This window comes from Triticum urartu, chromosome 6A, assembly GCF_056163025.1.
Source record: "Triticum urartu cultivar PI428250 chromosome 6A, HENAU_Tu73, whole genome shotgun sequence".
Lineage (NCBI taxonomy): Eukaryota > Viridiplantae > Streptophyta > Magnoliopsida > Poales > Poaceae > Triticum > Triticum urartu.
This window is the reverse complement of record NC_141878.1, coordinates 75225951-75297872: the sequence shown is the minus strand read 5'-3', so window position 1 is coordinate 75297872 and position 71922 is coordinate 75225951. Positions and strand designations below refer to the sequence as shown.

The window sequence follows — 71922 nt, the reverse complement described above, 5'->3', positions numbered from 1 at the left end:
AGGAAAGGATGATGGAGACTATGATTCCCCCATAAGTCGGGATGAGACTCCGGATGAAATAAATAAATAAAAGAGGCCAAAGAAGCCCAAAAAAAGAGGCCATAAAAAAGAGAAGGCCCAAATAAAAAAATAAAAAAAGAGAGAAAAAGAGAGAAGGGACAATGCTACTATCCTTTTATCACACTTGTGCTTCAAAGTAGCACCATGATCTTCATGATAGAGAGTCTCCTATGTTGTCACTTTCATATACTAGTGGGAATCTTTCATTATAGGACTTGGCTTGTATATTCCAATGATGGGCTTCCTCAAAATGCCCTAGGTCTTCATGAGCAAGCGAGTTGGATGCACACCCACTAGTTTCTTTTGTTGAGCTTTCATATACTTATAGCTCTAGTGCATCCGTTGCATGGCAATCCCTACTCACTCACAATGATATCTATTGATGGGCATCTCCATAGCCCGTTGATACGCCTAGTTGATGTGAGACTATCTTCTCCCTTTTTGTCTTCTCCACAACCACCACTCTATTCCACATATAGTGCTATGTCCATGGCTCACGCTCATGTATTGCATGAAGATTGAAAAAGTTTGAGAACATCAAAAGTATGAAACAATTGCTTGGCTTGTCATCGGGGTTGTGCATGATTTAAATATTTTGTGTGGTGAAGATGGAGCATAGCCAGACTATATGATTTTGTAGGGATAACTTTCTTTGGCCATGTTATTTTGAGAAGACATAATTGCTTAGTTAGTATGCTTCAAGTATTATCATTTTTTATGTCAATATGAACTTTTGTCTTGAATCTTATGGATCTGAATATTCATACCACAATTAAGAAGAATTACATTGAAATTATGCCAAGTAGCACTCCGCATCAAAAATTCTTTTTTATCATTTACCTACTCGAGGACGAGCAGGAATTAAGCTTGGGGATGCTTGATACGTCTCCAACGTATCTATAATTTTTGATTGCTCCATGCTATATTATCTACTATTTTGGGCAATATTGGGCTTTATTATCCACTTTTATATTATTTTTGGGACTAACCTATTAACCGGAGGCCCAGCCCAGATTTGCTGTTTTATGCCTATTTCAGTGTTTCGAAGAAAAGGAATATCAAACGGAGTCGAAACGGAACGAAATCAATTGGGGAAGTTATTTTTGGAAGGAAAGCCACCAGATAGACTTGGACTCTACGTCAGAAGATACGGGAGCTGGCCACGAGGGTGGGGGGCGCGCCCACCCCCCTAGGGTGCGCCCCCTGCCTCATGGGGCCCCCGAAGCTCCACCAACGTACCCCTTGCACCCATATATACCTACGTATCGTAAAACTTCCAGAACAGAGAATAGATCGGGAGTTGCGCCGCCGCAAGCCTCTGTAGCCACCAAAAGTCAATCGGGACCCTGTTTCGGCACCCTGTTGGAGGGGGGGTCCCTCACCGGTACCATAGTCAAACGATAGAAATAAACCTATTACCATGCAGCGGAAGGTAGACTACACTAGGCAAACCATAGTCAAGTATTCAATGAAGTGAAAGCATAATGACTAATAGCAACTAGGCAGTAAGATCCGGTAGGAAGATATTGTGAAGCCAATCAGAACAAGTAGTCACTCAGTGAAGACAAAAGATAATGCAATCATACAATGACTTCACAAGGACCAACAGTAGGCAAAGGGAAGGGAAGGATGAAACCAGTGACTCGTTGAAGACAATGATTTGTTGGACCAGTTCCAGTTGCTGTGACAACTGTACGTCTGGTTGGGGAGGCTGAGATTCAACTCAGAAGACCTCGTCTTCACCTTATTCCCCTTGAGCTAAGGACACCCAGTCCTCGCCCAATCACTCTGGTAAGTCTTCAAGGTAGACTTCCAAACCTTCACAGACTTTGTTCAACGGCGATCCACAATGACTCTTGGATGCTCAAAACGCGACGCCTAACCGGCTGGAGGATTCACAGTCCTGAAGTGTAATAAGTCTTCAGATCACACAGACAGGAAGACTTAAGTGATGCCTAACACTCTTTGGCTCTGGGTGTTTAGGGCTTTATCCTCGCAAGGAATTCTCTCTCAAAGGCTTCGAGGTGGGTTGCTCTCAAACGACAAAAGCCGTACTCTAACTCTGAGCAGCCAACCGTTTATGGTTGTAGGGGGTGGGCTATTTATAGCCACTAGGCAACCCGACCTAATTTGTCCGAAATGACCCTGGGTCACTAAGGACCTGACACGTGTTCCAACGGTCAGATTTCAAACACACACGGCAACTTTACTTGGGCTACAAGCAAAGCTGACTTATCCAACTCTGGACAAGATTTGCTCTCATAGTCTTCACTCGAAGACATAGGATTTTGGTTAAGCATCACTTCAGTCATTCTGACTGGTTCTCTTGGACCCCACTTAACAGTATGGTGGTTCCTATGACTCAACAAAGAAGAAAAAGAACGACGAAAGAACTAAGTCTTCGCGCTCCATAGTCTTCACGCGATGTCTTCTCATGTCATAGTCTTCAATGTGAATGTCTTCACATACCACCTTTGACTTCAATGTCTTCATACATTTTTAGGGGTCATCTCTGGTAGGAAAACTGAATCAATGAGGGACTTCTACCTGTGTTATCCTGCAATTCTCACAAACACATTAGTCCCTCAACTAGGTTTGTCATCAATACTCCAAAACCAACTAGGGGTGGCACTAGATGCACTTACAATCTCCCCCTTTTTGGTGATTGATGACAAACTAGTTGAAGTTTTCAACGGGGAATAAAATATGTGAAATTGTAAAGGATAGGTTATTGTCTTCATAAGTGGAAAAGGCTCCCCCTGAAGATGTGCATATAAGTAATTTGCTTTTGGTATGCAAATGCACATGGCAGGTTGTACTTGTGGAGATCCTCTTCAACTTATGATGACAATTCATCATGCATGAAAAGTATGTGAAGATAATGACATGCATAATGAAAAATGGATGTCTGCAAAATGATCTAAGTGCGGAATTTATCATCGCATCACAGTAAAGCAAATAAGTAGCAGACGACCATCGAGTTTGAGTGTTACAACTCAAAGAACCAAATGTATCAAAATGCAAGAGTTGTAAACACTAGGAAAAATATAAAACCACCGCCCATATGGACCCGCTTGAAGACTATCAAACTCATATGCTTCTCCCCCTTTTGTCAGTAAGGACCAAAAAGGTTTGAAGACATAGAGCATCTACTCGTTCCCATGAGGAGTAGGTGAAGCAGCAGGGTCGTCGGTGTTGATAGGCGGTGCATATGAACTTGGGGCAGTGTCGATGCGTGCAGAAGTAGGGGGCGGTGAAGTAGCATCGTCTTCATCATCGATCACTCTGGCATTCATAGCTGTCGCAGAGGAAGAGAACTCAGAGTCTTCAAGAGACGGAGTTCGGTGCAGCACAGTCCTTCTTGGAGGTGTAGAGTCAAACTTGAAGCGTTCAGAGAAGCCATCCTCTTGAAGATCATCCTCAGAGCACATAAGCATCAGCCCTTTCCATGTACGCCGACAGGTTTCATGGGCAACAAAGGCATTCTTGGTGGCAAGATTGCGAATCCTGTTTACGTCCACCAAGAGGCTTTGCATTTGGCGCTTCAGCCAGTCATGATGCTTATCCTGTTTCTGATGAAGGGCAACCAGAAGCTCTCGGTCATTAAGAACACGAGATCGCTTCTTGGGCCGTTGGGCAATGGTGCTATCAGTGACTTCAGTGAGGGCACAATGAGGTGCACGTGTAGTACCAGCTAGAGGATAAACACGAGTGATTGCTTGAACTCCTTCAATGTTTTGAGAGAAGCTTTGATTCTCAGCATTTTGAAGACTAAGGGGCTCCTTGGCAGGCTCTAGATAGATGGCTTCAACTGACATATCGACGTCAGGCAGAAAGATCCGATGATTGCGAGCAGAGGGCTGATAGGTGACAGCTGAGTGCAGTTTGATCAGCCGCATAACCCATGGAGCGTAAAACTTCACGCCAAAAATGTCAGATCCTGATGCAGCAAGCTGGCGAATGAAGAAGTCTTGTGCATTGAAGCTTTTGCCATGAAGAATATGAAAGACCAACGTCTTCATTGCGCCTTCTAGCTTGGCATGTGGAGAATGTCCTTTGATGGGCCAGAGAGTTCGCCTTATGATGTGATAGATAGTACGTGGCAGATACTCAAGGTCTTGAACATAGAACTCCTTAGGATATTCAGCATCTGGAGGCAAAGGCTTCATCATGCTAAGCATCTGACTCATATTGGGCTCAGGCTTGTGAAAGATGCTTTCCATAGCAGCACCGTGAAGCTGACAGCCAGGTTCATACAGATCTCCTGGAGTGGGCAGGCTAGTAAGCTCAATGATATCAAAGGCTTTGGCTTCATGATGAACATTGCCTGTCATCCACTCAAGGACCCAATTCTTCGGATCACTGTTGTAGCCACAGATATGAAAAGTGGCATAGAATTGGAGCAGCGGTTCTTCATTCCAGTGCTCCTTATCAGTGACGAACTGCAGCAAGCCAGACTCTCTGAAGCAATCCAGAGCTTCTTCCAAACAGGGCAGACCAGTTATGGCTTCAGTGTCAAGACGCATATGTGGGAAAATGCGACCTTGATTGTACAGAATGCATGAGTAATAACTTCACTGCTGATAGCTCCAGAACCGATCAGAAGATATTCTTGCCTTTGAGTAGGGGTTCTTGGTGCTATTGAAGAAGGTGTTGTGTGCCTTGAAGCCATTGATATTGAACGATCTGGGTGCAGATGCAGTGCCTGGAAACCTGGGCAACCTTGGTATTGGCTTCTGAACCTGAGGCCTGTGCTCAACGTGATAGTCAAACTGAGGACCAGCAGCAGGCGGAGGAGTCAGAAAAGGCCATTTGACAGTGACAAGTTGGCCATAGTTGAATGCTTGCTCGATAGTGTGTGGCCTTGGTGGCGGAACATGAGCAGTGGCATCAGCAGAGGCGTCAGGCTGCATATCTGTTGCAGGTGCATCATTGGCTTCATTGGCCTCTGGCACATTGGTTGGTGCAGGCTCCACATTTGCTTCAGCCATGACTACGTCATTGGCTTCATTTGTGTTGGTGGTGGCAGCCTCAAGATTCTCAACCTCCACTTGATGAGCTGGAGGGTTGGGCACAGACACGTTCACTTCAGGAACAACTTCTTCAGGGTTTGGGGGTGTAGGGACACGATCTTCTTCTTGTTTGTCATCGTCTGATGCAGCCGGATTGTCTTCAGCACCTTGGGCTTTAGACTCAGAGACAGTCATAGTAGGAGTGGCATCTGGAAACACTTGATGTGCAATAGATTGGTGGTGCACTTCTCCTTCTGGAACGCTCGGAAGAGGGACTTGAGACCTTGGTCCTTTGCGAAGCCTGCGTAGCGCTGGCGACGCTTGTGGAGATGGAGTTGGCTGGGCCTCAAAGTCATCTTCTTCTTGCACTGATGGGGTTGCTTGCGGTTGGGGAGAGCTTGGAGTGTCTTGTCTCTGTGGGTGATCAGCCCATAATGCATCATGAGCAGTTGGCGTCATAGGACGACCAATGCTGATGAGTTCGCTGTGCGTAAGCACAGGCGATGATACCAGTTGGTGCTCAATCTGAGGAAGGACTTCATCATCTTCAACATTGTCATGGTGACCAATGTCTTCAGCAGCGGTGGGGTCAACTGCTGGAATGTCTTCAGCATCAGGAGCCTCTTTGGAAGCAGGCTCATGAACAATCAGTTGGCGCTTGTGGTGTTCAGATGCAGGGCAAACCATTGAGATAGGTTCAACAACTAAGGGCTCTGTGGGAGCAGCCCGATCCTTCTTGGTTTTGCGCTTCTTCTTAGAGGGAGCGACATCAGAGGCTTCAGGATTTTTCCTTTTTCTGGCTTCAGCCTCGGCAGTCCTCGTCTTCTTCAGTTCTGAAGCAGTTGACCTGACCTTTGGCTTCGAGCCAGTCATGCTGCTTGGGAAGACTATGCGAGGTTCTTCCTGCCTTGAAGGTGCAGATTGGTCAGTTGAGGGCTTCTTCTTCTTTGCAGCCATTCTTGGGTCGATGCCAGGACGACCAAGAGCCTTGCGCTTCTCAGCCTCATTGTAGGCTTGCACACACTTGTCAGCCAGGCTCTTCATGCGTTCACGAGAACCTTGAGCTTCTTCACGCCTTTTGAGAAAGGCTTCCTTGAGCTCGTGCAACATAATCTTGAAGTTTTTCACATATTGCACGCTGAGCTTGGCCATGTGATTCTTGAACTGAGCTTTCTCATAGTCGATCTTTTGCTTCAGTTCAACGATGCGCTGAGCTAGAGATAGCTCAGAAGCAATAGCGCCAGTGAAGGCGACACTGAGGCCAATTGGAAGTTGCAGGTCTTCAAAGCTGAGGTTGGCGTGTTAAACCACTCATCAATGAAGTTATGGATGATTGCCACATCAAAGAGAGGCAAATCATTGAAGATCTCTGCTTCTTCCTTGCTCTTGATCAGTTGCTCAAGAGCGTCATCTGCAAGATCTTCATCGCTGGACAGATCAATGGCGTCATTGCGCAGAATAGCAGCAGCAGTCAGTGCCTGATCAGTATTCTTTCTCATCTCAGTCTTCTTGGAGATACGTGATAGATCTTCAGACTGCACACTATCTTCAGGAGGTGCAGTAGCCAGTGGCTTCGAATGTAAGACCTTTGGTGCAGGAGCAGGCTTTGAAGCTTTAGGCTTTTTCAGTTTCTTTGGCTTCGGCGGTGCAGGCGCTTCATCAGATTCAGCGTCATCTGCAGGCTCATCCACGGCTGTCCCTTGAACCATGATATGAGTGATGAGACCTTCCAGGTTGTAGAAGGGCCCAACAAGATTGGGTTCAGCTTCGCGGGTGCCATCGGCACGGGGAGCAGAAGGACCAGGGTTGAAGTCTAGTCCCAATGTCTTCTTGTTTTGCTTAGCCGAGTTCTTAGCAAACTGGAAGTTGCGCTTGAACAGATTGTCATCACGACACCATAGCAATGACGATGGATCAGCATCTGCAGGCTGTGGTCCACGGACCATGCAGGGATAGAAGCCTTGTTCAATGGCTTCATCTCTGGACCTGGATTGAAGATTTCTGTATAGGATGTCTCCCCATGGTCGCTTGATGGCATTCTTCTCTGCATATTCCTGGGTCACAAACCTATACTTGAACCATTGCTCAGCCCAGTACCTTCGAATCCATTGGATTCGTGTCTTACGCTGATTGTAATCCTCTTCTGGGTCTGTCTTGTACAACTCTGAGAGGTCATCAGGCAGATCTCTTGATGTTCCCCCTCGACGCTGTCGGCCACCCTTCCTTGCTGATTTCTCTATAGCCATGAGCTTCAAACTGAATGGTTTCAACACGTTCAAAGGTTTCAAAGGCTTCAGCTTGCTGGTCAAATAGGAACTAGCTTTGGAAGAATTTATATGATGCTGTAAGAATTCTGCAAATGAATGCAGACTATGAGAACCAAGGGATTCTCCCACGGACATGTACCTGTGACAGCATTAAGTTGCGAAGGAAGGGGAAGAGGTCATATGCATTCTCAGAAGATTTTGAAGATAAATCAATTTAGAAGACATTGACCTCATAGTGCGAAGACATTCACTCATAGATGGAGAGTTGGTTCCAGATTTGTACGAATCCACGAATAAGTACAAGTGAGGAATCTAACTTCTTTGTGAAGCATAAGTGAACATACTAGGCATATTATGAGATGCAGTATGAAATAGATCCAACTTGGGTCAACAAAAACTGCTTGTGGTAGAAAGTGATGGATCTATAGAATCAAAGGGGCCGTAAAAAGGAAGTTTTATTTACCACACGAAGAACTGCTAGACGGAGTGGGAGAGGAGGCCGAGCAGATCGATCATCCGTGCCCTAACTTGGCGACGGAGGACACCTATGGCGACGGCGGAGAAGACGATGTCCGCGGCTGGCGTGAAGACGGCGTCGGTGAGGTCGCGGCAACTAAGCGCTTCGTCGCCGGCGTCGTCGAGGGTGAGCGGTGGCGCTAGGGTTTGTGCGAGAGTGGAAGAAAGGATAATGACTGTGGTGAGGCGTGTATTTATAGAGACAGGGATGGCCCAGTGTTATTGCACAGGTGCCCCTGGCGATTCACATATGAAGGACACGTGGCCATCATGCAACATGTCGGAGGTTGTTCCATGTTCCCACGCACGCCTGGATTGTTGGGTGGTCGTTCCCACTTCTCCGGGTTTCAAGTGAAGGAATTAGCATTGAAAACAGACTTAATGTGTGTCTCTGGATCTTCTGCTGACAAGGACGCAGAGAAGATATTCGACAGTTTTAATAGAATGCATATGATTTGGAGAGATAGAGTTTGAGATAGAAAGCATAGAGAGGTTAGGGTCCGATCACATTCACTTAGTTCAAAAGATTCAACAAGAAGACATAGCTATAAGTGAATGCTGTAGAGGACAGAACACTAGTGTATATATATATATATTCAACATAGTGAAGATAATCATGAAGACATGTTGAGATTGAAGCCAAACCAAATGTGAAGACATAGCAAATGTAACGCCATGAGTGAAACACTTCAAACAGAACATTTGGTGGTGGCGTTACCCACCGTATAGGAAGTATTAGACCCAGACACGGCGCACAATTATTGTGGTGCTCCAAAGTCAAATTCCACATTAATGTATTCACACTTAGAATGCATGTCTTCATTGATTGAAGATATACTTTACTTCGTGTGTTGCACATCTAAGTCATCAATATGCATAAGTGTTAGGATGTGTGCCTGATCACAGGACATTTGAGGATTCCAAGATATTTAGCTCACACCGTAACTTGCAAAATCTCTTCTCATCCAAGGGCTTGGTGAAGATATCTGCCAATTGCTCTTCAGTGTTGACGTGTATGATATCAATATCTTCCTTCACAACATGATCTCTGAGAAAGTGATGACGAATTTCAATGTGCTTTGTCTTCGAGTGCTGAACTGGGTTGTTGGCAATCTTGATGGCGCTTTCATTATCGCAGTAGAGTGGCACTTGCTTCAGATGAATGCCATAGTCCTTGAGTGTTTGCTTCATCCATAGAAGCTGAGCGCAGCAAGATCCAGCAGCAATGTATTCAGATTCAGCAGTGGAGAGAGACACACAGTTCTGCTTCTTTGAAGACCAACATACAAGTGATCGTCCCAGAAAGTGACATGTGCCTGATGTAGACTTGCGATCCACCTTGTCACCAGCATAATCAGCATCCGAGAATCCAACCAGATCAAACTCTGAGCCCTTTGGATACCATAATCCTAGAGTTGGGGTGTGAGCCAAATATCAAAGAATTCGCTTCACAGCTAAGTGATGCGACTCCTTTGGTGCCGCTTGAAATCGAGCACACATGGAAACACTAAGCATAATATCTGGCCTAGATGCACATAGATAAAGTAAAGAACCAATCATGGAGCGGTATACCTTTTGATCAAACTCTTTACCATTGTCGTCGGGACCCAGATGATGTTTGGCTGGCATTGGCGTCGTGAAGCCTTTGCAGTCTTGCATACCGAACTTCTTCAGGCAATCTTTGAGATACTTCTCTTGAGATATGAAGATGCCGTTGCGTTGCTGTCGTATTTGAAGACCGAGGAAGAACTTCAGCTCTCCCATCATGGACATCTGATATTGCTCTTGCATCATATATCCAAACTCTTCACTGTACTTCTGATTGGTGCAGCCGAAGATAATGTCATCAACATATATTTGGCACACAAACAGTTCACCATCATATGTCTTCGTGAAGAGAGTGGGGTCGAGGGAACCAGGTATGAAGCCTTTGCTCTTCAGGAAGTATTTGAGTGTGTCATACCAAGCCCGAGGGGCTTGTTTGAGGCCATACAGTGCCTTGTTGAGCTTGTATACCATGTCAGGATATTTCGAATCTTCAAAGCCAGGCGGTTGTGCAACATACACTTCTTCTTCAATCTTGCCATTGAGAAAGGCGCTCTTCACATCCATTTGATATAGCAGTATGTTATGATGATTTGCATAGGCCAGCAATATGCGTATGGCTTCAAGTCTAGCCACAGGAGCAAATGTTTCATTGAAGTCAATGCCTTCCACTTGAGTATATCCTTGAGCAACGAGACGAGCTTTGTTTCTGACAATTTGACCATGCTCATCTTGCTTGTTGCGGTATATCCATTTGGTGCCAATTATGTTGTGCTTTCGAGGATCAGGATGCTTAACCAGTTCCCATACATTATTCAGCTCAAATTGTTGAAGCTCTTCTTGCATAGCTTGAATCCATTCAGGTTCCATGAAGGCTTCTTCAACTTTCTTGGGTTCTGTTATTGAGACAAATGCGAAGTGCCCACAGAAATTGTCTTCGAGGGATGTTTGGCCCTCGTCATCTTTCCTGCTTCACAGGCACCGCATAAGTGATCTTTCTTGAACTTGACGCCCTCGATGCCTATGACATGCTTCTTCTTTGCAAGGGTGTGGAGGTTCCTCATGCCAGCATGCCCTAGCCTCTGATGCCAGAGCCAGCATTCTGAAGCTTTTGCTAGAATACATACGGCAACTTGTGGTCCTGCTGAGAAATCTACCACGTACAAATCATCTTTCCGATACCCTTCAAACACTAGAGACTTGTCAGATTCCATTAGAACAAGGCAACGATATTTTCCAAATATTACGATCATGTTCAAATCGCAAAGCATTGAGACAGACATTAAGTTCAAGCCAAGGGATTCAACAAGCATGACTTTATCCATGTGTTGATCCTTTGAGATTGCAACTCTACCTAGACCCAATACCTTACGTTTGCCAGTGTGAGCAAATGTGATGTGACTCTTGTCGGATGGACCTAAGGTTGAGTCCATAAGAAGGCTTCTTTTGCTAGTCATGTGATTGGTACACCCACTATCAATAATCCATTCTGAAGACGCTGGTGTCATACCCTACAGTGCGGTTAGGGGGATAGGTTTCACGAAGAGAATTGTGAAGCAAAAACATTTGACGAACCAGTGGGTTATGAAAGCTTAGATCCAGATTAGGACTAATAGGGAGAGTAGCAAGCGATTCAGGAACGAAGTACATAGTAAGACCATTCGGGCATTTGATCTTGCGCCCTACAAGATGTTTAAGGTCCCCAGCAATAGTGTCAGACGATTTTGGTTTTCTGCTGGAGACCTTTCCCTACAAAAGAGAGTTAAGCTTTCTTAGCCACCCACATCTTCAAGGGTGGCTTAGAAGCAATAAGTCTAAGTGCAACGTCTGAGAACTTTGGCTTTGGAGCCCTAGCAAAAAGTCTTGCAGATGGACAATAGTACTCATAAGAATAAGCAGAATAGTTCTTGGTCTTATGAACATGGCGGTTCGATGAACCGCACTCATATTCATAGGCCTGAGTATAGTTTCCCTGCAAAACATTTGCGTTAGTGCGACTCGGGTGAGTCCTCTGTCTGTATGAAGCCTTTGGACTGTATGAAGCCTGTGGTCTGGGGTTTGTCTTCTTCACCTGTGGTGTCATGATGACATTCACAGGAAGATTTTCCAAACACTTTTTCGGCACCCAGATCTTCTTCATGGGCGGCCCATTCCTGCAGTTAGTACCAATATATCTGGCAAACACTTCACCATTCTGATTCTTATATAGTTTATAGTTTGCATCAAAGGATTCATCAATGACAATGGGGTTAGCGCAAGTGAAGCCAGATAGATTGGATGGATCTGCTGAAGGTTCCTTTGCAGCAACCCATGTGGTTTTGGGGTACTGCTTAGGTTTCCAGTAAGAGCCATCAGCATTCATTTTCCTTACGAACCCAACACCTTCTTTCCTCGGGTTTCGATTCAGAATCTGCCTTTTGAGGACATCACATAGTGTCTGATGCCCTTTAAGACTTTTGTACATCCCTGTTTCAAGCAATGTCTTCAACCTAGCATTCTCATCAGCAATAGCGGTGGTATCCTCAGCAGAGGGGTTAGTTACCACATCAACAGTTGAAGATATTGCAACAGTAGCAGCAGTAGAACATCCAGCAACAGAAGTAGCATTATCACGCTCAATGCATTTAAGACATGGTGGTTCAAATCCTTCTTGAGCGGAACTGATCTGTTCGGCGCGAAGTGACTCGTTTTCCTTTTGAAGATCTTCATGAGCCGCTCTCAATTTCTCAAGATCTTGCTTCCTTTGAAGATAATCATAGGAAAGCTTTTCATGAGTTGTTGAGAGCGTTTCATGACGACTTTCAAGTTCCTCATACTTAACGTGAAGATTTTTTATGTCTTCAATTAAGGACTGAGATCGAGTCATTTCAGCGTCTAACAGATCATCGCTTTTGTCTAACAGTTTTTGAATATGTTCCATAGCTTTCTGTTGTTCAGTTGCAATTTTAGCAAGTGTTTTGTAGCTGGGTTTGGAACCACAATCAGAGTCATCTTCACTAGATGTTTGATAGTGAGCAGTGTGTGTGTTTACCTTGGCACCGCGTGCCATGAAGCAGTAGGTAGGAGCGGAGTAGTCCTTGTCATTTGCATCGGTGTCGGTGATAAGTCATTGTCTTCAGTGTTGAAGATGGACTTGGCAACGTATGCTGTAGCCAGACTCGCAACGCCAGAATCGGACTCCTCCTCAGACTCCACCTCCGCCTCCTCAGAAGCGGACTCCTCCTCTGAATCCATTTCCTTGCCAACAAACGCACGTGCCTTGCCAGATGAGATCTTCTTGTGTGATGAAGACTTTGAGGAAGACTTGGAAGAAGACTTTGAGTATTTCTTATTCTTCTTGTCGTCAGAGTCATATTCCTTGCTCTTCTTCTTCTTGTTCTCATTGTCCCACTGCGGACACTCAGAGATGTAGTGGCCAGGTTTCTTGCACTTGTGGCATGTTCTCTTCTTGTAGTCATGAGCAGAAGCTTCATCATTTCTTGAGCTTGATCGTGAATACTTTCTGAAGCCTTTCTTCTTGGTGAATTTTTGGAACTTCTTCACAAGCATAGCAAGCTCCTTTCCAATGTCTTCAGGATCATCAGAACTGCTGTCAGATTCTTCTTCAGATGAGGAGACAGCTTTTGCCTTCAAGGCACGAGTTCGCCCATAGTTGGTACCGTAGATGTCTCTTTTCTCAGAAAGATGAAACTCATGTGTGTTGAGCCTCTCAAGTATGTCAGACGGATCGAGTGTCTTGAAATCAGGATGTTCTTGAATCATCAGGGCTAGGGTGTCAAACGAGCTGTCAAGTGATCTTAGGAGTGTCTTGACGACTTCATTCTTGGTGATCTCAGTGGCGCCGAGAGCTTGAAGCTCATTAGTGATGTCAGTGAGTCAATCAAACATGAGCTGGACGTTCTCATTGTCATTTCTCTTGAAGCGGTTGAAGAGGTTGTGAAGGACACTGATTCTCTGATCTCTCTGGGTTGAGACGCCTTCATTGATCTTGGAGAACCAGTCCCAGACTAGCTTAGATGTTTCCAAAGCACTCACGCGGCCATACTGTCCTTTGGTCAGATGACCACAGATGATGTTCTTGGCAGTGGAGTCCAGTTGAACGAACTTCTTGACATCAGCAGCGGTGACACCTTCACCAGCCTTGGGAACGCCATTCTTGACGACATACCATAGGTCGACATCAATGGCTTCAAGATGCATGCGCATCTTATTCTTCCAGTAGGGATATTCAGTTCCATCGAAGACGGGGCAAGCAGCGGAGACCTTAATTATCCCTGCAGTCGACATAGCTAAAACTCCAGGTGGTTAAACCGAATCACACATAATAAGGGAGTACCTTGCTCTGATACCAATTGAAAGTGCTAGTGATCGACTAGAGGGGGGTGAATAGGCGATTTTTATGAAAGTCTTCAAAACATGGAAGTTTCGAAGACAAAAGATAGAAATAAACCTATTACCATGCAGCGGAAGGTAGACTACACTAGGCAAACCATAGTCAAGTATCCAATGAAGTGAAAGCATAATGACTAATAGCAGCTAGGCAGTAAGATCGGGTAGGAAGATATTGTGAAGCCAATCAGAACAGGTAGTCACCCAGTGAAGACAAAAGATAATGCAATCATACAATGACTTCACAAGGACCAACAGTAGGCAAAGGGAAGGGAATGATGAAACCAGTGACTCGTTGAAGACAATGATTTGTTGGACCAGTTCCAGTTGCTGTGACAACTGTACGTCTGGTTGGGGAGGCTGAGATTCAACTCAGAAGACCTCCTCTTCACCTTATTCCCCTTGAGCTAAGGACACCCAGTCCTCGCCCAATCACTCTGGTAAGTCTTCAAGGTAGACTTCCAAACCTTCACAGACTTCGTTCACCGGCGATCCACAATGACTCTTGGATGCTCAGAACGCGACGCCTAACCGGCTGGAGGATTCATAGTCCTCAAGTGTAATAAGTCTTCAGATCACACAGACAGGAAGACTTAAGTGATGCCTAACACTCTTTGGCTCTGGGTGTTTAGGGCTTTATCCTCGCAAGGAATTCTCTCTCAAAGGCTTCGAGGTGGGTTGCTCTCAAACGATAAAAGCCGTACTCTAACTCTGAGCAGCCAACCGTTTATGGTTGTAGGGGGTGGGCTATTTATAGCCACTAGGCAACCCGACCTGATTTGTCCGAAATGACCCTGGGTCACTAAGGAATTGACACGTGTTCCAACGGTCAGATTTCAAACACACACGGCAACTTTACTTGGGCTACAAGCAAAGCTGACTTATCCAACTCTGGACAAGATTTGCTCTCATAGTCTTCACTCGAAGACATAGGATTTTGGTTAAGCATCACTTCAGTCATTCTGACTGGTTCTCTTGGACCCCACTTAACAGTACGGTGGTTCCTATGACTCAACAAAGAAGAAAAAGAACGACGAAAGAACTAAGTCTTCGCGCTCCATAGTCTTCACGCGATGTCTTCTCATGTCATAGTGTTTAATGTGAATGTCTTCACATACCACCTTTGACTTCAATGTCTTCATACATTTTTAGGGGTCATCTCTGGTAGGAAAATCGAATCAATGAGGGACTTCTACCTGTGAGATGGTGGTTGTGGAGAAGACAAAAAGGGAGAAGATAGTCTCACATCAACTAGGCGTATCAATGGGCTATGGAGATGCCCATCAATAGATATCAATGTGAGTGAGTAGGGATTGCCATGCAACGGATGCACTAGAGCTATAAGTATATGAAAGCTCAAAAAGAAACTAAGTGGGTGTGCATCCAACTTGCTTGCTCATGAAGACCTAGGGCAATTGAGGAAGCCCATCGTTGGAATATACAAGCCAAGTTCTTTAATGAAAGATTCCCACTAGTATATGAAAGTGATAACATGAGAAACTCTGTACTATGAAGATCATGGTGCTACTTTGAAGCACAAGTGTGGTAAAAGGATAGTAACATTGTCCCTTCTCTATTTTTCTCTCATTTTTTTATTTGGGCCCTTTCTCTTTTTTTATGGCCTTTCTCCCTTTTTTATTTGGGCTTCTTTAGCCTCTCTTTTTTTCGTCCGGAGTCTCATCCCGACTTGTGGGGGAATCATAGTCTCCATCATTCTTTCCTCACTGGGACAATGCTCTAATAATGATGATCATCACACTTTTATTTTTCTTACAACTCAATACTTAGAACAAATATGACTCTATATGAATGCCTCCGGCGGTGTACTGGGATATGCAATATGACAATGATGGAGTGTGTCATAATAAACGGAATGGTGGAAAGTTGCATGGCAATATATCTCGGAATGGCTATGGAAATGCCATAATAGGTAGGTATGGTGGATGTTTTGAGGAAGGTATATGGTAGGTGTATGATACTGGCGAAAGGTGCGCGGTATTAGAGAGGCTAGCAAAGGTGGAAGGGTGAGAGTGCGTATGATCCATGGACTCAACATTAGTCATAAAGAACTCATATACTTATTGCAAAAATCTAGAAGTTATCAAGCAAAGTACTACGGGCATGCTCCTAGGGGGATAGATTGGTAGGAAAAGACCATCGCTCGTCCCCGACCGCCACTCATAAGGAAGACAATCAATAAATAAATCATGCTCCGACTTCATCACATAATGGTTCACCATACGTGCATGCTACGGGAATCACAAACTTCAACACAAGTATTCTTTAAATTCACAACTACTCAACTAGCATGACTTTATAATTATCACCTCCATATCTCAAAACAATTATCATGCTTCAATCTTTTCTTAGTATTCAACACACTCAAAAGAAAGTTTCACAAATCTAGAATACCAAGCATATTATTATTAAGAAAATTACCATGCTATTAAGAGACTCTCAAAATAATTTAAGTGAAGCATGAGAGATCAATAGTTTCTTTAAAACAAATCCACCACCGTGCTCTAAAAGATCTAAGTGAAGCACATAGAGCAAAATTATAACGCTCAAAAGATATAAGTGAAGCACATAGAGCAAAACTATTTAGCTCAAAAGATATAAGTGAAGCACATAGAGTATTCTATCAAATTTTAATTCATGTATGGCTCTCTCAAAAGGTGTGTACAGCAAGGATGATTGTGGCATACTAACAAACAAAGACACAAATAATGCAAGACGCTCCAAGCAAAACACATATCATGTTGGTGAATAAAAATATAGCTCCAAGTAAAGTTACCGATGGAAGTGGACGAAAGAGGGGATGCCTTCCGGGGCATCCCCAAGCTTTGACTTTTTGGTGTCCTTGGATTATCTTGGGGGTGCAATGGGAATCCCCAAGCTTAGGCTCTTGCCACTCCTTGTTCCATAATCCATCAAATTCTTACCCAAAACTTGAAAACTTCACAACACAAAACTCAAAATAGAAAAGTCATGAACTCTGTTAGCGAAAGAAAACAAAAGACCACTTCAAGGTACTGTAATGAACTCATTCTTCATTTATATTGGTGTTAAACCTACTGTATTCCAACTTCTCTATGGATTATAAACTATTTTACTAGCCATAGATTCATCAAAATAAGCAAACAACACACGAAAAACAGAATCTGTCAAAAACAGAACAGTCTGTAGTAATCTGTAGCTAGCGCAAGATATGGAACCCCAAAAATTCTAAAATAAATTGCTGGACGTGAGGAATTTATATATTAATCATCTTCAAAAATAATTAACTAAATATCACTCTTCAAATAAAAATGGCAGCAGTTCTCGTGAGCGCTAAATTTTCTGTTTTTTACAGCAAGTTCAACAAGACTTTCCCCAAGTCTTCCCAACGGTTCTACTTGGCACAAACACTAATTAAACACAAAAAACACAACCAAAATAGAGGCTAGATAATTTATTTATTACTAAACAGGAGCAAAAAGCAAGGAATAAAAATAAAATTGGGTTGCCTCCCAACAAGCGCTATCGTTTAACGCCCCTAGCTAGGCATAACAAGCGAGGATAGATCTAGGTATTGCCATCTTTGGTAGGCAATCCATAAGTGGCTCTCATGATAGTTTCATATGGTAATTTTATTTTATTTCTTGGAAAGTGTTCCATTCCATTTTTTAATGGAAATTGAAATCTAATATTCCCTTCCTTCATATCAATAATTGCACCAACCGTTCTAAGGAAAGGTCTACCAAGAATAATAGGGCAAGAAGGATTGCAATCTATATCAAGAACAATGAAATCTATGGGCACATAATTCCTATTTGCAACAATAATAACATCATTAATTCTTCCCATAGGTTTGTTAATAGTGGAATCCGCAAGATGCAAGTTTAGAGAGCAATCATCAAAATTACGGAAATCTAGTAAATCACACAAAGTCTTGGGATAGTAGAGACACTAGCACCCAAATCACACAAAGCATAAAACTCATGATCTTTAATTTTAATTTTAATAGTTGGTTCCCAATCATCATAGAGTTTTCTAGGAATAGAAACTTTCAACTCAAGTTTTTCTTCATAAGATTGCATCAAGGCATCAACAATATGTTCAGTGAAGGCTTTATTTTGACTATAAGCATGTGGAGAATTTAGCACGGATTGCAACAAGGAAATACAATCAATTAAAGAGCAACTTTCATAATTAAATTCCTTGAAATCCAATATAGTGGGTTTAGCAACATCTAGATTTTTATTTCTTTCAATCCCACTTTCATCAATTTCATCATTAAGATCTAAATACTCCGAATTTTTAAAATGCCTTCTAGGTAAAGGAAGATCATATTAAGTTTCATCAAGATTCATATTACAAAATAAAGATTTAATAGGAGACACATCAATAACTTTTAGATCTTCATCTTGATTTTCATAGGTATTCGGTTTAGCGGCCATCTTATTGACTAAGGTGGCTTGCATATCCGAAATTTCAGCAGTCATCTTCTCTAGACGAGAAATCTGGGATCTTATACCCTCAAATTCTTTAGACATATCATCAAGCTCTTTATTCATATAACTCATAAAACTTTTTTGTTCCTTAAGCTTGTTTCTAAAGAAATTATTATGCTCAAATTGCAAAACCATAAACAACCATAAACTTCCTAATGTTGTTTTCGATCTCCTCTAACCTTTTGAGGTGAAGATCCCCAAATTTGGGTTGAGCCATCGCGACAAACAAGCAATCTAACACACAAGCAAAAAAGAGCAAACGGGCAAAAGAGGCAAATAGAGAGGGAGGATAGAGAGAGAGAGGGCGAATAAAACGGCAAGGGTGAAGTGGGGGAGAGGAAAACGAGAGGCAAATGGCAAATAATGTAATGCGAGAGATAGGGATTGTGATGGGTACTTGGTATGTTGAATTTTGCGCAGACTCCCCGGCAACGGCGCCAGAAATCCTTCTTGCTACGTCTTGAGCTTGCGTTGGTTTTCCCCGAAGAGGAAGGGATGATGCAGCAGAGTAGCGTAAGTATTTCCCTCAGTTTTTGAGAACCAAGGTATCAATCCAGTAGGAGGCCACGCTCAAGTCCCTCGTACCTGCACAAAACGATAGCTGCTCGCAACCAACACGATTAGGGGTTGTCAAGCCCTTCACGGTCACTTACGAGAGTGAGATCTGATAGATAGAATATTTTTGGTATTTTTGGTATAAAGATGCAAAGTAAAAAAGTAAAAGCAAAGTAAATAGCAAAACAATATAAAAGTGATGGAGATTAATATGATGAGAATAGACCCGGGGGCCATAGGTTTCACTAGTGGCTTCTCTCAAGAGCATAAGTATTCTGCGGTGGGTGAACAAATTACTGTTGAGCAATTGATAGAATTGAGCATAATTATGAGAATATCTAGGCATGATCATGTATATAGGCATCACGTGTTGGGGAACGTAGTAATTTCAAAAAAATTCCTACGCACACGCAAGATCATGGTGATGCATAGCAACGAGAGGGAAGAGTGTGATCTACGTACCCTTGTAGATCGACAACGGAAGCGTTTGGTTGATGTAGTCGTACGTCTCCACGGCCCGACCGATCAAGCACCGAAACTACGGCACCTCCGAGTTCTAGCACACGTTCAGCTCGATGACGATCCCCGGACTCCGATCCAGCAAAGTGTCGGGGAAGAGTTCCGTCAGCACGACGGCGTGGTGACGATCTTGATGTACTACTGTCGCAGGGCTTCGCCTAAGCACCGCTACAATATTATCGAGGACTATGGTGGCAGGGGGCGCCGCACACGGCTAAGAATATGATCACGTGGATCAACTTGTGTTCCTCTGGGGTGCCCCTGCCTCCGTATATAAAGGCTCAAGGGGGGGTTGCGGCCGGCCTAGGAGAGGCGCGCCAGGAGGAGTCCTACTCCCTCCGGGAGTAGGACCCCCCCCCCCCCAATCCTAGTTGGAATAGGATTCGCGGAGGGGGGAAAGGAGAAAGGGGGGCCGGCCCCCTCTCCTTGTCCTATTCAGACCAAGGGAGGGGAGGGGCGCGCGGCCCATCTCAGGCCACCTCTTCTCTTTTCCACTAAGGCCCACTAAGGCCCATATAGCTCCCGGGGGGTTCCGGTAACCTCCCGGTACCCTGGTAAAATCCCGATTTCACCCGGAACACTTCTGATATCCAAGCATAGGCTTCCAATATATCAATTTTTATGTCTCGACCATTTCGAGACTCCTCGTCATGTCCGTGATCACATCCGGGACTCCGAACAACCTTCGGTACATCAAAACGTATAAACTCATAATATAACTGTCATCGAAACCTTAAGCGTGCGGACCCTACGGGTTCGAGAACAATGTAGACATGACCGAGACATGTCTCCGGTCAATAACCAATAGCGGGACCTGGATGCCCATATTGGCTCCTACATATTCTACGAAGATCTTTATCGGTCAGACCGCATAACAACATACGTTGCTCCCTTTGTCATCGGTATGTTACTTACCCGAGATTCGATCGTCGGTATCCAATACCTAGTTCAATCTCGTTACCGGCAAGTCTCTTTACTCGTTCCGTAATACATCATCTCGCAACTAACTCATTAGTTGCATTGCTTGCAAGGCTTAAGTGATGTGCATTACCGAGAGGGCCCAGAGATACCTCTCCGATGATCGGAGTGACAAATCCTAATCTCAAAATACGTCAACCCAACATGTACCTTTGGAGACACCTGTAGAGCACCTTTATAATCACCCAGTTACGTTGTGACGTTTGGTAGCACACAAAGTGTTCCTCCGGCACACGGGAGTTACATAATCTCATAATCATAGGAACATGTATAAGTCATGAAGAAAGCAATAGCAACATACTAAACGATCGGGTGCTAAGCTAATTTAATGGGTCATGTCAATCAGATCATTCAACTAATGATGTGATCCCGTTAATCAAATGACAACTCTTTGTCCATGGTTAGGAAACTTAACCATCTTTGATTAACGAGCTAGTCAAGTAGAGGCATACTAGTGACACTCTGTTTGTCTATGTATTCACACATGTATTATGTTTCCGGTTAATACAATTCTAGCATGAATAATAAACCTTTATCATGATATAAGGAAATAAATAATAACTTTATTATTGCCTCTAGGGCATATTTCCTTCAGTCTCCCACTTGCACTAGAGTCAATAATCTAGATTACACAGTAATGATTCTAACACCCATGGAGCTTTGGTGCTGATCATGTTTTGCTCGTGGAAGAGGCTTAGTCAACGGGTCTGCTACATTTAGCTCCATATGTATCTTGCAAATCTCTATGTCTCCCACCTGGACTAGATCCCGGATGGAATTGAAGCGTCTCTTGATGTGTTTGGTTCTCTTGTGAAATCTGGATTCCTTTGCCAAGGCAATTGCACCAGTATTGTCACAAAAGATTTTCATTAGACCCGATGCACTAGGTATGACACATATATCGGATATGAACTCCTTCATCCAGACTCCTTCGTTTGCTGCTTCCGAAGCAGCTATGTACTCCGCTTCACATGTAGATCCCGCCACGACGCTTTGTTTAGAACTGCACCAACTTACAGCTCCACCGTTTAATGTAAACATGTATCCGGTTTGCGATTTAGAATCATTCGGATCAGTGTCAAAGCTTGCATCAACGTAACCGTTTACAATGAGCTCTTTGTCACCTCCATATACGAGAAACATATCCTTAGTCCTTTTCAGGTATTTCAGGATGTTCTTGACCGCTGTCCAGTGATCCACTCATGGATTACTTTGGTACCTCCCTGCTAGACTTATAGCAAGGCACACATCAGGTCTGGTACACAGCATTGCATACATGATAGAGCCTATGGCTGAAGCATAGGGAACATCTTTCATTTTCTCTCTATCTTCTGCAGTGGTCGGGCATTGAGTCTGACTCAACTTCACACCTTGTAACACAGGCAAGAACCCGTTCTTTGCTTGATCCATTTTGAACTTCTTCAAAATCTTGTCAAGGTATGTGCTTTGTGAAAGTCCAATTAAGCGTCTTGATCTATCTCTATAGATCTTTATGCCTAATATGTAAGCAGCTTCACCGAGGTCTTTCATTGAAAAACTCTTATTCAAGTATCCCTTTATGCTATCCAGAAATTCTATATCATTTCCAATCAGTAATATGTCATCCACATATAATATTAGAAATGCTACAGAGCTCCCACTCACTTTCTTGTAAATACAGGCTTCTCCGAAAGTCTGTATAAAACCAAATGCTTTGATCACACTATCAAAGCGTTTATTCCAACTCCGAGAGGCTTGCACCAGTCCATAAATGGATCACTGGAGCTTGCACACTTTGTTAGCTCCCTTTGGATTGACAAAACCTTCCGGTTGCATCATATACAACTCTTCTTCCAGAAATCCATTCAGGAATGCAGTTTTGACATCCATCTGCCAAATTTGATAATCATAAAATGCGGCAATTGCTAACATGATTCGGACAGACTTAAGCATCGCTACGGGTGAGAAGGTCTCATCGTAGTCAACCCCTTGAACTTGTCGAAAACCTTTTGCGACAAGTCGAGCTCTGTAGACAGTAATATTACCGTCAGCGTCAGTCTTCTTCTTGAAGATCCATTTATTCTCAATTGCTTGCCGATCATCGGGCAAGTCAACCAAAGTCCATACTTTGTTCTCATACATGGATCCCATCTCAGATTTCATGGCTTCAAGCCATTTTGCGGAATCTGGGCTCACCATCGCTTCTTCATAGTTTGTAGGTTCATCATGATCTAGCAGCATGATTTCCAGAACAGGATTACCGTACCACTCTGGCGCGGATCTCACTCTGGTTGATCTACGAGGTTCAGTAGTATCTTGTCCTGAAGTTTCATGATCATTATCATTAGCTTCCTCACTTATTGGTGTAGGTGTTGCAGAAACAGTTTTCTATGATGTACTACTTTCCAATAAGGGAGCAGGTACAGTTACCTCATCAAGTTCTACTTTCCTCCCACTCACATCTTTCGAGAGAAACTCCTTCTCCAGAAAGTTTCTGAATTTAGCAACAAAAGTCTTGCCTTCGGATTTGTGATAGAAGGTGTATCCAATAGTTTCCTTTGGATATCCTATGAAGACACATTTCTCCGATTTGGGTTCGAGCTTATCAGGTTGAAGCTTTTTCACATAAGCATCGCAGCCCCAAACTTTCAGAAACGACAACTTTGGTTTCTTGCCAAACCATAGTTCATAAGGCATCGTCTCAACGGATTTCGATGGTGCCCTATTTAACGTGAATGCATCCGTCTCTAAAGCATAACCCCAAAACGATAGCGGTAAATCAGTAAGAGACATCATAGATCGCACCATATCTAGTAAAGTACGATTACAATGTTCGGACATGCCATTATGTTGTGGTTTTCCGGGTGGCGTGAGTTGCGAAACTATTCCGCATTGTTTCAAATGTACACCAAACTCATAACTCAAATATTCTCCTCCACGATCAGATCGTAGAAACTTTATTTTCTTGTTACGATGATTTTCAACTTCACTCTGAAATTCTTTGAACTTTTCAAATGTTTCATACTTATGTTTCATTAAGTAGATATACCCATATCTGCTTAAGTCATCTGTGAAGGTGAGAAAATAACGATATCCGCCACGAGCCTCAATATTCATCAGACCACATACATATGTATGTATGATTTCTAACAAATCTGTTGCTCTCTCCATAGTACCGGAGAACGGTGTTTTAGTCATCTTGCCCATGAGGCACGGTTCGCAAGTACCAAGTGATTCATAATCAAGTGGCTCCAAAAGTCCATCAGTATGGAGTTTCTTCATGCGCTTTACACCGATATGACCTAAACGGCAGTGCCACAAATAAGTTGCACCATCATTATCAACTCTGCATCTTTTGGCTTCAACATTATGAATATGTGTATCACTACTATCGAGATTCAATAAGAATAGACCACTCTTCAAGGGTGCATGACCATAAAAGATATTACTCATATAAATAGAACAACCATTATTCTCTGATTTAAATGAATAACCGTCTCGCATTAAACAAGATCCAGATGTAATGTTCATGCTCAACGCTGGCACCAAATAACAATTATTTAGGTCTAATACTAATCCTGAAGGTAGATGTAGAGGTAGTGTGCCGACCGCGATCACATCGACTTTGAAACCGTTTCCCACGCGCATCGTCACCTCGTCCTTAGCCAATCTTCGCTTAATCCGTAGTCCCTGTTTCGAGTTGCAAATATTAGCAACAGAACCAGTATCAAATACCCAGGTGCTACTGCGAGCATTAGTAAGGTACACATCAATAACATGTATATCACATATACCTTTGTTCACCTTGCCATCCTTCTTATCCGCCAAATACTTGGGGCAGTTCCGCTTCCAGTGACCAGTCTGCTTGCAGTAGAAGCACTCAGTTTCAGGCTTAGGTCCAGACTTGGGTTTCTTCTCTTGAGCAGCAACTTGCTTGCTGTTCTTCTTGAAGTTCCCCTTCTTCTTCCCTTTGCCCTTTTTCTTGAAACTAGTGGTCTTGTTGACCATCAACACTTGATGCTCCTTTTGATTTCTACCTCCGCAGCTTTCAGCATTGCGAAGAGCTCGGGAATAGTCTTATTCATCCCTTGCATATTATAGTTCATCATGAAGCTCTTGTAGCTTGGTGGCAGTGATTGGAGAATTCTGTCAATGACGCAATCATCTGGAAGATTAACTCCCATCTGAATCAAGTGATTATTATACCCAGACATTTTGAGTATATGCTCACTGACAGAACTGTTCTCCTCCATCTTGCAGCTATAGAACTTATTGGAGACTTCATATCTCTCAATCCGGGCATTTGCTTGAAATATTAACTTCAACTCCTGGAACATCTCATATGCTCCATGACGTTCAAAACGTCGTTGAAGTCCCGATTCTAAGCTGTAAAGCATGGCACACTGAACTATCGAGTAGTCATCAGCTTTACTCTGCCAGACGTTCATAACATCTGGTGTTGCTCCAGCAGCAGGCCTGGCACCCAGCGGTGCTTCCAGGACGTAATTCTTCTGTGCAGCAATGAGGATAATCCTCAAGTTATGGACCCAGTCTGTGTAATTGCTACCATCATCTTTCAACTTTGCTTTCTCAAGGAACGTATTAAAATTCAACGGAACAACAGCACGGGCCATCTATCTACAATCAAACATACATAACCAAGATACTATCAGGTACTAAGTTCATGATAAATTTAAGTTCAATTAATCAAATTACTTAAAGAACTCCCACTTAGATAGACATCCCTCTAATCCTCTAAGTGATCACGTGATCCAAATCAACTAAACCATGTCCGATCATCATGTGAGATGAAGTAGTTTCATTGGTGAACATCATTATGTTGATCATATCTACTATATGATTCACGCTCGACCTTTCGGTCTCCGTGTTCCGAGGCCATATCTGCATATGCTTGGCTCGTCAAGTATAACCTGAGTATTCTGCGTGTGCAACTGTTTTGCACCCGTTGTATTTGAACGTAGAGCCTATCACACCCGATCATCATGTGGTGTCTCAGCACGAAGAACTTTCGCAACGGTGCATACTCAGGGAGAACACTTCTTGATAATTTTGTGAGAGATCATCTTATAATGCTACCGTCAATCAAAGCAAGATAAGATGCATAAAAGATAAACTTCACATGCAATCAATATAAGTGATATGATATGGCCATCATCATCTTGTGCCTGTGATCTCCATCTCCGAAGCACCGTCATGATCACCATCGTCACTGGTGCGACTCCTTGATCTCCATCGTAGCATCGTTGTCGTCTCGCCAATCTTATGCTTCCACGACTATCGCTACCGCTTAGTGATAAAGTAAAGCATTACAGCGCGATTGCATTGCATACAATAAAGCGACAACCATATGGCTCCTGCCAGTTGTCGATAACTCGGTTACAAAACATGATCATCTCATACAATAAAATTCAGCATCATGTCTTGACCATATCACATCACAACATGCCCTGCAAAAACAAGTTAGACGTCCTCTACTTTGTTGTTGCAAGTTTTACGTGGCTGCTACGGGCTTTAAGCAAGAACCAATCTTACCTACGCATCAAAACCACAACGATAGTTTGTCAAGTTGGTGCTGTTTTAACCTTCGCAAGGACCGGGCGTAGCCACACTTGGTTCAACTAAAGTTGGAGAAACTGTCACCCGCAAGCCACCTATGTGCAAAGCACGTCGGGAGAACCAGTCTCGCGTAAGCGTACGCGTAATGTCGGTCCGGGCCGCTTCATCCAACAATACCGCCGCACCAAAGTATGACATGCTGGTAAGCAGTATGACTTATATCGCCCACAACTCACTTGTGTTCTACTCGTGCATATAACATCAACACATAAAACCTAGGCTCGGATGCCACTCTTGGGGAATGTAGTAATTTCAAAAAAATTCCTACGCACACGCAAGATCATGGTGATGCATAGCAACAAGAGGGAAGAGTGTGATCTACGTACCCTTGTAGATCGACAACGGAAGCGTTTGGTTGATGTAGTCGTACGTCTCCACGGCCCGACCGATCAAGCACCGAAACTACGGCACCTCCGAGTTCTAGCACACGTTCAGCTCGATGACGATCCCCGGACTCCGATCCAGCAAAGTGTCGGGGAAGAGTTCCATCAGCACGACGGCGTGGTGACGATCTTGATGTACTACTGTCGCAGGGCTTCGCCTAAGCACCGCTACAATATTATCGAGGACTATGGTGGCAGGGGGCGCCGCACACGGCTAAGAATATGATCACGTGGATCAACTTGAGTTCCTCTGGGGTGCCCCTGCCTCCGTATATAAAGGCTCAAGGGGGGGTTGCGGCCGGCCTAGGAGAGGCGCGCCAGGAGGAGTCCTACTCCCTCCGGGAGTAGGATTCCCCCCCCCCAATCCTAGTTGGAATAGGATTCGCGGAGGGGGGAAAGGAGAAAGGGGGGCCGGCCCCCTCTCCTTGTCCTATTCAGACCAAGGGAGGGGAGGGGCGCGCGGCCCATCTCAGGCCACCTCTTCTCTTTTCCACTAAGGCCCACTAAGGCCCATATAGCTCTCGGGGGGGTTCCGGTAACCTCCCGGTACTCCGGTAAAATCCCGATTTCACCCGGAACACTTCCGATATCCAAACATAGGCTTCCAATATATCAATCTTTATGTATCGACCATTTCGAGACTCCTCATCATGTCTGTGATCACATCCGGGACTCCGAACAACCTTTGGTACATCAAAACGTATAAACTCATAATATAACTGTCATCGAAACCTTAAGCGTGCGGACCCTACGGGTTCGAGAACAATGTAGACATGACCGAGACATGTCTCCGGTCAATAACCAATAGCGGGACCTGGATGCCCATATTGGCTCCTACATATTCTACGAAGATCTTTATCGGTCAGACCGCATAACAACATACGTTGTTCCCTTTGTCATCGGTATGTTACTTGCCCGAGATTCGATCGTCGGTATCCAATACCTAGTTCAATCTCATTACCGGCAAGTCTCTTTACTCGTTCCGTAATACATCATCTCGCAACTAACTCATTAGTTGCATTGCTTGCAAGGCTTAAGTGATGTGCATTACCGAGAGGGCCCAGAGATACCTCTCCGACGATCGGAGTGACAAATCCTAATCTCGAAATACGTCAACCCAACATGTACCTTTGGAGACACCTGTAGAGCACCTTTATAATCACCCAGTTACATTGTGACGTTTGGTAGCACACAAAGTGTTCCTCCGGCACACGGGAGTTACATAATCTCATAGTCATAGGAACATGTATAAGTCATGAAGAAAGCAATAGCAACATACTAAACGATCGGGTGCTAAGCTAATGGAATGGGTCATGTCAATCAGATCATTCAACTAATGATGTGATCCCGTTAATCAAATGACAACTCTTTGTCCATGGTTAGGAAACTTAACCATCTTTGATTAACGAGCTAGTCAAGTAGAGGCATACTAGTGACACTCTGTTTGTCTATGTATTCACACATGTATTATGTTTCCGGTTAATACAATTCTAGCATGAATAATAAACCTTTATCATGATATAAGGAAATAAATAATAACTTTATTATTGCCTCTAGGGCATATTTCCTTCATCACGTCCGTGACAAGTAGACCGAAACGATTCTGCATCTACTACTATTACTCCACTCATCGACCGCTATCCAGCATGCATCTAGAGTATTAAGTTAAAAATAGAGTAACGCCTTAAGCAAGATGACATGATGTAGAGAGATAAATTCATGCAATATGAAATAAACCCCATCTTGTTATCCTCGATGGCAACGATGCAATATGTGCCTTGCTGCCCCTTCTGTCACTGGGAAAGGACACCACAAGATCGAACCCAAAGCTAAGCACTTCTCCCATGGCAAGAACTACCAATCTAGTTGGCCAAACCAAACGGATAATTCGAAGAGACTTGCAAAGATAACCGATCATGCATAAAAGAATTCAGAGAAGATTCAAATATTATTCATAGATAGACTTGATCACAAAACCACAATTCATCGATCTCAACAAACACACCGCAAAAAGAAGATTACATCGAATAGATCTCCACGAGAGAGGGAGAGAACTTTGTATTGAGATTCAAAGAGAGAGAAGAAGCCATCTAGCTACTAACCCCGAAGGTCTGAGGTAAACTACTCACACTTCATCGGAGGGGCTATGGTGATGTAGAAGCCCTCCGTGATGACGGCCCTCTTCCGGCGGAGCTCCGAAACAGGCCCCAAGATGGGATCTCGTGGATACAGAAAGTTGCAGCGGTGGAATTAGGTTTTTGGCTCCTGTTCTGATCGTTTGGGGGTACGTGTGTATATATAGGAGGAAGAAGTACGCGGAGGAACAACGAGGGGCCCATGAGGCAGGGGGCGCGCCCCCCACTCTCGTGACCGCCTCTTTTGTTCCTTGGAGCAGGGTCCAAGTCTCCTGGATCACGTTCGGTGAGAAAATCACGTTCCCGAAGATTTTATTCCGTTTGGACTCCGTTTGATATTCTATCTCTTCGAAACACTAAAATAGGCAAAAAAAACATCAATTCTGGGCTGGGCCTCCGGTTAATAGGTTAGTCCCAAAAATAATATAAAAGTGGAAAATAAAGCCCAATATAGTCCAAAACAGTAGATAATATAGCATGGAGCAATCAAAAATTATAGATACGTTGGAGACGTATCCCTCAGATACCTTGTTGTCACTATATACCTTGAACCTGGATTAGTATCTAGCACAGCCTGCAAATAATCCATAATCCTAGTGTATTGGGCCTTCTGATCTCCTAGCACAACATTCTTTGCTGCCTTCCTAGCCATGTATGCCATGTGGGTTGATATTTCCACTCTATACTTGCTCTTTGCAATGTTAATTATAGTAGTGATTGTTGTGCATGGGTCATTTCTGATTGCTTCCTCACAAAAATTTGCAACCCACCTAGCAGTAACTTTTGTGTTCTCTGACACAGAAGGGCAAGTGTGCACCAAATACTGCTTCCTTATGGTAAATGTTTTCTCATTTGCAATCTGAGAAGCTGCTACATAAAAAGGGCATGTCTCATCTATGCATTGTGCTATAACCCTGTCACTGCAATTTCTATGGTACTCATAGTTCCTGTTTTGTGCAATGTGCATTGTTTGAAGTGCATTCCTAAACTGGTACACATCAAGGAAGCAATGATGCTTCACAAATTGCTCATCTGGGTGAGCTCTCTTCTCAGCATGCCATATCCTTTTGTTCATCTTTTTAGCTCCGCTTTTCCTCCCATTGGGCAAAACATATGCGAATGCCTTTCACCATCATCATCTTCCACACCCAAGTCCATTGGTTTCCTGTCTTCATCAGATGATGGTATCCAGTCCTCCTCAAACAACTCCTCTACACTTGCATGTGATCTGCTTGTTGGGCCTTTTCTATGTTTCTTCTCCCTTTTCTTCTTCTGTCCATCTTTCCCTACCCGCTCCTCTTGTTCCTCTTCCTCATCCTCTTCCTCATCTGCATCCTCTTCTTCACTTTCAGGCTCATATAGTGCATCCTCCTCCTCCTCCTCCTCCTCCTCCTCCTCTGTCTCATACATTTCCTCAACATATGTGTCCCCTTCAAAATGAAGGAGTGGATCTTCCCTCTGTCTTTTCATCTCATCAAGCCTAGCAAGGATATCACCATATTCTTCCAAATTATCATCATCACTGTCCTCCTCATTATCCATCACTGCAGCTTTTCTCTTAAAAGAAGTGTCCTTCTCTTTATTTTTCTTATTCTTCATAAACATTTCAATTTCCTTCCTCCTTGTCTCCTCCATAACCTTTTCAATTTCCATTTGGTCCTCTGAATTGTTTACAGGATTTTCTTCCACTTGTACATAACCTAAAGCAAGTTGCTCCTCCAAATTGTTTGTGATATGCTGTGTTTGAAACTGTATGGGCATTGGCTCCACTTCTGCTGCTACATGCACATTTCCTGCACTGAACAACACTCCTTCTTCATCTATCTGATACAGTTTGGGCTCTCCAATTTCTTCTAGAGGGATTTGCTGCTCAATAACATTGGAGCTGGTATTTATACTTGCAGCATTGGGAGAACTGGCCCTAACAACTGTTACATTCAATATCTTTTGATTTTGTAATGCTATGTTGTCTAGAATTTCCTCAAGCTTGTCATCATCATCTATTTCTTCCATTCCTTCTATCCCTAGCCTAGGATCCCTGACATAGTACATGTAATCTTTAAATCCATAACCTTCTGTTTCTATCAGTGCTACTAGGTTGTAAAATGTTATGTCTAACATCATTATCGATCTCTCAATATTGTCTCTGTCATGGAAATGCATCCTCAATTCCCAAACCTCATCATCCAGACTGCAAAAAATATAAAACACATAGCAGTATAAGTGCTTAATTATAACTGAATAACACTAATGAAACAGCTCATGTTATTGCACTAATACAATCCTTTGTCACTTATAAAGCAAATAACAGGATAACTCATTTAACAGTGAACCTAACCAAATGTCTAACTTCACTCCAATTAACAGTGTACCTAAAATAAACTGAATAACACAGCACAAACATGCATTTTTCTAAGTTAATAATATCATAATCATATACTATATCAGGATAACTTTGTTGCTCGTTTATAAAATCAACTAAATCAGCTTATTTCTAAACTAATCTAAAAATGTCAACCCTAGGGCACATGACAAACAAATCACAGCATCTGAACTAATATAAATATTGTCAACCCTAGAGCACATGACAACAAACCCACAACATCTACTCCATCCGATATGATAGAGCAATATGAACACTAATCCTAGGAGTACACTAGCAACGCAATTGAATGGAGAACAGGAAGGGGAAGAGCAAAGAAAAGTGGATCTCACTAGACACCGCCGTAGGATGACCTGATGTGCTGGCTTCCCGTCGGATTGGCCTTCACCGCCGCGGCGAATGCTCTCGCCGCCCGGTATTCCATCGAATATTGCGGGTCCTTCTCCTCCGATTCCTCCGTCGGCTTGCTAGGGTTCGAGCTCCCGCAAAGCTCGCCTGGATCCACTTCTGGTCCTCCTCCACTACCTACGATGCGTGCGGCGCTGCCGGGCGGAGCGCCGCCACCAGCAACTCCACCTTTCGCCGGACTACGCATCTCTGCAGTGCGAGGGGCAAGGGGGCGACGGCAGCGGGAGCGAGGGGAGGGGGAATAAGAATGTGGAAAAAGAGATGGATGCGGGGATGACTAAAGACAAGACCTAACGCATCGTCTAACGCCGTCTGCCAGCTGTCAGGACGGCCTGGAGTGCCACGTAGGAGAAAAACGGGCCCCATCTGTCATAAACTCGCTTAACACGGCCCGATCCGCCGATCGGTGGTTTTTGCCAAACAATTACGCTAGACATGGTGCGTTCTGTAGCGAATCTATATCCTAGTGTTTTTCGCAAATCTATCCCTCAAAGTGGTGGTTTTATGCAATATACTCTGGACTAGACCACCACCCCTTGGCCTAAATGGGTTTCTTTATTCATGGGTCCTCCCCTTTGTCATTGTTTCTTATTTCCTCCACCAATGGATGACCATGACTATTGGCTTGGACTTTCGTTGACTTAGCTTGGCTTTTACCCAGACATGTAGGACTGGGTACACACTTGTTCACTTCTAAAGAAAACCTTGGCTACCATTGTTTATGATAGGCATGCTCTTCTTTGTTAAGTACCAAGGGAGGACTCAAGTACAAGTTAGTGTTTTAAAAAAAAATACAAATTCTATTCATACTTGAAGGAAAAAATTCAAATCGTGCAAATTTATACAAGAAGTGCATCGGTCATATGATTTGCGGAGGGGGGGGAGCACAATTCCATGTACTTTAGCAATTTGAGTGAGAGTGGCTAGGCGTCGCGTAGTAGCTAGAGGGAAGCCCCCCCTCCCCATCGTATATCTGTTTTCTCGCGAGGACATTTTGTGGTTTCAATTTATTTAGATACATGTACTTCTACCATATATTGACTCTATGGGTAAAAAAAACCACAAGCCTTGGAACAGATGATTGCTAGTTTTGCCTACTAGTTACTCCAATTAAGAATGGACTGCACTACCAACTGCAAGATCTTTTCATTTGGACATTGCTTACCACAAAATATGTAACTTGAATTTGGGTAACATGCTACAAAATTAGGAAAAAACTATGTAGCGGAGTGACCTCGGGAGGGGAGTTAGTGCTCCCGCGAGAACACATCGTCCACATACTCCCACCCCCGCCCCACGCAGGAGGTCGTGTCTTCGATTTTCTCTTTTCCTTTTTGTGTTTCTATGGGTTCTCCCGTTCTTCCGGTTTTACTCATTTTCCTTTCTAGTTTTGTTCATGTAATCTGGTACTGTGCATGGGTACTTCCTAATGGGCATGTACACTACTGACTATTGTGGAGAGACATGTGCACTTTCTCTGCGATATGTGTAGTTCCATATGAGCATATGTACTACCCTGTGCATTTACATGTGTATTTTCTTTAATTTGAGGCATGTGCACGCCCCATGTTGGTACACACCACTAACATGGGAAGTATACACGCCAACATTGGAAGACCATGCACTATAGTAGAAGTACGCACGCTAGCGTGAAAAATGTACTTACACATCAATTTTTTCAAAACCTAACAATTGGAATAAAGTTTGAACGATATCGACACAAGAAATTTAAGGGCGAAACCGTTTGTGATCCAGATGAATGGTTTAGAAGATATCTTCTTGTTTTGATTTTTGCATGCATCTCCACCTAGAAAAACCATGAGCTCCCGAGTCCCGACCCCCCTCCCCAATTTGTTCATTTTCATTTGTGGGGTGTGTGTGTGTGTTGGGGGGGGGGGGAGGTGAGCCACTGGTCGAGCAAAGGGGTTGTGGTTGTGGGAAAACTAACCATTTCCAAGACAATTAGGGAAGTTAACTTCTTTCTACGATGATGATATCTCGTGGTGATGTGATTGTGAGTGTAAATACCAACCAAAATGCCATTACCAATCTGGGCCTAGGGCAAAAAAGCAGACATGTCCAGCCCAACAGCCTAACCGGGCCAGCCCAACATCCGGATCTGGATAGAAACGGACACGAACAAAACGACGTCCCATTTCCCACCGAAACGTTTTTCTTATTTATTATCTCTCCCGCCACAGCCAGCCAGAGCTCCCTCCAATTCCAGATTTCTCGATTTAAAAATCATTTCTTTCCTCCCTTTCGCACCCCGCGTCTCTCCCCACCCCCACAGCCAAACCCCAGCCCCGCCGCGGATTCGAATCCGGCATTCCGCCGCGCCGGGGAGAGAGGAGCGAGCGTCGGCGATGCTGAGGACCAAGACCCCGGGCCCGCGCGGCGGGAGCAAGTCCCGCCGCCGCTTCACGCCCCCCGCGACCAAGGCGCAGGCGCAGATGGCGGCGGCGGCGGTGGCCGGCAGCTCGCCGTCGGGGGAGCTCTCGCAGAAGCTCGAGCACGTCACCCTCTTCCCCCTTTTCGCCGACCGCCCCTTCGCCTCGCCCAAGCCCTTCGGGGAGCTCCTCGAGGACCCCCGCCCGGCCCCGGCTCCCGCCCCCGCCCCCGCCCCCGCTCCGCCGCAACAGGCCGCGCCCGTGGACGCGGACGTGCCCATGGAGGACAGGGACGCCTGCATCCTCAGCCAGGATTTCTTCTGGTAGATCTCTGATTCGGCTCTTGATTCGATCCGAGCTGCAGTCTGTGTCCAGTGAGAGTGCGCATCTCGGGCTAACCCTATCCCTCTTCTTGCCGCTCGCTGTTTTGCAGTACCCCGGATTACCTCACGCCCGATGCGCCGCAGCTGGCGAGCGGCTTCGACGCCGATAAGGTGGGAAAAAGACATATTTTCTTGTGTGGGATTACATTGCTTATCTGATCTGTTTGGGTTATCTGCAGGAGAACACCCCTTGCCCCCAATCTCCAGAGAAGTCAGTGGCCCGGAGCAAGAGGTACAAGAGAGGTGAGAGTGCGAATGCTCAAACTGAGTCCTATTGATCTGAAATCATCATTATGGTCTTGCCTCAAGATCCAGTTGCCTAAATTCCAGAGTTTGATATGCTTGCTCTGGCATCTGGCTCAATGTTGTTGTATTAATAAAGGATTGCCATTGCTTACAGATTCTTCCCCGAAAGGTCGATCCATGGACCTAATGGAGGCGGATAGCCAGGAGATTACTCCGGTCCGATTTTCTCTAAGTCAAGATGATCCAGAGGAAGAAAAGATGGCGCAACCTAGTTCGCAAAAGAGAGGTAGCTATGTCCCACATTCAGCAAGAGTTCTGCGCTCCCAGGTGACGCCTCCACCGTGCATCAAGAATCCATATAATATGGACCCTCGGATAGATGATAATGTGTTCTCCGTGAGGAAATGCAAATCATCAGGTAACATTTATGTGCTTGATGTTATTGAAACATGTTCATTTCACATCCTTCAAATTATGTATACATGTTCATTTCACATCCCTTCAAATTATGTGTACATGCTCATTTCACATCCCTTCAAATTATGTGTACATGTTCATTTCACATCCCTTCAAATTATGTGTACATGTTCATTTCACATCCCTTCAAATTACGTGTACATGTTATAAAGTTAATAACGCATAATCACTGCGTGTGATTTTTTATCTCAGTAAGAAACATTTATAGCAGCATCTTTCTCACAAAAAAAGAGTTAACCGACAAAATATCTGTATTTAGGGTCTTCTCCCTCTATTGGCGCTGACGGTCTTTCACGTTACCGTACCGATTTCCATGAAATTGAGGTATGCTCTCATTAGATATTGTTTATGTGTTCATGTTCATGTTTTAGTTTTACATTTTGTGGAGGTTTGGGTCATGACAATTGTTTGTTTGCAGCAAATTGGATGTGGAAACTTCAGTGTCGTGTTTAAAGTTCTGAGGAGGATAGAGGGCTGCTTGTATGCAGTAAAACGGAGCATCAAGCAGTTGCATAATGACATGGACAGGTAGTTTTCATAGAAGCCCTCTTGCTTCAGTAGTTAGACCATGATTAACTAATCCCGTTTGTTGTATATTTATTTACAGGAGGCAAGCATTGAAGGAAGTGCATACTTTGGTGGCCTTAGGTAACCATGAGAACATAGTTGGATATTTCACCTCTTGGTTCGAGACCGAAAAACTTTATATCCAGATGGAACTCTGTGACCGTTCCCTATCTGTGAATGGGGACAAGCCGTTGGAGTTTGGGGATGCCCTGGAACTGTTGTATCAGGTTGGTTTACTAATCCATTTTATTTTTTGTTGGTCAATGGTCAGTATTTCAAGCAAAATGAATTCAATGTCATAATGTAACTAGTATACCATTGTAATAGTTGTTCTAACAAGTTTCTTGAAATTATGTAAAGTACTCTTGGATTCATCATCTGCTGCTAACCACCCATGCATTGTTCGTTCATGTACACCTCACCTATTAATATAACCATTCTTTCATGTGCACCTCACCTACTAACGTTGAAAGTAAATTTTGTGAAATGCAAGATCTGCAAAGGTTTGGACTTCATTCACGGGCGTGGCGTAGCACACCTTGACGTGAAACCAGATAACATATATGTCAGGAATGGTATTTATAAGCTTGGAGATTTCGGTTGTGCTACACTTATTGATCGAAGTTTGGCAATCGAAGAAGGAGATTCTCGTTATATGCCTCCAGAAATGTTGAATGAAAAGCATGAGCATCTTGACAAGGTAGACATCTTTTCTCTCGGGGCAGCTGTCTATGAGCTTATAAGAGGCACTCCGCTTCCTGTTTCTGGACACCAGTTTGCAAGTCTCAGAGAGGGCAAAATCTCATTGCTACCAGGACACCCAATGCAGTTCCAGAGTTTAATCAAGGTATGGCAACATCACCATGTGGCTTTCCCTTTCCAGCTGTTTACTTTCGCTTGCCCTGCATTTCTGTATCCAGATTGACAATCAATTGATACTATTCTACTCTATTGTATCTAAACCCCTTACATTCAAAATTCAAAATGACGGCTACACTCTTCCTTAATCTAATCCCCATGCTCGATAATATTCATGATCGCCCAAGTAACTCAACACAACATAATGTTTTATTTACTTCTGTGGCTAAAAGCTTAAAGTTTGCTGCTGTGTTGCTAAAATTTATGCAGAAGCAAGTGTCTTTCGTGTAACCATGTTGCGTATTTCTTCCAACTGATGAAGCAGTAGCATAATACACTAGTACCTCACTACTGATACCTCTTATTGGCACTCTGTATGTCGACTGTTTACGTGCGTGCACAATCCTAACACTTCCAGTGGTGCTTGTGCGTCCTTTTTATAACACTAACACGATCTATATGGTACCCATTGGTGCTTGTTACTCATGACCATCATATAAAGAAAGTTTCACATGAATGAACTTCTTTCACCTTTAGCTTTGTTTCATTCAGTTGATTCTTTGGGTCACGGCTGTTACAATTACAGCTATGACGTATCTACAGAGCTGCAATTTGCAATTGCTTGGCACCTTAACTAACTCTAGCATTCAAGTCCAAGAAAGATGTCCTCCCTTCTGATAGGTATTTCACATGCTTGCTCACCCCCACTCTCTGCTTACTTTCAGTCGATGATGGACCCTGATCCCGTGAGGCGGCCGTCTGCGAAAGAGATCCTGAGACACCCCATATTCGAGAAGCTGCGTAATGCCTCGGCAAAGAAGTAGGACACCGCATCCGTCACCCAGATCCTGCAGTAGGAGAGCAGGCAAGCAGCCACCAGCCAAGCGAGCTAGCACAACATCGGCTGCTGCCAAATTTTGTCTGTCTGAAAGAAGGCTCTCCGAAAACGCGCCACGGATCAGTTTTTTGCCCTGATCTGTTGTTCCTGTATAGCTACTGAGTGTTCTTAAGCTGTGAAGCCATTTGTGCGCAGGGAACTCGAGCAATATCTGTAAGTTATGGCCGTGTTGGTCCTGGGTGTTTTGGGTTTGGTCTGGGGGTTGTGCATCTCGTGTTCAATTCCTGGAGAGCCAGGAACTCTTCATTGGTTTGCTGGTGTACTGGTGTTGTGGTTAGCCTGCTTGACTGCCATTTGGTATTGTGATGATTGTGTGGGAGGAACTAAAGGAAGGATTATGATGTCCTTTTTTCAGTTGGACTTGTGGCATTTTCGCAGTCGTAAATAAACAAGAATTTAACATTTTTGCTTGTTTTTCACCTAGTAGTATTATGTAAACAGTTCTCTTATCACAGCACATGTACTATGAGGCAATAGCCTACATTGAAGCTACTAGTATCCTTGCACTATGAAATATACTACAGTATGAACGAACGTCCAAAACTAATTAACAAACCAGCCCCATGCAACTTCAGACGATCAGGTGTCCCATATCATAACGACGGCGATGACGCCGACGCCGAGCACGACGGCGAGCCAGCGGCCGAGGGGCGTGTCGGCTTTGACGGGCCGCTGGGGCTTGTACCCCTTGGAGAGGAGGTGGTTGACGGAGACGTAGATGAAGATGCCGGTGGCGAGGCCCATGGAGACGGCGAAGACCCAGTCGGCCACGTCGCCCTGCGTGGTGGCGTCGATGGCGATGCCGACGCCGACGCCGACGGGGCTGGAGACGGCGAAGGCGAAGGCGTAGGCGAAGCAGGAGAGCAGCGGGCGGTTGGGCAGCATCCGGAGCAGCGCGATGCCCATGGCCACCGCCGCGAACACCTTGTGCAGGCTGATCGTCCACAGCGCCTTCCACGCGTCCGCCTTCGTCTCTGCAATGCCAATGTCGACAGGTCGCAAGCATAGTTAGAACTGTAGGAAGATTGATTATCTGGGATTTTCTGTTTTTCTGGTTAATGTCAATGGAATCTGTGAAATGCTGATTGAAGTGGACATCAATGGACGCGCGAGGAAGTTGCGAGCATCTGGACTGGAGCATCTATTCAAAGGCTTGAACAAGTAAAAGTATGCATGACAATGACTGAAGTGAGACGAAGCTGGCTAAGAACTAGCGGATGTCGGTTTCAGAGTTGATTGATGGTTGCAACTTGCAAGCATCTGTACCGAACCAGTGGTCGAGACATGAGATGCAGATGTCTTCTTCTTTCTCATGGAAGTCAAAATTTTGGACGATTCAACGACGTCGTGAGTCTCTCTTACCGGCGACTCCGATGGCGATGCCCTCGAAGACGGAGTGGAAGCAGAGCGCGGCGATGAGCAGTATGCTGTCGCCGAGGGTGCTGGCGTTCCGCAGCATCGACGCCGTCGAGTGGCCCGTCGCCGACGGCCCGTGCGCGTCCTGCTCCTGCGCAGACACCACCAAGATCAGTTTCGTTTGGTGGCCTGACTGTCACAAAGCAAAAAACAAGACTGAACTCGGAGGCTGCACTACTTACAGCTGCTCGTTGATCCGAGCCGTTGCCATTTGTGCTGCCCAGCTTGCCCTCCTCCAGCTCCCCTGGAAAGTTGTAGACAGGAGATTAAGATCGGTAAGAATATAATCAAGATCATCAGGAATTAAGCATACTAGCAAATGTCTTCATAACAAACAATAGTATAGAACGCAAATTTGCATTTAACCCAACGCCCAGCTGCCTCCTTTATGCCGCCGGGTGCCAGCACGGCCGGCACGGACATAGTAAAAAGTAAAGTATAGTTTCAGCGGAGAGCACGTGAGCTGCCGGGCCGCTCACAACTCACCTGCGGTTGTTGCCGGGGCGGCGGCGGGCGCGGTGCGGCCGCGCGCGACGACGGAGGAGATGGCGCACTCGGCGAGCATGGTGAGCACGTAGCCGGCGCAGGCGAGCATGAAGGCGAAGGGGTACTCGCTGGAGGGGACGAGGTCCCCGAAGGTCTCGTTGGCGTCGCTGAGGAAGTGCATCATGGCGGTGCCGAGGAAGACCCCGCCGGCGAACTGCGTGCCCAGCGCCAGGAACGCCTCGTTCCACCGCATGAAGTAGGGGGACACTCCGCCCGCCAGCGTGCCCGCGAACACCAGCGCCAGGCACCACAGCTTGACCGCCACCAGCCCCGGCGCACGCAGGTCCGGCTTTTCACCGCCGTCCGCGTCCGCGTCTCCGGAGTCCGCGTCGTCGTCCCCGCCGCCTCCATGGGCCCAGGCCGTGCTGGCGGCCGCGCAGAGCCAGAGGAGGAGGAGGAGGTGGTGGCGGGAGCTGGCGGCCGTGGCCATGGCCATGCCGGTGCCGCGCTCTGGTGCTCTGGTGTGGCGCGCTGGGAACCGTTGGGGCGGGCGGGGCGGCCGAGAGGGGGGCCGAGGAGGGAGTTTATACCGGGGCGGGAAGCTGGAAGGGGCTGACGTGTGGGCCCGTGCGGTGCGGGTAGATCATATTGCCCACGGTTGGTCGCGCTGGCCGGAGTACAACTTTTTTCTCTCTCTCGTGGGGCAGAGTACTACTACTCCCACTTTGTACTGGCACGAGGATTCTCGAGATCATACTCACCCGGCGTTTCCCCGCATGTAGGCACCGACAGGTGGGTCACCATTTCGTGGGGTAAGGATCTCAGTGGGCGGTGTGGAGCGTGAGCTACGTTTTAGTGGAAGTAGGCCGGGAGCGTGGGAGGCGGGCGGTAGTACGACGGGGACGGCGTATCGGAAAAATCCGTTTTCCAACAAAAAAGACGTGGAAAATCCGTTCGGGCTGATTGCGTCTCCGACGACTTGGCCTTGGACCTGTGCCGTGTGTAGTAACCCGAACTACACACTTGGCGAGGCTCGACACTTTTGCATCGGTTTCTGTATGTCATTTTCCTCCTGGTGGCTGGCTGGTGCTCCAATATAAATAAGGCACACTCACAGAATTGCTTAAAGTTGATAAATCCGACGAACGTCCGTGACCGTGGGGCAGCCGCCGTACCGCGTCTCCATTAACAAACTCGGATCAACGCCGTGGGCAGATAGAGAAAAGGTGCAGCATTTTGGTCCCATGCTTCCGTCTCAATCCATGAGAAGAAGGAATTATTAGGATGACGAGATGGTAGAGCCGGGCTCATGTTTTTCGTTTTTTGTTTTTTAAACGGAGCTCGTGGATTTATAATAATGCCATTGTATATGGCTAACGGGCGCGCATCAATCTGGTTCGGATGTGCTGCTTGCTTGCTTGCGTGCCTTTCCCGGCCGGCCAGCAATCGACGGGCTAATAATCCGAGGTCCGACCGCGACGTCGACGGCAAGCGATCAAGCTTTTCGTTTCCCTTTTCATTGTGATAGTTTAACGATGGTGAACCAAGCTGTTCTCTCTCTTTTTTTAACTGAAAAAAGTACCCCGGCTGTTCATTGTTAGCGGTCCTACCGCTGAAACGAGACCTCCTATCGTACGCTTGCTGCGTCAGCGATATTCTGCTTTGCTTTTTTGCTTTTTTGTATTCCTCGATTTTTCATGTTGGTTTTCCTTTTATCATCCATAAAAATGAGCTCGCTTTCAAAAGGGAATTGTTTCTTCATAATTACATGAATATATTTCAGTAATTTTTGAATAATTATTTTAATTCATAGTTTTCTAATCCTCATTTTTCATAACCACATAAAATATATTTTTAATAATACAGCTACATTTTTTTTAAAAAACTATTATTTTTTCTGTAAAATGTGATAATAAATAAAATTACATGAATAATATTAAAGACATGATTTTAAAAAACATGTTCATGCATTCAAAGAATGTTGATCGCATATTTTATAAAATCACCATATGTCAGGAAAAGGTTCACTATGTGTATTAAAAAGATAAAAGTATGTTTTTGGTCCCTCAAGTTCCCACAAAGTATAGACTTGGTCCCTAAAGATTTTTTGGTATACATTTGGTCCCTCAAGTATCAAAACCGGATAAGTTTGGTCCTAAACCAGATTTTGAGCACGTTGACCGGGTTTGACCGCCACAAAACTGCCCGATAAACAGTAAATATGAAAAAGAACTTCGAAAAAATGACAAAATTTTGCTAGAGCCCATCCAATGTCATTTCATGACAAAATTTTGGTCGCACCTTGCGCACGTAAGCATATTGGACCCCAAAATTTTTCAGAATTTTTTGATTATTTTCGAATTTACTATTCATCAGCCAGATTTTTTTCTTTTGCCACGAGCTCCTCGAGTGCCGAAAGAGCCCGAAATTTTGTTTGCATATTGCGCATGTAAGCATATTCGACCCCAAAAAATTTAAGGTTTGGTTTATGTTCTTTTTTCGAATTTACTGTTCATCGGGCGGACATGTGGCGGTCAAAACCGGTCAACGTGCTTAAAATCTGGTTTAGGACCAAACTTATCCAGTTTTGAGATTTGAGGGACCAAATATATACCAAAAAAACTTGAGGGACCAAGTCTATACTTTGTGGGAACTTGAGGGATCCAAAACATACTTTTCTCTATTAAAAATGTTCATCATGTGAGCGAAGAGATGTTCATAGTGTGTTTTCAGGAAAATTTCTTATCACACAAGGAATGTGCCTTTTCTAATGTCTAATATTTTTTTTAAAAAAAATCTAGGAGAAAAATAAAATGAAACTGGGAAGAACAAGTAAAAGGAAGAAAAACCTACCAAGACCAAATAAAAAGGAAGAAAACAAAAAACATGCAAAACTAGGAAAGAAACTAGGAAAAAAAAATAGGTGAACTAATGGAATCAGAACTAAAGAAAAAGAAAAACCTAAAAAAAGGATCCAAATAAACACCATATCCAAATAAACACCATATATGGACCGACCGATCATGCGCTAGATTGGCTAACAAATAACACATTAGTCCCAAAACAAGTGATGTGTGGTTTCTTCGGGCGCTTGAGTGCATATGTTGCTGGAACAATCATTTTATAAATAAGCCTAATCTATCATGTAGAATGAGCAAGAAAAATATTTTGTGCTTGAGTTTTCTTTTGCTCTTCAATAAATTCCTGAGGCTTTGTTCGGTTGCAAAAGATTTAATCCTCTAGTGGATTTGATCCACCTAGGGATTGGGTGACCCCCACCCTGTCACCCAAACCCCGCCGTGATTAATCCACAGAATTTCCTCTCAACCCTTCCCTTCATTGCTGTTCGGTTAATCCCCTCAATCACCGGCGGAAAAGGTGATGTGAATCCCTAGAAATCAAAAGGGGAGAAGATCTTGCCTGCATGAAACCTTGGGGAGGGACCCCGAAGTAGCCTGCCGTGGCCGCCGAGCTCGCACTGGGAGATCTACTGCTAACTTGGGGCGGGGGGGGGGGGGGGGGGGCTGGTGGGGATGTAGAAGGATGACGCAACAACCGGCCTTCACTGGAGATGAGAGATCGTCCGCTCCGGCCCCTATCCGTCGCCCAGTCCTTCCCTGCCGGCGTCGGCGCCGCCGCGCCGCCGCTCTCGCCCTCTCCTCCTTTTTCTTTCGAGAAGACGAGACGAGGTTTTCTTCCACACGTCGGGAGACGTGGGTCAAAACCCGGTGAAATCCCTGCGATTTGGGGTGGGATTGGATGGGATAGAAACCCGGTCGGGTTTAACCGAACACGCATGTAAGCTACGCGGGGATTCAGCCCCGGCGAGGGTAAAAACCACGGGGTTCGGGCCAAAACCCTTCCCATCCCGGCGGGGGTGGGATTAAACGAACAAGGCCTGAAGAGTCTAGTGGGTCTGATAATAGCACATAAGTTGTTTGTACATGCTGATGGGAGAATAAGCACAACTGTTTGAAGGACATTTCCAGATATCTTTGTCAGGGCCATTTTGTTCATGGTCCACTGGGGATTGCAGCTCAATATATTGCTCAAAGGCTTGATTAGAAAATGATAAGTGAAAATTACCAGCTCAGTCTCCATCAGCAAAAAAATCGTCAACCGATTCTGTTTCATTTATAGCAGAAGAATGAAGCTCGGGAACTTTATGAGCAAGCGGAAGCTCAAGCCATTTAACATGCAAGGATAAAATGGTGTCACCTTGGCCAATATTGCAGGAAGCAAAGTTTTTATAGATGGGCAACAAGTTATGATGAGCTCTCCACCAAAAAGAGCATTCCATCTTCTCAGGTGGAGGTGCAAACTGATACTCCTCCGTCCGTGAATAAGTGTACTTCTACCTTTTGTCGTAAGTCAAAGTTTTAAATTTTTTACAAACTTTATAGAAAAGAGTAGTAACATATATGGCATAAAATTAGTATATTATGAGAGTACATTTCAAAATGGATCTAATGATACAAATTTAGTGTGATAATTGCTACTACTTTTCCCGTATAATGTTGGTCAAATTTTTAAAATTTTGACTTAGGACAAAAGTTAGGAATACACTTATTAGCGGATGGGGGGAGTAGTAACTGTTGAATAATTAGTCATTTTCCCGTTTAGTTTAATCCAAAAAAATAATGGATAAAACATGAATAGCAATATATTGACGAAACTAGAAACTAGCAACAATTCGTTGAGACTAGTCATGCAATCAAATTCATAAGCAAAATGCATCATATCCATGTCAATTGCTATTAGCAATAAACCAAATGCTAGCCCTAACAGTGAGGATAAGATGGCATACGGCGCAGTAGCAGAAGGTGCAGATGTCCCGATCGTCATGTCGCTGAAGAGGTCCTTGACGTCGGGGAAGAAGTCGTCATTGGGGAACTCGTCGTCAGTGATGTCGCCGTTCACAGCCACGATGAACAAGACTCCAGCAGCCGCGTAAGGACGCTCCCCAAAAACCTGATCGCCCCTCTCCCGTACCGGATCACAAGAGGCGGGGTTTCGGAGGCCTGCTGTCTCACTCTCCGGTGCATGCCAGGAAGCGAGATGGGAAAGAGGTAGGCGGTGCAATGCTCTGGAACAATGCGAAGAGTTGTGTCTCGTTGGGAAGAGGAACGACCTCTTATAGGAGTAACAAGATGAAACTGAAATGGACGCACTAATTCTCATTAAGGAGAGGAGAAACAGACGCACTAAAAATCCTATTAAGTGGTCAGTTTCGTCTCCCATTAGTAGGCAAATCGTTTCAAGTTCTTGCATGACAAAATATGCTAGCACGCATGGTATGAAGAAACCAATGTACTAATGAAGAAATGAAACCGAAACCAAAATATTGATGCCATCAATGAGGAGATGAATGTCATCATTCACCACCATTCGGTTTCATTTTCCACTAGTGCAAATATTTTAACTTCTTTCTTGTCATGCATGAACGTGCCACATGGGCCTATGGGATTTTCCTGGAAATTATTGGATACAACAGATGGTTTAAATCCCAACAATTCTAACAATCCCCCACCAGATCCTAGAGGCACATCAAGTTTGCCTATGGTTCCAAAACATTGTTTATATACCGGTGTTTCGGTGGAGACTGTTAAGTTGAACTTCCACCTAGAACTCCACGCTACACTCGTTCACAACTTGAACAGTGGACTACGCCTTGAACTGCAAGTTTTATGCAAACAAGTTTCACGTAAAAGCCTTACCGATACTAGACCACTGAAAACTTTCCCGCGGGTAGGAGCATATGCGTCATACTCCGGGGCCTCTTCATGAGTTTATTAGAGAACACTCAACTCTCACAGACCGCGGCGTTTAACAGTCTAACTCATATAGGTGTGTTCTTTCTAGATGTTCTGTAGGAAAACATCTTTGCCTACCCAAGCCATTCAAAACACATTAAGATAAATATCAGCCTACCATACAGATTAGGAGAGAATTGCATCATAACGGAGTGGATTTTTGTCAAATAAATATTCTCCTCTCAGTTATCCAATAGTTTGTCTCGCCAATTCTAATTCACGGGATCTCCGATCACAAAGAATGGGTTACCACCATGAACAAATTATGTAGTGGGTCTCAATCCCATCTCCTTCGATGCATTGTCTATCACATTTCGTGATAAACCCTTTGTGAAGGGATCTGCCAGATTCTTCGATGTGTTTATATAGTCCAACGCTATAACTCCGGAGTTTCTCATGAACCTGACAGATTTCAGTCTCCTTCTCACGTGTCTTGATGACTTCTTATTATCCTTAGAACTGTTTACCTTGATGATCACTGTTTGATTACCACAGTTCATTAGAATAGCTGGTATTGGTTTTTCAACCACCGGCAAGTCCATCAAAAGTTCTCTAAGACATTCTGCTTCAACTGTTTCCGTGTCTAATGCTGTGAGTTCTGCTTCCATTGTTGACCTTGTTAAGATGGTCTGCTTGCAAGACTTCCAGGAAACAGCAACACCACCAAGTGTAAACACATAACCACTTGTCGCTTTAAGCTCATCAGCATCAGATATCCAATTTTAATCACTATAACCTTCAAGTACTCTTGGATACCCGGTATAGTGAAGCCCATAACTCGCAGTACCTTTCAGATAGCGCATTATTCTCTCAAGTGCATGCCAATGAACATCTCCCGGGTTTGAAACAAACCGGCTTGGTTTACTCACAGAAAACGGGATGTCAGGCCTCGTAGCACTAGCTAAATACATAAGCGAGCCAATGATTTGAGAATATCTCAATTGATCCTTTGTTTCTCCTTCTTTCTTCCGAATTAAAACACTCGGATCATAAGGTGTCGGAGAAGGTTTGCAATCTGAATATCCAAAGCGATCCAGAATCTTCTCCACATAGTGAGACTGCAAGAGAGTGATCCCACCATCACCACCTCTTAAAAGCTTGATGTTCAAGATAACATCAGCTACTCCAAGGTCTTTCATCTCAAATTTTTGATTTAGAAAATCTTTCACTTCCTGAATGACCTTGAGATTTGTTCCAAATATAAGTATGTCATCAACATACAAACATAATATAACTCCTTCGCCCCCACCATGGCGATAGTACACACACTTGTCGGCTTCGTTTGCAACAAAGCCCGTAGATGTCAAAGTTCATTCGAACTTATCATGCCACTTCTTAGGTTCTTGTCTCAAACCATACAAAGATTTCAACAATTTACACACTTTTCCTTCCTGACCATCTACTACAAAACCATCGGGTTGTTCCATGTAAATTTCCTCCTCCAACTCTCCATTTAGGAAAGCTGTCTTAACGTCCATTTGATGAACGAGAAGATTGTGTGAGGCGGACAATGAGAGTAGTAATCGAATGGTGGTCAATCTGGCCACAGGCGCATAAGTATCAAAGAAACCTTCACCTTCTTTTTGGGTATAGCCCTTGGCAACAAGTCGTGCCTTGTACTTTTCAATTGTACCATTGGGCCTAAGCTTTTTCTTAAACACCCACTTACACCCTACAGGTTTACACCCATAAGGACGACCAGTGATCTCCCATGTCCCATTAGCCATGATGGAATCCATCTCAGTATGCACAGATTCTTTCCAGTAGTCAGCATCAAAAGATGCATAAGCTTCTGAAATAGAAGTGGGAGTATCATTCACGAGGTACACAATGAAATCTTCACCAAATGACTTTGTGGTCCTTTGTCTCTTGCTCCTTCTGGGAGCTTCATTGTCATCCTCCTCAGGAATATATGTGTGTTTCTTCTCGGAATGTTCCAATGGAACAGTAGGTCCAGGAGTTGTCTCTGATCTTTGACTAGATGAGCTAGGCATATCCTTCATACGAAAAATATCCTCAAAGAAAGTCGCATTGTTCGACTCCATGATGGTACCAACATTCATGTCAAGTACCTCGGATTTCACCACTAGAAATCTATAGCCAATGCTATGGAAAGCATAACCCAGGAAAACACAATCAACTGTTTTTGGCCCAAGCTTACGCTTCTTGGTAATTGGTACATTGACCTTCGCCAAACAACCCCAAGTTCGTAAGTAGGAATGTTTAAGCCTTTTCCTTTCCCATTCTTCATACGGGGTAATATCTTTATTCTTCGTGGGAACTCTATTGAGGACATGACTTGCAGTCATCAAAGCCTCCCCCACCATTCCTTGGAAAGTCCCGCTGTATCTAACATGGCGTTAACCAAATCAGTTAGAGTTCGGTTCTTTCGTTCGGCAACTCCGTTTGACTGGGGAGAGTAGGGAGGCGTCTTCTCATGTATTATACCATGTTGCTCACAAAATAAATTGAACTCGTTGGAAAAATACTCTCCACGGTGATCCGACCTAAGCCTTTTGATCTTTCGATCGAGTTGATTCTCTGCTTCGGCTTTATAGATTTTAAAGTAGTGCAAAGCCTCATCTTTTGTTTTCAACAAATATATCATGCAATATCTAGTAGAGTCATCGATTAGAGTCATGAAATATCTTTTTCCACCTTTTGTCAACACACCATTCATCTCGCAAACATCTGAATGTATGAGTTCAAGTGGTGCCAAATACCTCGCCTCAACAGTCACATGAGACTTGCGAGGTTGCTTTGCTTGCACACAAATTTGGCACTTAGAACCTTTGACAATTGTAAATTTTGGGATTAAACTCAAATTTTCTAGCCGCGTCATGACACCAAAGTTAATATGACAAAGTCGTGAATGCCAAACATTTGATTCGGTTTCACTGCAAACATGATTAATAACTTTAGTGCAAAAGTCTGACAAAGATAAGCGGAACAAGCCTCCGCTCTCATAGCCCTTCCCAACAAATTGTCCACACTTAGATACTACAACCTTATTGGACTCAAATACCAATTTATAACCTCTCGACACAAACGAGAACCACTGACAAGATTTTTATTTATAGCAGGGACATGCTGCACATTCTTCAGTCGCACGATCTTTCCCGAAGTAAACTTCAGATCGACCGTACCAACACCATGAACAGAAGCATGTGTCCCGTTTCCCATCAGCACGGGTGTAGTTCTTGCGACCTGATAAGAAGAAAACATGTTTATGTCAGAACACACATGTACATTGGCACCGGTGTCAATCCACCAATCTGGAGAATGACATACTGAAAGAATGGTAGGAAATTTACCATACCCGACATCTTTCATGTCAACATCGCCAATAACAACATTAGCAGTCTTGCTATTGTTCTCATTCTGACGCATGTCCCAGCGGTCCTTGCAGGATGAAGCCCAATGTTCTTCACTGCCACATACATGGCACTTTCCTTTATTCTTATAAGTATCCTTCTTCTTCTTGAAGTTGACAGGTTGTGGGGCTTTGTACTTGCCATCAAATTTTCCTTTTCCCGCATAGTTTTTGTTCTTGGGTTTGTGGGTTTGGAAATTTCTCTTTTGTACCAAATTGGCACTGGAATTCCCCTCATGGAAACGAGCACGTGTGTCTTTTTCCCTCGCCTTTTCTTCTACATCAAGAGTGCCAATTAGATTTACAACGGTAAACTCTTGCCTCTTATGCTTCAGAGAGGTAGCAAAATTCCTCCATGAAGGAGGAAGCTTGGCAATGATGCCTCCGGCAATGAATTTGTCCGGTAACACACAATTGAGATGCTCAATTTCTTTAGTGAGCGACTGAATCTCATGAGCCTTCTCAACAACAAAGCGGTCATCAGTCATCTTGTAGTCATGGTACTGTTCCATGATATACAACTCACTTCCTGCATCCGCGACTCCAAACTTGGCTTCGAGCGCATCCCACATATCTTTACCGACCATGATGGTCATGAATGGATCGATAATCTTGTCGCCAAGAACACTCAAGACAGCACCTCTGAAGAGGGTGTCTGTAGCCTGGAAAGCTTGCTCTTGCTCAGTAGTCAGCTCTCCCTCTGGCTTGACTTTAGAGGCGTGAAAACAGTTCATGGTGGTAAGCCAAAGAACTGCCCTTGCACGCCACCTCTTATAGTTCACGCCCTCAAATGGTGCGGGCTTGAGAGTTGCAGCAAAAGCAATAGGAGAAAATTGCCTACACATTTCAGGTTTTTGAATTGTTGAATAATTAGGCATTTTCCCGTTTAGTTTAATCCAGAAAAATAATGGATAAAACATGAATAGCAATATATTGATGAAACTAGAAACTAGCAACAATTCGTTGAGACTAGTCATGCAATCAAATTCATAAGCAAAATGCATCATATCCATGTCAATTGCTATTAGCAATAAACCAAATGCTAGCCCTAACAGTGAGGATAAGATGGCATACGACGCAATAGCAGAAGGTGCAGATGTCCCGATCGTCATGTCGCTGAAGAGGTCCTTGACGTCGGGGAAGAAGTCATCGTTGGGGAACTCGTCGTCAGTGATGTCGCCGTCCGCAGCCAGAATGAACAAGACTCCAGCAGTCGCGTAAGGACGCTCCCCAAAAACCTGATCGCCCCTCTCCCGTACCGGATCACAAGAGGCGGGGTTTCGGAGGCCTGCTGTCTCACTCTCCGGTGCACGCCAGGAAGCGAGATGGGAAAGAGGTAGGCGATGCAATGCTCTGGAACAATGTGAAGAGTTATGTCTCGTTGGGAAGAGGAGCGACCTCTTATAGGAGTAACGAGATGAAACAGAAATGGACACACTAATTCTCATTAAGGAGAGGAGAAACAGACGCACTAAAAATCCTATTAAGTGGTCAGTTTCGTCTCCCATTGGTAGGCGAATCGTTTCAAGTTCTTGCATGACAAAATATGCTAGCACACACGGTATGAAGAAACCAATGTACTAATGAAGAAATGAAACTGAAACCAAAATATTGATGCCATCAATGAGGAGATGAATGTCATCATTCACCACCATTCAGTTTCATTTTCCACTAGCGCAAATATTTTAACTTCTTTCTTGTCATGCATGAACATGCCACATGGGCCTATGGGATTTTCCTAGAAATTATTGGATACAATAGATGGTTTAAATCCCAATAATTCTAACAATAACTTTCCCAAATTAGCTAGACCTAAGGATTTAGAGATCAAATCTGCTCGTAAATTTATGAATGTTCGTGATGAGCAGAGCCTTGTTATAGGCAACAACATCTCTATGTCCGATCATTACGTGAGATGGTGTTGGAAATATGCCCTAGAGGCAATAATAAATTGATTATTATTATATTTCCTTGTTCATGATAATCGTTTATTATCCATGCTAGAATTGTATTGATAGGAAACTCAGATACATGTGTGGATACATAGACAACACCATGTCCCTAGTAAGCCTCTAGTTGACTAGCTCGTTGATCAATAGATGGTCACGGTTTCCTGACCATGGACATTGGATGTCGTTGATAACGGGATCACATCATTAGGAGAATGATGTGATGGACAAGACCCAATTCTAAGCCTAGCACAAGATCATGTAGTTCGTATGCTAAAGCTTTTCTAATGTCAAGTATCATTTCCTTAGACCATGAGATTGTGCAACTCCCGGATACTGTAGGAATACTTTGGGTGTGCCAAATGTCACAACGTAACTGGGTGACTATAAAGGTGCACTACGGGTATCTCCGAAAGTGTCTGTTGGGTTGGCACGAATCGAGACTGGGATTTGTCACTCCGTGTGACGGAGAGGTATCTCTGGGCCCACTCAGTAGGACATCATCATAATGTGCACAATGTGATCAAGGAGTTGATCACGGGATGATGTGTTACAGAACGAGTAAAGAGACTTGCCGGTAACGAGATTGAACAAGGTATCGGGATACCGACGATCGAATCTCGGGCAAGTATCGTACCGCTAGACAAAGGGAATTGTATACGGGATTGATTAAAGTCCTTGACATCGTGGTTCATCCGATGAGATCATCGTGGAGCATGTGGGAGCCAACATGGGTATCCAGATCCCGCTGTTGGTTATTGACCGGAGAACGTCTCGGTCATGTCTGCATGGTTCCCGAACCCGTAGGGTCTACACACTTAAGGTTCGATGACGCTAGGGTTATAAAGGAAGTTTGTATGTGGTTAACGAATGTTGTTCGGAGTCCCGGATGAGATCCCGAACGTCACGAGGAGTTCCGGAATGGTCCGAAGGTAAAGATTTATATATGGGAAGTCCTATTTTGGTCACCGGAAAAGTTTCGGGTTTTATCGGTAACGTACCGGGACCACCGGGAGGGTCCCGGGGGTCCACCAAGTGGGGCCACAAGCCCCGGAGGGCTGCATGGGCCAAGTGTGGGAGGGGACCAGCCCCAGGTGGGCTGGTGCGCCCCCCACCAAGGCCCAAGGCACAAGGAAGAGGGGAAGGGGGCAAACCCTAGGGCAGATGGGCCCTAAGGCCCACCCTGATGCGCCTCCCCCTTTCCCCTCCCCTTGGCCGCCCCTAGATGGGATCTAGGGGGCTGCCGCCACCCCTAGGGAGGGAACCCTAGGTGGGGGCGCAGCCCCTCCCCTTCCCCTATATATAGTTGAGGTTTAGGCTGCCCAATACACATGAGTTCCTCTCCCTGTTGGTGCAGCCCTACCCCTCTCCCTCCTCATCTCTTGCGGTGCTTAGCGAAGCCCTGCTGGAGTTCCATGCTCCTCCACCACCACCACGCCATTGTGTTGCTGCTGGATGGAGTCTTCCTCAACCTCTCCCTCTCTCCTTGCTGGATCAAGGCATGAGAGACGTCACCGGGCTGTACGTGTGTTGAACGCGGAGGTGCCGTCCGTTCGGCGCTAGGATCTCCGGTGATTTGGATCACGACGAGTACGACTCCATCAACCCCGTTCTCTTGAACGCTTCCGCTTAGAGATCTACAAGGGTATGTAGATGCACTCTCCTTCCCCTCGTTGCTGGTTTCTCCATAGATAGATCTTGGTGATACGTAGGAAAATTTTGAATTTCTGCTACGTTCCCCAACAGTGGCATCATGAGCCAGGTCTATTGCGTAGATTCTATGCACGAGTAGAACACAAAGTAGTTGTGGGCATTGATTTTGTTCAATATGCTTACCGTTACTAGTCCAATCTTGTTTCGACGGTATTGTGGGATGAAGCGGCCCGGACCAACCTTACACGTACGCTTACGTGAGACCGGTTCCACCGACTGACATGCACTAGTTGCATAAGGTGGCTGGCGGGTGTCTGTCTCTCCCACTTTAGTCGGATCGGATTTGATGAAAAGGGTCCTTATGAAGGGTAAATAGCAATTGGCATATCACGTTGTGGTTTTTGCGTAGGTAAGAAACGTTCTTGCTAGAAACCCATAGCAGCCACGTAAAACATGCAAACAACAATTAGAGGACGTCTAACTTGTTTTTGCAGGGTATGCTATGTGATGTGATATGGCCAAGAAGAATGTGATGAATGATATGTGATGTATGAGATTGATCATGTTCTTGTAATAGGAATCACGACTTGCATGTCGATGAGTATGACAACCGACAGGAGCCATAGGAGTTGTCTTTATTTATTATATGACCTGCGTGTCATTAAACAACGCCATGTAATTACTTTACTTTATTGCTAACCGTTAGCTGTAGTAGTAGAAGTAATAGTTGGCGAGACAACTTCATGAAGACACGATGATGGAGATCATGGTGTCATGCCGGTGACGATGATGATCATGGAGCCCCGAAGATGGAGATCAAAAGGAGCAATATGATATTGGCCATATCATGTCACTATTTGATTGCATGTGATGTTTATCATGTTTATACATCTTATTTGCTTAGAACGACGGTAGTAAATAAGATGATCCCTCATTAAAATTTCAAGAAAGTGTTCCCCCTAACTGTGCACCGTTGCGAAAGTTCGTCATTTCGGGGCACCACGTGATGATCGGGTGTGATAGATTCTTACGTTCGAATACAACGGGTGTTGACGAGCCTAGCATGTACAGACATGGCCTCGGAACACATGCAAAACACTTAGGTTGACTTGATGAGCCTAGCATGTACAGACATGGCCTCGGAACACAAGAGACCGAAAGGTCGAGCATGAGTCGTATGGTAGATACGATCAACATGAAGATGTTCACCGATGTTGACTAGTCCGTCTCACGTGATGATCGGACACGGCCTAGTTGACTCGGATCATGTAATCACTTAGATGACTAGAGGGATGTCTATCTGAGTGGGAGTTCATAAGATGAACTTAATTATCCTGAACATAGTCAAAAGGTCTTCGCAAATTATGTCGTAGCTCGCGCTTCAGTTCTACTGTTTAGATATGTTCCTAGAGAAAATTTAGTTGAAAGTTGATAGTAGCAATTATGCGGACTAGGTCCGTAAACTGAGGATTGTCCTCATTGCTTCATAGAAGGCTTATGTCCTTAATGCACCGCTCAGAGTGCTAAACCTCGAACGTCGTCTGTGGATGTTGCGAACATCTGACATACACATTTTGATAACTACGTGATAGTTCAGTTAAACGGTTTAGAATTGAGGCACCGAAGACGTTTTGAAATGTCGCGAAACATATGAGATGTTTTGAGGGCTGAAATTGGGATTTCAGGCTCGTGCCCACGTCAAGAGGTATAAGACCTCCGACGGTTTTCTTAGCCTGCAAACTAAGGGAGAAAAGCTCAATTGTTGAGCTTGTGCTCAGATTGTCTGAGTACAACAATCATTTGAATCAAGTGGGAGTTGATCTTCCAGATAAGATAGTGATGTTTCTCCGAAGTCATTACCACCAAGCTGCTAGAGCTTCGTGATGAACTATAATATATCAGGGACATATATGATGATCCTTGAGATATTCGCGATGTTTGACACCACAAAAGTAGAAATCAAGAAGGAGCATCAATTGTTGATGGTTGGTGAAACCACTAGTTTCAAGAAGGGCAAGGGCAAGAAGGGATACTTCATGAAATGGCAAATCAGCTGCTGCTCTAGTGAAGAAACCCAAGGTTGAACCCAAACCCGAGACTAAGTGCTTCTGTAATAAGGGGAACAGCCACTGGAGCAGAATTACCCTAGATACTTGGTAGATGAGAAGGTCGATAGAAGTATATTGGATATACATTGTGTTAATGTGCACTTTACTAGTACTCCTAGTAGCACCATGGTATTAGATACCGGTTCGGTTGCTAAATGTTAGTAAACTCGAAATAAAAGGCTGCGGAGTAAACAGAGACTAGCTAAAAGGTGAGATGACGATATGTGTTGGAAGTATTTCCAAGGTTGATCAAATATCGTACGCTCCCTCTACCATCAAGATTGGTGTTTGCGTTGAGCATAGACATGATTGGATTATGTCTATCACAATACGGTTATTCATTTAAGGAGAATAATGGTTACTCTGTTTATTTGAATAATACCTTCAATGGTCTTGCACCTAAAATGAATGGTTTATTGAATCTCGATCGTAGTGATACACATATTCATGCCAAAAGATATAAGATAGTAATGATAGTACCACCTACTTGTGGCACTGCCACGTAAGTCATATCGGTATAAAATGCATGAAGAAGCTCCATATTGATGGATCTTTGGGCTCACTCGTTTTTGAAAAGTTTGAGACATGCGAACCATGTCTATTGGTGTATATGCATGAAGAAACTCCATGCAAATGGACCATTTGGACTCACTTGATTTTGAATCACTTGAGACATGCAAATCATACCACATGGGCAAGATGACTGAAAGCCTCGTTTTTAGTAAAATGGAACTAGAAAGCAACTTGTTGGAAGTAAAACATTTTGATGTGTGCAGTCCAATGAGTGCTGAGGCATGTAGTGGATATCGTTATGTTCTTACTTCACAGATGATTTGAGTAGATGTTGAGTACATTTACTTGATGAATCACGAGTCTGAATTATTGAAAGGTTCAAGTAATTTCAGGGTGAAGTTGAAAGATCATCGTGACAAGAGGATAAAATATCTATGATATGATCATAGAGATGAATATCTGAATTACGAGTTTGGCACAGAATTAAGACATTGTAGAAATTGTTTCACAACTAATACAGCCTGGAACACCATAGTGTGATGGTGTGTCCGAACATCATAACTGCACCCTATTGGATATGATGCATACCATGATGTCTCTTATCGAATTACCATGATAGTTTATGGGTTAGGCATTAGAGACAACCACATTCACTTTAAAAAGGGCACCACGTAATTCCGATGAGATGACACCGTATGAACTATGGTTTAGAGAAACCTAAGCTGTCATTTCTTAAAAGGTTTGGGGCTGCGACGCTTATGTGAAAAAGGTTTCAGGCTGATAAGCTCGAACCCAAAGCGGATAAATGCATCTTCATAGGACACCCAAAATAGTTGGGTATACCTCCTGTCTCAGATTCGAAAGCAATAAGGGATTGTTTCTAGAATCGGGTCCTTTCTCGAGGAAAAGTTTCTCTTGAAAGAATTGAGTGGGAGAATGGTGGAGACTTGATGAGGTTATTGAACCGTCTCTTCAACTAGTGTGTGGCAGGGCACAAGGAGTTGTTCCTGTGGCACCTACAGCAATTGAAGTGGAAGCTTATGATAGTGATCATGAAACTTCAGATGAAGTCACTACCAAACCTCGTGGGATGACAAGGATGCGTACTACTTCAGAGTGGTACGTAATCCTGTCTTGGAAGTCATGTTGCTAGACAACAATGAACCTACGAGCTATGGAGAAGCGATGGTGGGCCTGGATTCTGATAAATGGCTCAAGGCCATAAAATCCGAGAGAGGATCCATGTATGAAAACAAAGTGTAGACTTTGGAAGAACTACTTGATGGTCGTAAGGCTGTTGGGTACATATGGATTTTAAAAGGAAGACGGACAATGATGGTAAGTATCACCATTAAGAAAGCTCGACTTGTCGTTAAGATGTTTTCCAACAAGTTCAAGGAGTTGACTATGATGAGACTTTCTCACTCGTAGCGATGCTAAGAGTCTGTTGGAATTATATTAGCGATTACTGCATTGTTTATGAAATCTTGCAGATAGGATGTCAAAAACCCATTGTTTCCTCAACGATTTTCTTGAGGAAAGGTTGTATGTGATACAACCAGAAGGTTTTGTCAATCCTGAAAAATGCTAATAAGTATGCAAAGCTCTAGCAATCCTTCTAAGGACTGGACTAAGCATCTCGGAGTTGGAATGTATGCTTTGATGATGATCAAAGATTTTGGGTGTATGCAAAGTTTATGAGAAACTTGTATTTCCAAAGAAGTGAGTGGGAGCACTATAGAATTTCTGATGAGTATATGTTGTTGACATATTGTTGATCAGAAATGACGTAGAATTTCTGGAAAGCATATAGGGTTATTTGGAAAGTGTTTTTCAATGGAAAGCCTGGATTAAGCTACTTGAACATTGAGCATCAAGATCTATAAGGATAGATCAAAACGCTTAATAGTACTTTCAAATGAGCACATACCTTGACATGATCTTGAAGGTGTTCAAGATGGATCAGTCAAAGAAGGAGTTCTTGCCTGAGTTGTAAGGTATGAAGTTAAGACTTAAAGCTCGACCACGGCAAAATAGAGAGAAAGGATGAAGGTCGTCCCCTATGCTTAAGACGTAGGCTCTACAGTATGCTATGCTGTGTACCGCACCTGAAGTGTGCCTTGCCATGAGTCAGTCAAGGGGTACAAGAGTGATCCAAGAATGGATCACATGACAGCGGTCAAAGTTATCCTTAGTAACTAGTGGACTAAGGAATTTTCTCGATTATGGAGGTGGTAAAAGAGTTCGTCGTAAAGGGTTACGTCGATGCAAGCTTAACACCTATCCGGATAGCTTTGAGTAGAGATACCGGATACGTATAATGGAGCAACAATTTAGAATAGCTCCAAGTAGAACAGTTATTTGGAATAGCTCCAAATGTAGCGTAGTAGTTGCATCTACAAGATGACATAGAAATTTGTGAAGTACATACGGATCTGAATGTTGCAGACCCGGTGACTAAAACCTCTCTCACAAGCAACATGATCAAACCCAGAACTCATCGAGTGTTAATCACATGGTAATGTGAACTAGATTATTGACTCTAGTAAACTCTTTGGGTATTAGTCACATGGGGATGTGACCTTGAGTGTTAGTCACATAGCGATGTGAACTGGATTATTGACTCTAGTGCAAGTGGGAGACTGTTGGAAATATGCCCTAGAGGCAATAATAAATTGATTATTATTATATTTCCTTGTTCATGATAATCGTTTATTATCCATGCTAGAATTGTATTGATAGGAAACTCAGATACATGTGTGGATACATAGACAACACCATGTCCCTAGTAAGCCTCTAGTTGACTAGCTCGTTGATCAATAGATGGTCACGGTTTCCTGACCATGGACATTGGATGTCGTTGATAACGGGATCACATCATTAGGAGAATGATGTGATGGACAAGACCCAATTCTAAGCCTAGCACAAGATCATGTAGTTCGTATGCTAAAGCTTTTCTAATGTCAAGTATCATTTCCTTAGACCATGAGATTGTGCAACTCCCGGATACCGTAGGAATACTTTGGGTGTGCCAAACATCACAAGGTAACTGGGTGACTATAAAGGTGCACTACGGGTATCTCCAAAAGTGTCTGTTGGGTTGGCACGAATCGAGACTGGGATTTGTCACTCCGTGTGACGGAGAGGTATCTCTGGGCCCACTCGGTAGGACATCATCATAATGTGCACAATGTGATCAAGGAGTTGATCACGGGATGATGTGTTATGGAACGAGTAAAGAGACTTGCTGGTAACGAGATTGAACAAGGTATCGGGATACCGACGATCGAATCTCGGGCAAGTATCGTACCGCTAGACAAAGGGAATTGTATACGGGATTGATTAAAGTCCTTGACATCGTGGTTCATCCGATGAGATCATCGTGGAGCATGTGGGAGCCAACATGGGTATCCAGATCCCGCTGTTGGTTATTGACCGGAGAACGTCTCGGTCATGTCTGCATGGTTCCCGAACCCGTAGGGTCTACACACTTAAGGTTCGATGACGCTAGGGTTATAAAGGAAGTTTGTATGTGGTTACCGAATGTTGTTCAGAGTCCCGGATGAGATCCCAGACGTCACGAGGAGTTCCGGAATGGTCCGGAGGTAAAGATTTATATATGGGAAGTCCTATTTTGGTCACCGGAAAAGTTTCGGGTTTTATCGGTAACGTACCGGGACCACCGGGAGGGTCCCGGGGGTCCACCAAGTGGGGCCACAAGCCCCGGAGGGCTGCATGGGCCAAGTGTGGGAGGGGACCAGCCCCAGGTGGGCTGGTGCGCCCCCCACCAAGGCCCAAGGCGCAAGGAAGAGGGGAAGGGGGCAAACCCTAGGGCAGATGGGCCCTAAGGCCCACCCTGGTGCGCCTCCCCCTCTCCCCTCCCCTTGGCCTCCCCTAGATGGGATCTAGGGGGCTGCCGCCACCCCTAGGGAGGGAACCCTAGGTGGGGGCGCAGCCCCTCCCCTTCCCCTATATATAGTTGAGGTTTAGGCTGCCCAATACACATGAGTTCCTCTCCCTGTTGGTGCAGCCCTACCCCTCTCCCTCCTCGTCTCTTGCGGTGCTTAGCGAAGCCCTGCTGGAGTTCCACGCTCCTCCACCACCACCACGCCGTTGTGCTGCTGCTGGATGGAGTCTTCCTCAACCTCTCCCTCTCTCCTTGCTGGATCAAGGCATGGGAGACGTCACCGGGCTGTACGTGTGTTGAACGCGGAGGTGCCGTTCGGTCGGCGCTAGGATCTCCGGTGATTTGGATCATGACGAGTACGACTCCATCAACCCTGTTCTCTTGAACGCTTCCGCTTAGCGATCTACAAGGGTATGTAGATGCACTGTCCTTCCCCTCATTGCTGGTTTCTCCATAGATAGATCTTGGTGATACGTAGGAAAATTTTGAATTTCTGCTACGTTCCCCAACAGTAGTCATCATTGGTGAACATCTCTGTGTTGATCATATCTAATATTTGATTCACATTCGACCTTTCGGTCTCCAGTGTTCCGAGGCCATGTCTGTACATGCTAGGCTCATCAAGTTTAACGCAAGTATTTCGCATGTGCAAATCTATCTTTCACCCATTGTAAACGTAGAGTCTATCACACCCGATCATCACGTGGTGTCTGGAAACGGCAAACTATAGCAACGGTGCATACTCAGGGAGAACATTTTTACCTTCAAATTTAGTGAAGGGATCATCTTATAATGCTACCGTCGTTCTAAGCGAAATAAGATGTAAATAAGATAAACATCGCATGCAATCAAAAATATGTGACATGATATGGCCATCATCATCTTGTGCTTTTGATCTCCATCTCCAAATCATCGTCATGATCTCCATCGTCACCGGCTCAACACCTTGATCTCCATCATAGCGTCATGGTCGTCTCGCCAACTATTGCTTCTACAACTATTGCTAGCGCATAGTGATAAAGTAAAGCAATTACATGGCGTTTGCATTTCATATAATAAAAAGACAACCATAAGGCTCCTGTCAGTTGCTGATAACTTGCAAAACATGATCATCTCATACAATAAAGTTTATCATCATGTCTTGACCATATCACATCACACCATACCCTGCAAAAACAAATTAGACGCCCTCTACTTTGTTGTTGCAAGTTTTCCGTGGTTGCTACGGGCTTCTAGCAAGAACCGTTCTTACCTACGCATAAAACCACAACGGTGTTTCATCAAGTTTGCTATTTTAACCTTCTTCAAGGACCAGCCGCAATCAAATTCGATTCAACTATAGTGGGAGAAACAGACATCCGCCAGCCATCTTTATGCAAACTTAGTTGCATGTCAGCTGGTGGAACCGGTCTCATGTGCGTGGACATGTAACGTTGGTCCGGGCCGCTTCCTCTCACAATACCGCCGAATGAAAATAAGACGTTGGAGGTAAGCAGTATGACTATCACCGCCCACAACTCTTTGTGTTCTACTCGTGCATATCATCTACGCATAGACTTGGCTCATGATGCCACTATTAAAATGATCTATCCATGGAGATGCATAGCAACGAGGGGGAGAGTGTGTCTACGTACCCTCGTAGACTGCAAGCATAAGCATTTCAAAACGCGGTTGATGTAGTTGAACTTCTCCTCACGTAGCATGCAATTTCAAAAAAATTCCTACTCTCACGCAAGATCTATCTACGAGATGCATGACAACGAGAAGGGGAAAGTGTGTCCACGTACCATCGTAGACCGAAAGCGGAAGTGTTTAACAACGCGGTTGATGTAGTCGAACTTTTTCTCGTTCCGAGTGATCATGCACCGAACGTACGGCACCTCTGAGTTCTGCACGCGTTCAGCTCGATGACGTCCCTCGAACTCTTGATCCAGCAAAGTGTCGAGGGAGAGTTCCGTCAGCATGACGGCGTGGTAATGGTGATGGTGAAGTGATCCGTGTAGGGCTTTGCCTAAGCACTACGACAATATGACCGGAGGTGTAAACTGTGGAGGGAGGTGCCGCACACGGCTAACAGATGTTGTTGTGTGTTCTAGGCGCCTCCCCCCTCATATATATATATAGGTGGGAGGGAGAGGGAGCAGCCAAGGGGGGGCCCAAGTAGGAGGAATCCTACTTGGGGCCCTAGTGCAATCCCCCCTTACCATAACTTCCAGAGGGGGAAGGAAGGAGGAGGGAGGAGAGAAGGAAGGGGGAGGCCGAATCGCTTCCCCTTCCTTTCTCTCTTCTCCTCTTTCCTTTGTTGGGGAACGTAGTAATTTCAAAAAATTTCCTACGCACACGCAAGATCATGGTGATGCATAGCAACGAGAGGGGAGAGTGTTGTCTACGTACCCTCGTAGACCGGCAACGGAAGCGTTGACACAACGTAGAGGAAGTAGTCATACGTCTTCCCGATCCGACGATCCAAGTACCGAATGTACGGCACCTCCGGTTTCTGCACACGTTCAACTCGGTGACGTCCCTCGAGCTCCGATCCAACAAAGTGTTGAGGGAGAGTTTCGTTAGCACGACGGCGTGATGACGGTGATGATGTTCTACCGACGCAGGGCTTCGCCTAAGCACTGCTACGATATGACCGAGGTGGAATATGGTGGAAGGGGGCACCGCACACGGCTAAGGAACGATCACGAAGATCAACTTGTGTGTCATGGGGTGCCCCCTTGCCCCCGTATATAAAGGAGGGAGAGGGGGAGGTGCGGCCGGCCCAAGGGGTGCGCCTGGAGGAGTCCTACTCCCACTGGGAGTAGGACTCCCCCCTCTTGCCTTGTTGGAAAAGGAAGGGGGAAGGGAGAAAGAGGAAATGGGGGCGCCCCCCTTCCTTGTCCTATTCGGACTAGGGGGGAGGGGGCGCACGGCCTGCCCTGGCCGGCCCTCCTCTTCTCCCTTAGGGCCCATGTAGGCCCAATAACCCCCAGGGGGGTTCCGGTAACCCCCCGGTACTCCGATAAAATCCCAATTTCACCCGGAACGTTTCCGATATCCAAATATAGGCTTCCAATATATCAATCTGTATGTCTCGACCATTTCGAGACTCCTCGTCATGTCCGTGATCACATCCGGGACACCGAACAACCTTCGGTACATCAAAACACAAAAACCCTAATTATGATCGTCACCGAACTTTAAGCGTGCGGACCCTACGGGTTCGAGAACTATGTAGACATGACCGAGACACGTCTCCGGTCAATAACCAATAGCGGAACCTGGATGCTCATATTGGCTCCTACATATTCTACGAAGATCTTTATCGGTCAGACCGCATAACAATATACGTTGTTCCCTTTGTCATCGGTATGTTACTTGCCCGAGATTCGATCGTCGGTATCTCAATACCTAGTTCAATCTCGCTACCGGCAAGTCTCTTTACTTGTTCCGTAATACATCATCCCGCAACTAACTTATTAGTTGCAATGCTTGCAAGGCTTGAGTGATGTGCATTACCGAGAGGGCACAGAGATACCTCTCCGACAATCGGAGTGACAAATCCTAATCTTGAAATATGCCAACCCAACAAATACCTTCGGAGACACCTGTAGAGCACCTTTATAATCACCCAGTTACGTTGTGACGTTTGGTAGCACACAAAGTGTTCCTCCGGTAAACGGGAGTTGCATAATCTCATAGTCATAGGAACATGTATAAGTCATGAAGAAAGCAATAGCAACAAACTAAACGATCAAGTGCTAAGCTAACGGAATGGGTCAAGTCAATCACATCATTCTCCTAATGATGTGATCCCATTAATCAAATGACAAGTCATGTCTATGGTTAGGAAACATAACCATCTTTGATCAACGAGCTAGTCAAGTAGAGGCATACTAGTGACATACTGTTTGTCTATGTATTGACACATGTATTATGTTTCCGGTTAATACAATTCTAGCATGAATAATAAACATTTATCATGATATAAGGAAATAAATAATAACTTTATTATTGCCTCTAGGGCATATTTCCTTCAGTCCCCCACTTGCACTAGAGTCAATAATCTAGTTCACATTGCCATGTGATTTAATACCAATAGTTCACATCACCATGTGATTAACACCCATAGTTCACATCGACATGTGACCAACACCCAAAGTGTTTACTAGAGTCAATAATCTAGTTCACATCGCTATGTGATTAACACCCAAAGAGTACTAAGTTGTGATCATGTTTTGCTTGTGAGAGAAGTTTAGTCAACGGGTCTGCCACATTCAGATCCGTAAGTATTTTGCAAATTTCTATGTTAACAATGCTCTGCACGGAGCTGCTCTAGCTAATTGCTCCCACTTTCAATATGTATCCAAATTGAGACTTAGAGTCATCTGGATCAGTCTCAAAACTTGCATCGACGTAACCCTTTACGACGAACCTTTTGTCACCTCCATAATCGAGAAACATATCCTTATTCCACTAAGGATAATTTTGACCGCTGTCCAGTGATCTACTCCTAGATCACTATTGTACCCCTTGCCAAAAACAGTGTAGGGTATACAATAGATTTGGTACACAGCATGGCACATTTTTATAGAACCTATGGCCAAGGCATAGGGAATGACTTTCATTCTCTTTCTATCTTCTGCCGTGGTCGGGCTTTGAGTCTTACTCAGTTTCACACCTTGTAACACAGGCAAGAACTCTTTCTTTGACTGTTCCATTTTGAACTACTTCAAAATCTTGTCATGGTATGTACTCATTGAAAAAACTTATCAAGCGACTTGATCTGTCTCTATTGATCTTGATGCTCAATATGTAAGCAGCTTCACCAAGGTCTTTCTTTGAAAAACTCCTTTCAAACACTCCTTTATGCTTTGCAGAATAATTCTATATTATCTCTGATCAACAATATGTCATTCACATATACTTATCAGAAATGTTGTAGTGCTCCTACTCACTTTCTTGTATATACAGGCTTCACCACAAGTCTGTATAAAACTATATGCTTTGATCAACTTATCAAAGCGTATATTCCAACTCCGAGATGCTTGCACCAGTCCATAGATGGATCGCTGGAGCTTGCATATTTTGTTTTTTTTGAGCTGGAAACCACTTTCCATAACTTAAACACGCACAACAGACTCGCTGGCGACCAAATCAAATACAAAACCTGGGGCATGGTCCTTCCACCAGGCGCAAGGCACACCCGCCTTATAGCCAAAGTCTGCTAATTCATGGGCTACCCTATTACAATCACGTTTAGCAAAACGAAAATTGAAGACATCAAAGGACGCATGGCACAAGCTGCGTGCTTCTCTTATCAGGACACCGATGTTTGACAGATCATAGTCGCCAGAGTTCAGGCCATTGGCAAGCTGTAGCGAGTCTGATTCGAATATTACTCTGTTGACGCCCATCTCGTTTGCCGCCTCAATGGCCTTCGTACATGCAGTAGCTTCAGCAAGTAGGGGGGAGGACATGTGCTCCAGTTTGCCAGCACACGCAGCAATGAACTCCCCCTGGGCCGAGCGAGCAACACAGCCCCAGGCTCCATTCCCCTGATCCATGCAGAAAGCAGCATCGAAGTTTATTTTGACGAAGCCCTCACTTGGCCTGCACCAGGTTTTAGTTTCAGGTGGTGTTACCTGTGCTGGCGGTCCCTCGTCCGCAGCGCAAAATTCACCATAGAGCTTCCTGATAAAAAAGCATATCTCCTCCACAGACTTGATTTTCTCTCCTGCATTCGCCTTGTTACGCACATTCCACCATTCCCACATCAGGATCAGAGAGAGATCTCGCCTCTCAACCTTCAAAGACCACAGGCGATCAAACATCTCAGAGGGATTTACACCCTGAATTAGTGCCAAACGGACATCCTCAAGCTGTAGTTCCCGCCATACCTGTTTTACCCGCTTGCATTTTAAGAAAAGATGCCCTCCATCTTCATCCAGCCTGAGACAGATTGGGCATCTTGTGTCCAACTCCACATGTTTCCGTTTAATGTTCATTCGTAGCGGCAGGCTATTATGTGACAGTCTCCATAGGAACATTCTAATCTTTGGTGGAAGTTTTAGACTCCAGAACCTGTTCCACTTATGTGACATGTCCGGTGCTGGGACAGAAGTGCTCGCAGCCCTATGGCGCTTTGAATTGCTCAGCTTGACTCCAAGATGATAGGCTGATTTAACTGAAAATTTTCCTTTCACATCAAAGTGCCACGCCACCTGATCATCCATTCCGCTCCTCACAGGAATAGCTAAGATCTCCCTCGCGTCTTCTGCACAGAACAACTCCCTAACCAGCTCATTGTCCCAAGATTCAGTTACGGGGTCCATTAGGTCAGAAACCTTATCTATCAGGATGCTACCTCGGCAAGTGCGAGGTCTGCGGGTGTCACCTCGTGGGATCCAAGGGTCTGTCCATATACTCACATTTTCTCCGGAACCAATCCTCCAGACAACTCCTTCTTTTAGCAGCTCTATACCTTTGAGAATACTTCGCCACGAGTAGGACATCTCACCCACGATGCTTGCCTCTAAAACCGAGCAGTTCGGAAAGTACTTTGCTTTTAGAACCTGCGCACACAAAGTGTCAGGAGCCTGCAGAAGGCGCCACCCCTGCCTTGCCAACATTTCCATATTGAAAATATGAAGATCCCGGAAGCCCAGACCGCCCTCTTTCTTCGATCTTGTCAACCTCTCCCAGCCAATCCAATGACATCGATCCCACTTATCTTGCTGGCTCCACCAATACCGGTTTATGAGTGTACCAATCTCCTCACACAACTTCTTAGTAAGGTCAAAGCAAGACATAGCGTATGTAGGAATCGCTTGGGCCACCGCCTTAATCAAGATTTCTTTGCCCGGTTTGGATAATAGTTTCTCCACCCAACCCTGCATCCTTTGCCAAATGAGTTGTTTAATATACTCAAACTGCTTGCTTCTTGAAACCCCAACAAAAACAGGAAGGCCGAGGTAGCGATGGACCTATGACTCGTTTGGAATCCCCAAAACTTGCAACACTGCAGATTTTGTTTCTGCACTAGTACCTTTGCTGAACTTGGCCGACGATTTTGCTTTATTAATCATTTGCCCTGATTGCTTCTCATACAGGGAAAGGATAGATTGCAACTTTGCCGCCCCCTGGATATTGGCCTTCATAACTATGAGTGAATCATCCGCAAAAAACAGGTGGTTTATCCTCGGAGCACCGTCACAAATCCGAACACCTTGCATAGATCCTTCAATTTCATCTCGTTGAAGCATAGCCGAGAAACCTTCCGCACACAAGATAAAGAGGTATGGAGAGAGCGGATCACCCTGTCGCAACCCCCTCTCTGGGATAATAATCTCAGTTAGGTTCCTATTCACTTTTACCCTGTACTTAACTGTTTTCACACATTCCATGACTGTGTTTATCCACTGCTCCGCAAATCCCATCCTTCTCATCATACCCTCCAAGAAACTCCACTCTACCCGGTCATACGCTTTGCTCATGTCCAGCTTGACAGCAACCAGACCATCACGCCCCCTTTCCTATTGTTCATCAAATGTGTTATCTCATATGCCAAGAGAACATTGTCCGTAATCATCCTGCCAGGGACAAAAGCTGACTGATTTGGCGATATTATTTCTGGCAAGATCTCCTTCAGCCTATTCGCCACCACTTTCGAGATCAGCTTATACAACACGTGGCACAAGCTGATAGGGCGATACTCTGTTATTTTCTTCGGGCTCTTGTTTTTGGGGATTAGGACTATAGTGGTCTTGTTCCATGCTGTTGGCATTGGGTTACCATTGAGCACACCAAGCACCTCTTCCTGGACCCTATTCCCAACCACCTCCCAAAATCTCTTGTAAAACACAGCCGACATGCCATCGGCCCCAGCGCCTTTAAGTCTCCAATAGAATCAAGGGCTTTTCTAACTTCTTCTCCCGTATATTGCCGTGTCAACCTTGCATTCATCTCATGGGTAACAGAGGGAGTGACACAGGATAAAATCTCATCATTTGTAGCACCTGCAGAAGACATAAACAGATTTCTGTAGTGGTTAGCGATGAATTGCTTCAACTCCTCTTCTCCTTCCACAGCACTCCCATCCTCCCTACTCAGCCTCTTGATCACATTCCTCCTCCTCCTTTCTGAAGCATGGGCATGAAAGAATTGTGTATTCCGGTCACCATCCTTCAACCAATTAGCATGTGCACGCTGACGCCAATACATATTATATTGCTCCTCCAGCCTACTCAACTTGTACCTGAGAAGATGTTCCCAGTTTACTTGGCTCTGGCTCAATTGGCTTCGCCGACACACCTCAAGCTCCTTCTTTGCTCGACGTATCCGCCCCCTTAACTCCCCCAGGACTTCCCTATCCCACCGCTTCAACTCACCGCCTACTCTCCTGATGCCTTCCATTACCGTCCGAGCCCCCTCCCCAAATGCACCATTCTATGCCTCCTCGACAATTTGACCACACTGCTCCTCCTGCAGCCACCGGGCCTCAAACCGGAAAACATTCGATCCTCCTTCCTCCTGCTTCCACTTTGACAGACCACTCAACTCCGCAATAATTGGGTGGTGATCCGAATGACGGGGGTCTCCATTAATTATTTTGTACAAGGGATATAGCTCCCGCCACCTCACATTTGCGACCGCCCTATCCAGCCTTTCGCGGGTGTATCCATCCATCGTATGCCAGTTATTTCTCCATGTGAAGGGGTCACCCACAAACCCCAAATCCTCCAGACCACAACCCTCCAAAGTGCTCCTAAAAGCATCCATGCCCACTTGGGCCCGAGCAGGCCCTCCTTCCTTTTCATTTGCGAACAAAATCTCATTAAAATCGCTGAAACAAAACCAAGGCATGTCTGCCCTAGCATGGAGATCATGTAACGCCCGCCACGTGTTCTCTTTCTCCCCCCACTTTGACTCCCCATACAGACCAGTCAGCCTCCAACGCACCCACTATCCTCCAAAACTTCTGCATCAATGTAGTATTTATCCTTCCATCTCAGCTGGACATTTACCCCCCTCTGCCAAAAGAGCGCTAGCCCACCACTACGACCAACCGCATCCTGCACCACCATATTCGGCATCCCAAGTCTCCATCTCAAAAACTCCATCTCTCTCCCAGTCGCTTTGGTTTCTGACAGAAAGAGAATATCGGGCTCTTCTGCCTCCTGGAGCGCCAGGGGACTCCGAACTGCCACCGGTTCCCAAGCCCCCGGCAGTTCCATGCCACGAGCTTCATTGCTGCCCGCAGGGCTGTTTCGACAGCCCCGCTTCCTTTACCATGTTGTTAATACCATCAACCTTTGCCTTTTTTGCCAACTCAGCCACCTTCTCGTCCACCTCCATAGCTTCACCCTCCCTCTTTGAGCCCACCTGTATACCTAGTGGTACTTGGTACCCCTTCCCCCTTGCTTCCTCTTCCTCACAAAAGTACTCCCGCCCTTTCCGCCCCTTCTCTTGCTTCTCCTCTCCTGCCCTTACTCCATTATTTGGCACCAAAACTCCCCCGTCCTCCTTTTCGGTGAGTACTGATGAGGCATCATGCGGCAGGTCCTCCATAAGTTGGTCTGTAGCTCCACCTGCCCCCCCCCAACACTCCCACCCCCTGCACCACCATCTACGCTGGTCTGCTCCTCAAAGCTCAGTTTTTTGCTGCTGTTTTTATCCGTATTTTGTCCTCCTCCTTGCCCTGGCTCCTGGACCTGTTTTAATGGACTTGCCACTTCCTTCTCTGTACCATTCTTTCCTTTGCCCCCCTCCTGTTCAATTTGGCTCGCCTTCCTCTAGCTCCCACTATCACTGCCTGACCTGCTCCGTCCTCCACTGCCTCCACTATAGAAGCGACCACCATAGACGAATCTCCCATCCCCACTAAGCCTTCCCTCCTTCCAATTGTTCCTACTTGGTTCGCTTCCCTTCCTTGGTATGTACGCCTTCAGCCAAGGGCCAAACTGTTGTACCTCTCCCTTTTTTATTCTAATCCCACAGTCCTTATCAATATGGTCCAGCAAACCACACGTGTAGCAAAAGTCAGGTAAGAATTCGTATTCAAATCTGCACCACATGTCCTCCTCCTTCTTCCTTCCCTCCTTCTCCTTCCTACCAGTTCCTTGCCCCTCTTCGTCCTCCTCCCTCATAAAACCGCGCATAAGCGGCTCTCTTATATCAATTCGGACTTTCACTCGAAGAAATCTGCCCACCGCTGTACCATTGTTGCCCACATCCACTTCCATGAACTGTCCAATAATATCACCGATTGCCTCTCCCCCTTCTCGGCACATCATTCCTAGTGGAAGATCGAAGACTCTCACCCAAATCGGAATGGATCTGAACTCATAGTCTTTTACAGTTTTGGTTGGCACGAAGTCCTCCACCACCAGCAGCGCCTTCCCAAATTCCCACGGACCATCCTCAATCGCCTTCCTTTTCCTGGATGCTTGGTGAAAAGTGAAAAGAAAGACGTTGTCCCCCAGTTCCTTGCAGTCCAAGCCCTTCAACGGGCACCACACCCTGGCCAGTGCACCCGCCAATGCTTCTGCAACCGTCGGCTTGTCTGACAGCAGCTTTGCAATTGCCTGTGGATCCACTGCCCCAACCTTCCCTCCTCCTCTCCACAAGATCTTTCTTCCTCTCCTCTTCGATTCCGTCAACTTCATGTCCTTCATCAAGCCCTCCACGCGATCCATGGCTGGAGATCCACAAAGCAAAAACAGGGATTTGTTGTTGTGTGTGTGTGGGGGGGGGAGCAGTGGTGGGGGGGATGTACGACCGGGAGCCCAGCGCACTCCTGGAAGGCTTTGGATGGGTGGAAGAAGAGGGGGGCGGGGGGCACCACCAGGCTCGCAAGGGGCGGACCAGACGGGGGAGTCAGGACCACGGCGGCGGAGGCGGCCTAGACCTAGATCGCCAAACCCGGCGCGCAACCTAACCCTACCGTCACCCCTGGGACGGACCCACTTCACCCGCTTGCATATTTTGTTAGCACCTTTAGGATTGACGAAACTTTCTTGTTGCATCATATACAACTCTTCTTTAATAAATCCATTAAGGAATGTAGTTTTGTTTATCCATTTGCCAGATTTCATAAAATGTGGCAATTGCTAACATGATTCGGATAGACTTAAGCATAGATACGAGTGAGAAACTCTCATCGTAGTCAACACCTTGAACTTGTCGAAAACCTTTTGCGACAATTCTAGCTTTGTAGATAGTAACACTACTATCAGTGTCTGTCTTCCTCTTGAAGATCCATTTAATCTCAATTGCTTGCCAATCAACGGGCAAGTCAACCAAAGTCCACACTTTGTTCTCATACATGGATCCCATCTCAGGTCAAGCCATTTCGCGGAATCTGGGCTCATCATCGCTTCCTCATAGTTCGTAGGTTCGTCATGGTCAAGTAACATGAACTCTAGAGTAGGATTACCGCACCACTCTGGTGCGGATCTCACTCTGGTTTACCTACAAGGTTCGGTAGTAACTTGATCTGAAGTTACATGATCATCATCATTAGCTTCCTCACTAATTGGTGTAGTAGTCACAGGAACAGATTTCTGTGATGAACTACTTTCCAATAAGGGAGCAGGTACAGTTACCTCATCAAGTTCTACTTTCCTCCCACTCACTTCTTTCAAGAGAAACTCCTTCTCTAGAAAGGATCCATTCTCAGCAACGAATATCTTGCCTTCGGATCTGTGATAGGAGGTGTACCCAACATTTTCTTTTGGGTATCCTATGAAGACGCACTTCTCTGATTTGGGTTTGAGCTTATCAGGTTGAAACTTTTTCACATAAGCATTGCAACCGCAAACTTTAAGAAACGACAGCTTAGGTTTCTTGCCAAACCATAGTTCATACGGTGTCGTCTCAATGGATTTATATGGTGCCCTATTTAACGTGAATGTAGCTGTCTCTAATGCATAACCCCAAAACGATAGTGGTAAATTGGTAAAGACATCATAGATCGCACCATATCTAATAAAGTACGGTTACGATGTTCGGACACACCATTACACTGTGGTGTTCCAGGTGGTGTGAGTAGTGAAACTATTTCACATTGTTTTAACTGAAGGCCAAACTCGTAACTCAAATATTTTACTTCTGCGATCATATCGTAGAAACTTTTATTTTTGTTACGATGATTCTCCACTTCACTCTGAAATTCTTTGAACTTTTCAACTGTTTCAGACTTGTGTTTCATTAAGTAGATATACCCATATCTGCTCAAATCATCTGTGTAGGTCAGAAAATAACGATACTTGCCGTGAGCCTTAACACTCATCGGACCGCATACATCAGTATGTATTATTTCCAATAAGTCAGTTGCTCGCTCCATTGTTCCGGAGAACGGAGTCTTAGTCATCTTGCCCATGAGGCATGGTTCGCAAGCATCAAGTGATTCATAATCAAGTGATTCCAAAAGTCCATCAGCATGGAGTTTCTTCATGTGCTTTACACCAATATGACCTAAACGGCAGTGCCACAAATAAGTTGCACTATCATTATTAATTTTGCATCTTTTGGTTTCAATATTATAATATGTGTATCACTACGATCGAGATCCAACGAACCATTTCCATTGGGTGTGTAACTATATAAGGTTTTATTAATGTAAACAGAACAACAATTTCTTCTCTTACTTAAATGAATAACCGTATTGCAATAAACATGATCAAATCATATTGATGCTCAACGCAAACACCAAATAACACTTATTTAGGTTCAACACTAATCCCGAAAGTATAGGGAGTGTGCGATGATGATCATATCAATCTTGGAACCACTTCCAACACACATCGTCTTAACTAGTCTCTGTTCATTCTGCAACTCCCATTTCGAGTTACTACTCTTAGCAACTGAACCAGTATCAAATACCGAGGGGTTGCTATGAACACTAGTAAAATACACATCAATAATATGTATATCAAATATACCTTTGTTCACTTTGCCATCCTTCTTATCCGCCAAATACTTGGGGCAGTTCCGCTTCCAGTGACCAGTCCCTTTGCAGTAGAAGCACTTAGTCTCAGGCTTAGGACCAGACTTGGGCTTCTTCACTGGAGCAGCAACTTGCTTGCCGTTCTTCTTGAAGTTCCCCTTCTTCCCTTTGCCCTTTTCTTGAAACTAGTGGTCTTACCATCAACACTTGATATTTTTCTTGATTTCTACCTTCGTTGATTTCAGCATTACGAAGAGCTTGGGAATCGTTTCCGTTATCCCTTGCATATCATAGTTCATCACGAAGTTCTACTAACTTGGTGATGGTGACTAGAGAATTCTGTCAATCACTATCTTATCTGGAAGATTAATTCCCACTTGATTCAAGCGATTGTAGTACCCAGACAATCTGAGTACATGCTCACCGCTTGAGCTATTCTCCTCCATCTTTTTAGCTATAGAACTTGTTGGAGACTTCATATCTCTCAACTCGGGTATTTGCTTGAAATATTAACTTCAACTCCTGGAACATCTCATATGGTCCATGACATTCAAAACATCTTTGAAGTCCCGATTCTAAGCCGTTAAGCATGGTGCACTAAACTATCAAGTAGTCATCATATTGAGCTAGCCAAACGTTCATAACGTCTGCATCTACTCATGCAATAGGTCTGTCACCTAGCGGTGCATCAA

At 44.7% G+C, this 71922-nt stretch overlaps 4 protein-coding genes and 1 pseudogene across 4 annotated transcripts; 1 reads left to right on the top strand and 4 right to left on the bottom strand.

Moving 5' to 3' along the window:
- Positions 1-28961: 28961 nt before the first annotated feature.
- Positions 28962-30121, bottom strand: LOC147964034 (uncharacterized; annotated as a pseudogene).
- Positions 30122-33467: 3346 nt separating this feature from the next.
- WEE1 (WEE1-like kinase) lies at positions 33468-37432 on the top strand. The gene is made up of 9 exons (XM_048693005.2): positions 33468-33972; positions 34083-34143; positions 34212-34275; positions 34433-34696; positions 35015-35079; positions 35174-35283; positions 35363-35549; positions 35816-36169; positions 36906-37432. The coding sequence occupies exons 1-9, from the start codon at positions 33626-33628 to the stop codon at positions 37002-37004; spliced, it is 1551 nt and encodes a 516-aa protein (XP_048548962.2). The 5' UTR covers positions 33468-33625; the 3' UTR covers positions 37005-37432.
- Positions 37433-37459: 27 nt separating this feature from the next.
- LOC125528556 (zinc transporter 2) lies at positions 37460-39561 on the bottom strand. Its single transcript, XM_048693006.2, has 4 exons — positions 38981-39561; positions 38677-38738; positions 38441-38585; positions 37460-38052 (listed from the first exon to the last, which is right to left on the bottom strand). Exons 1-4 carry the CDS (start codon positions 39474-39476, stop codon positions 37658-37660), a joined length of 1098 nt encoding a protein of 365 aa, XP_048548963.2. The 5' UTR covers positions 39477-39561; the 3' UTR covers positions 37460-37657.
- Positions 39562-47975: 8414 nt separating this feature from the next.
- On the bottom strand, positions 47976-49704 carry LOC147964033 (uncharacterized). The gene is made up of 2 exons (XM_087526602.1): positions 48113-49704; positions 47976-48000 (listed from the first exon to the last, which is right to left on the bottom strand). The coding sequence occupies exons 1-2, from the start codon at positions 49702-49704 to the stop codon at positions 47976-47978; spliced, it is 1617 nt and encodes a 538-aa protein (XP_087382728.1).
- A 17025-nt stretch (positions 49705-66729) lies between these two features.
- Positions 66730-67062, bottom strand: LOC147964032 (uncharacterized). The gene has a single exon (XM_087529800.1). It carries the CDS (start codon positions 67060-67062, stop codon positions 66730-66732), a length of 333 nt encoding a protein of 110 aa, XP_087385926.1.
- Between the last annotated feature and the right edge of the window lie 4860 nt (positions 67063-71922).

What these genes read in the sequence shown, in the direction of transcription:
- LOC147964033 (XM_087526602.1), bottom strand. Translation starts at nt 49,704, where the DNA reads ATGCAAGAACTTGAAACGATTCGCCTACCAATGGGAGACGAAACTGAC. An exon ending in GTTGACATGAAAGATGTCGG is followed by an intron (nt 48,001 to 48,112) that starts GTATGGTAAATT and finishes TCTTCTTATCAG; the next exon opens with GTCGCAAGAACTACACCCGT.
- WEE1 (XM_048693005.2), top strand. Translation starts at nt 33,626, where the DNA reads ATGCTGAGGACCAAGACCCCGGGCCCGCGCGGCGGGAGCAAGTCCCGC. An exon ending in GCGGCTTCGACGCCGATAAG is followed by an intron (nt 34,144 to 34,211) that starts GTGGGAAAAAGA and finishes GGTTATCTGCAG; the next exon opens with GAGAACACCCCTTGCCCCCA. An exon ending in CCCTGGAACTGTTGTATCAG is followed by an intron (nt 35,550 to 35,815) that starts GTTGGTTTACTA and finishes GTGAAATGCAAG; the next exon opens with ATCTGCAAAGGTTTGGACTT.
- LOC147964032 (XM_087529800.1), bottom strand. Translation starts at nt 67,062, where the DNA reads ATGGATGCTTTTAGGAGCACTTTGGAGGGTTGTGGTCTGGAGGATTTG.
- LOC125528556 (XM_048693006.2), bottom strand. Translation starts at nt 39,476, where the DNA reads ATGGCCATGGCCACGGCCGCCAGCTCCCGCCACCACCTCCTCCTCCTC. An exon ending in CGCCCCGGCAACAACCGCAG is followed by an intron (nt 38,739 to 38,980) that starts GTGAGTTGTGAG and finishes ACAACTTTCCAG; the next exon opens with GGGAGCTGGAGGAGGGCAAG. An exon ending in GCTCGGATCAACGAGCAGCT is followed by an intron (nt 38,586 to 38,676) that starts GTAAGTAGTGCA and finishes GTGTCTGCGCAG; the next exon opens with GAGCAGGACGCGCACGGGCC.